This window comes from Ovis canadensis, chromosome 14 (assembly GCF_042477335.2).
Source record: "Ovis canadensis isolate MfBH-ARS-UI-01 breed Bighorn chromosome 14, ARS-UI_OviCan_v2, whole genome shotgun sequence".
NCBI lineage: Eukaryota > Metazoa > Chordata > Mammalia > Artiodactyla > Bovidae > Ovis > Ovis canadensis.
Genome location: NC_091258.1, coordinates 1,168,428 through 1,238,829, shown reverse-complemented (window position 1 = coordinate 1,238,829; position 70,402 = coordinate 1,168,428). Strand labels below are relative to the sequence as shown.

Genomic DNA, 70,402 nt, shown 5'->3' with positions numbered 1-70,402 from the left:
AGGGCCATGTATCTCCCCTTCCCTTTGAGATCCTTGCCAAGACATTCCTAGCAGATTGTCGGAGTGCCCATGAAGAAGCAAGCAGCGGGAGTGTGCTTGACATCACTGGCTGCCTACCTGGGCTCAGCTCCTCAAGGGGCCTTTCTCTCCTGGTAGGCCCTATGTCCCCTTTGGGAGAGGGTTGTGCCCTCTTCCCTCCACACTGCCAAAGGGTGGAGGTGGAGCAAACTCGTTCTCTCCGAGGTAAAAGAAAGACAAATTGGATGGATTTTTAAGCTCTTGCTATGCTGCACCCCTCCAGGACCCACTCGAGCAAAACAGGTGCCCTGTGGCCCCTAGGTCGGGTATGCAGGTTCACACACCGGGTGTGATCCCGTCAAAGCCAAGAATTTTCCTGACAGACCTAGGCTCACTAGAGCTCTCCTCCAGAGGAAAGGGGACAGAAAAGATGTGTGTGTGGAGGTGGCTCTGCCTTTCCAGGTCCCAATCTCAGGGATAACTGCCCCTAAGAAAGAACTGCTGCTGCTGCTGCTGCTGCTGCTGCTGCTGCTGCTGCTGCTGCTGCTGCTGCTGCTGCTAAGTTGCTTCAGTCGTGTTCGACTCTGTGCGACACCATAGACGGTAGCCCACTAGGCTCCCCCGTCCCTGGGATTCTCCAGGCAAGAACAGTAAGTGGGTTGCCATTGCCTTCTCCAATGCATGAAAGTGAAAAAGAAAGTGCAGTCGCTCAGTCGTGTCCGACCCTCAGCGACCCCATGGACTGCAGCCTACCAGGCTTCTCTGTCCATAGGATTTTCTGAAAGGAACTGCAAGAAGCACTTTTCCAGGAGGCTGGGAAAGGGAGTTCGCAGGATGTGGGGAAAGAGAGCCTCCTTCGGGGAAGAATAGGCGGCCACTTGTTTTGTGTTGCAAACCTCTATTTGGAAGGAACAGGTTAGCTTATACAAAGGGAGACCTCCAGATCTGCTCAGAGGACCGAAGTTGCAGAGGCAGGTCGGTGTATTTTCCCTTCACTTTGCGATCCTTGCAAAGAGATTCCTTGCTGCTAGATGACTCAGCAAGGGCCTTTGAGACTGTTGTTTTCTTTCCTAGGTTCAAAGATTCCTTCAGTTCCTAATATAGATATCCTATTAATGATATGACATCCGTGAAAATCTGATATGTCCTGGTCAAATGCTGTCAGTTATCATTCTAGTTATCATATTAAAGCATTTCAAGTCGCAGCAGTGACCAGATGACATTGTCAATTTCTATTTCATCAGGTTTTAACCATGTCCTCTATGGTTTCACACTGATGCCTTTGCAGAAATACTGCTACTTCAAGATATATGGAAAATACTTTTTTTAAGCTTACTGATAATTTGTTTGTTTGTTTGCTTGTCTTCTGGTAAGCTGGTACCAGATGGAATTTAGTCTCCTCTCTAGGTTAAGAGAACAAAGTTTTCTTAGAATTCAATTTTTGATCACAGACTATGAGTTTCTCTACCTTTCATTGATTTATAATTGTTTTCATCATCTGTTTTTTTACTTCGGTAAAGTAAATAAGCCTTATTTAAGATTTTGGTACATGTAGGATGGACTAAGCTTTCCCCACTCTTGCAAGTTCCCTTAACCCTTCAGATTCTTCTCGTGGGACCAAGATCTCACTTTCCTCCAGAGGGACAATCCAAGCTTTTTACCAGTTGATCTGCCCCTGACATCAGAGTCAAGTTGAGCACGAGTTGGCCTATAATTTAGGCATGAAACTATGACTACATAAAGAAAAGGTGACTTTATGATTCAGGGATGGCCATGATATGCCTTGCACTTCAGAGAAAATGGGTTAAAATGATTTTTTTCCTTCAAAACTGCACACCCAGTTCTTTCAGCATATGCAATTGAAAACATCTAGTCATTAGGTCAGTTTTCATTCCAATCCCAAAGAAAGGCAATGACAAAGACTATTCAAGCTGCTGCACAATTGCACTCATCTCACACACTAGTAAAGTAATGCTCAAAATTCCCCAAGTTCACATGAACTGTGAACTTCCAGATGTTCAAGAGGGATTTTAAAAATGCAGAGAAACCAGAGATCAAATTGCCAACATCCACTGGATCATTGAAAAAGCAAGAGAGTTCCAGAAAAAAAGAAACATCTATTTCTGCTTTATTGACAATGCCAAAGCCTTTGACTGTGTGGATCACAAGAAACTGGGAAAAATTCTGAAAGAGATGGGAATACCAGACCACCTGACCTGTCTCCTGAGAAACCTGTATGCAGGTCAGGAAGAAACAGTTCGAACTGGACATGGAACAACAGACTGGTTCTAAATAGGAAAAGGAACATGTCAAGGCTGTATATTGTCACCCTGCTTATTTAACTTATATGCAGCGTACAGCATGAGAAACACTGGGCTGGAGGAAGCACACGCTGGAATCAAGGTTGCTGGGAGAAATATCAATAATCTCAGATATTCAGATGACACCACCCTTATGGCAGAAAGTGAAGAAGAGGTAAAGAGTCTCCTGATGAAAGTGAAAGAGGAGAGTGAAAAAGTTAGCTTAAAGCTCAGCATTCAGAAAACTAAAATCATTGCATCCAGTCTCATCACTTCATGGCAAATAGATGGGAAAACATTGGAAACAGCAGCAGACTATTTTGGGGGGCTTGGAAATCACTGCAGGTGATGGCTGCCTCCATGAACTTAAAACATATTTATGACTTGGAAGAAAAGTGATGACCAAACTAGACAGCATATTAAAAAGCCGAGACGTTGCTTTGCCAACAAAGATCCATCCGGTCAAGGCTATGGTTTTTCCATATGTCATGGATGGATATGAAAGATGTACTATAAAGAAAGTGACAGCTGAAAATTTGATGCTTTTGAACTGTGGTGTTGGAGAAGATGCTTGTAGGTCGCTTAGACTACAAGGAGACGCAACCACTCCATCCTAAAGGAAATCAGGTCTGAATATCCATTGGAAGGACTAATACTGAACCTGAAACTCCAATACTTTGGCCACTTGATGTGAAGAGCTGACTCACTTGGAAGTTGCTTTGATTTGCCTATGAGTGTGGGAGCCCTCCCTGGGCAAAGGGCCTCAGGGGTCATTGCCACTGAATCATGACATCCAAGCAAGCGCATTCCAGCTGTGTGACATGCAGGAAGCAGGAGACTGGGAAAACTGTCTTCCTGAGAGGAAGGAAAGTCATCCACAGAGAGTGTGTTTTCAGGCCTCTCTTTGCAGCAAGTGTTTTGCTTCTCAGACATCAGAGCTGCAGGCTTGCTCTGAGGGCCTCAATTCCAGAGTCAGGGCTGTGTGTCTCACTGCACTTTCCAAGCATTGCAGACACATTCCTAGGTTGGAGCAGTGCTTCCCATGAGAAAGAAGCCTCGGGAGTGTGTCTGAGCGGGCTGAGTGCCATGCCAGGGTCACCTAGTCGAGGGCACCTTGCACATCCAATGGGCCCCAGGCGAGTAGCTATGGACCGGCCCCTCGGTTGAGATATCCCAAAGCAGGGAACAAAGCTAGCTCTGTCAGAAGGAGGAAAACAGCCATGGGATGGATTTTCAAGCAGTTGCTAAGTCACACCACGTGAGGGCTCCGCGGGAAAGAAATGCGAATTTTGGCCTCTAGGCCCAGTATCCGGATGTGTGCACAGGATATTTTCCCCACAGGACCCAAGAATGTTCCAGACAGACCTAAGCTCACTAGCTCTCTCCTGCAGAGGAAATGAAATATTGTTGCTGAACCACGAAAAGATGCTGGGATTCTTGGCTTATGGAGGAGAAGAATTCAATCCAGGGCCCAAGACGAGGCTTGATTGCTCAGAGCTTTTGTGCAATCGAGTTTTATTCAAGAAGAAAGGAGATAGAGAAAGCTTCTGACAGAGACATCACAAGGGGCAGAAAGCGTACCCCCTTGCTAGTGTTAGTAATGGAGTTATATACTCTCCAATAAGTTATTACAACGAACAAAAGAATGTCTGGAGGTTGTAAAGACTCACTAGACCTACTCCCATCATTTACATTTTAAGATAACAGGATTAGCCAGAAGGCTTTTCCAGAGACCATCCTCAAGAAGGATGCATGATTGTTATATAATCCTAAGGAATGTAGAGGGAAAAAAAAGTGTGCCCTTTCTTCCTCCTTGAGAATTCTAGACCCCTCTCTCCTTGGGGACCCTTGAACTTCTTATAAACCTGCCTTGGCAATGACTCTCTCAGAAACATGATTGAACAGCCGTTTGGAGCTTCCTTTGACTTTCCCTGGGAGGGAGGGAGCCCTCCCTGAGCACAGGGCCTCAGGGGCCATGGCCAATGAAAACTAATCTCCCAGTAAGTGCTTTTCAGCCCTGTGTGACTCTCAGCCCACAGGAGGCTGAGAAAACTCTCTTCCTTGGAGGAAGGAAAGGCAGCCCAAGAGTGTGTTTTCAGGCCTGTATCTTGCAGCAAGTGTTTGGCTTGTTAGACATAAGACCTGCAGGCCTGCTCCAACAGACTCCATTCCAGAATCAGGGCCTTGTGTCTCCCTGCAGTTTCCTGGCCTCGCAAACACATTCCTAGGGGAGAGCAGTCCTGCCCATGGGGAAGCAGGCTGCGGGAGTGTGTCTGAGGGGGCCAGGTGCCATGCTGGGGTCACCTGGTCGAGGGCACCTTGCACCTCCAATGGACCCCAGGCAAGGAGTTGCAGGCCACCACCTTGCTTCTGAAATCCCAAAGTGGGGAGCAAAGCTCGCTCTGTCAGAGGGAAGAAAACAGCAACAGGATGGATTTTCAAGCAGTTGCTAGGCTGTACTGCGTTAGGGCTCCAAGGAAGAAAAATGCAGATGTTAGCCCCTACGACTGGTATCCAGGTGGGCTCCCAGGATGATTTCCCCGCAGGATCCAAGAACGTTCCAGACAGACCTGGGCTCACTAGCTCCCTCCTGCAGAGGAAACATGATAGAACAGCTGTTTGGAGGTTGCTTTGACCTCCCCTGGGAGGGTAGGATCCCTCCCTGGGTGCAGGGCCTCAGGGGCCATTGCCGCTGAGAAATGCCCTCTAAGCCAGACCTTTCCAGCCTTGTATGACTCAGCACGGAGGAGACTGGAAAAGCTATCTTCCTTGGAGGAAGGAAAGGCAGCCCCAGAGAGTGTGTTTTGACACCTGTATCTCGCAGCAAGACGTCAGACCTCCAGGCCTGCTCCAACGGCCTCAGTTCCAGAGTCAGGGCCGTGTGTCTCCCTGCATTTTCTGAGCCTTGGGAACACATTCCTAGGTCAGAACAGTCCTGCCCATGGGGAAGGAGGCTGCGGGAGTGTGTCTGAGGGGGTCGGGTGCCATGCTGGGGTCCAATAGACCTGGTACCTCCAATAGACCCCAGGACAACAGCGGTGGGGCTCCCCCTGGCTTCCGAAATGCCAAAGCGAGAAGCAAAGCTAGCTCTATCAGAAGGAAGAAAAGAGCAATTAGATGGATGTTCAGGCTGTTGCTGGGCCGCACCACTTCAGGGTCCCCCCCGAGAGGAGCAGGCGCCCTGTGGCCCCTAGGTCCGATATGCAGGTTAACACACAGGATGTGTCCCCATAGGAGCCAAGAATTTTCCTGACAGACCTAGGCTCACTAGAGCTCTCCTACAGGGCAAAAGGGATAGAACAGACTGTGGATGTGACTCTGCCTTTCCCAGCGAGGGAAAGGGGATGGGACAGATGTGTGGCTGTGGCTCTGCCTTTCCCTGGGAGTGTGGAGCCGCTCCCTATGGCCCCGGGCTCCAGGGGAAATTGCCCCTGAATAATGACCTCCAAGAAGCGCTTTTCCAACTGGCTGAGACGTGGAGTTCTCAGGATGCAGGGAAAGCGAGTGTCCCTTCGGGGAAGCAAAGGCAGTCACCTGTTATCATTACTTACTAGAATAGTAGGTACCTTCTCCAGTTGGGCAGAGGCCTTCCCTACCTGATCTGAAAAAGAAAATGAAGTAGCTCGCTGATTTGAGAAATAATTCCCAGACTTGGGTTTCCAACCAGCATAGAATCCGACAATGGCCCTGTCTATGTAGCCGCGTTAATTAACAGGTATGTGAAGCTCTAAATATCAGTGGAAATTACATACAGCATATAGGCCCCAGTGTTCTGGAATGGTGGAAAGAAACAACCAAACTCTTGAAGAGACACTTTCAAAATGGATCATAGAGACTGACTGTACATGGATGGGCTTGCTTCTGGCAGACTTACTCATATTACGGGTAACTGCTCGTTCCCATAGTTGTTGTCCTTATGAAATTTTCTATGGGAGACCCCCCCCCACAATGAGGCAGGTGTTAGCAGATTTGCCACAAGTAAGGAGGTGGGATTTCACAGCAGCTGGAACAATTAGGTACAGTAATAAATCAGGTAACTAAGTTTGTATGAAAAAGAATATCATTCCCCCTTGAGGAACAGATTCATGAATTTGTGCTCAGTGATCAGGTGTGGCTCAATGACTGGAAACACAATTCCTTGGCCTGACATCGGAAAGGTCCTTATATTGTTGTTTTAGCCACAATTCTGAAAGGGAAGGGAATACCAGACCACCTAACCTGCCTCTTGAGAAATCTGTATGAAGGTCAGGAAGCAACAGTTAGAGCAGGACATGGAACAACAGACTGGTTCCAAAAAGGAAAAGGAGTATGTCAAGGCTGTATATTGTCACCATGTTTATTTAACTTATATGCAGAGTACATCATGAAAAATGCTGGGATGGAAGATACAAGAGCTGGAATCAAGATTGCCGGAAGAAATAGCAATAAACTTAGATATGCAGATGACACCACCATTATGGCAGAATGGGAAGAGGAACGGGTATGTCGGGGAACTTCTTGAGTTGCAGCAAAGGTGTGAAGGACCCTTTCGAAGTTCCAGAGGTTAGGTGTGGTTAGTCTCGACATGCCTCAGCGGGAATGGGCCTCATGTCGCCTGGAATGGAGAGGCTCCTGGATATTCCCGAGTATCAGCAGGTGCTCTCGAGTTACGACGGGGACTTCAGGGACCCGCTCTGGCGGCCTCAGGAATGCCCAGTCATCATGCGTGTTGCTAGGGGGCCTCTCGTGATTCCTCTCCCGTCGATGCGGGGGCCTAAGACCTTGTGTGGAGTCGGGGCCGGAAGCTGAGGATTCCTCTCCAGTGCTGACATGGATTTTGGGGTACTTCTGGAGTTTCCACAGGGGAGCCAGTCCTCGTCTCGAGTGGGGACATGCACGTGCGCTTTCCTCCAGAGCGGTAGCAGCAGTGTCACACTTCCCGTCGCGTGGATCAAGGGATCTGTGGCTTTCGATCGAGGCTTTCACACGAGGGTTTCCCACAGGGCTGTTCCACGTGCCACCGTGGGGTTGTCGATCCTCGAAGTGAAAGTCGAGGCAGTGCAGGGAAAACAGATTCCTCTGGAATGGACTGAGACATCTGGGGGACTCTTGCAATGGTGCAACGACCCTGGAGTTACCCTCGCCTTTCCTGTGGAGAGCGCCTCCTCTTGAGATGCGACCGGAATGCCGGGAATTCTTTCCCGACGACGCAGGGAAAGGATCAATCATTTCCAGCTAGGAGGCGGAAACGGAGCTCCTCTGGATGTGGGCGGGACCTTCGTGCTTCCTCTCCAGCGGAGACGGGTATGTCAGGGAACTGCTTGAGTTGCAGCAAGAGTGTGAAGGACCGTTTCCAAGTTCAGGGGTTAGGTGTGATTAGCCTCGAGAAGCCTCAGCGGAAATGGGCCTCATCTCGCCTGGAGGGCAAAACCTCCTGGATTTTCTCGAGTTGCGGCAGGTGCTCTCGACTTACGATGGGAACCTCAGGGACCCGCTCTGGTGGCCTCAGGAAAGGCCAGTCCCCATGCGAGTTGCTCAGGGGCCTCTCAGGATTCCGCTCCCTTCGATACCAGAGCCTAACACCTTGTGTAGAATCCAGGCCGGAACCTGAGGATTCCTCTCCAGTGCTGACATGGATCTTGGGGTACTTCTGGAGTCTCCCTATGGGAGTCAGTCCTCATTTCAAACGGGGGCATGCACGTGCGCTTTCCTCCCCAGCTGTACCAGCAGTGTCACCTTCCCTTCACGTCGATCAAGGGATCTGTGGCTTTCCCTCGAGGCTTTCCCACGAGGCTTTCCCACAGGGCTCTCCCACGTGCAACCGTGGTGTGTGTCAATCCTCGGTGTGAAAGTCGAGGCAGTGCAGGGAAAACAGGTTCCTCTGGAATGGACTGACACATCTGGGGGACTCTTGGAATGGTGGCACGACCCTGGAGTTCCTCTCGCCTTTCCTGTGGAGAGCGCCTCCTTTTGGGATGCGACGGGAACGCCGGGAATTCTTTCAGGAGCAAGTAGGGAAAGGATCGCTCATCTCGAGCTACCAGGCGGAAACAGGGCTCCTCTGGATGTGGGCGGGACCCTCGTGCTTCCTCTCGAGTGGAGATGGGTATGTCAGGGAACTTCTTGAGTTGCAGCCAGGGTGTGAAGGACCCTTTGGAAGTTCCAGTGGTTAGGTGTGATTAGCCTCGAGACGCCTCAGTGGAAATGGGCCTCATCTCGCCTGGAGGGCAGAACGTCCTGGATTTTCTCCAGTTGCGGCAGGTGCTCTCGACTTATGACGGGGACCTCAGGGACCCGCTCTGGTGGCCTCAGGAAAGGCCAGTCCCCATGCGAGTTCCTCGGGGGCCTCTCGGGATTCCTCTCGCGTCGATGCCGGGGCCTACGACCTTGTGTGGAGTCGGGGCCGGAACCTGAGGATTCCTCTCCAGTGCTGACATGGATCTTGGGGTACTTCTGGAGTCTCCCCAGGGGAGTCAGTCCTCGTCTCGAATGCGGGCATGCAGGTGCGCTTTCCTCCCGATGGGTAGCAGCAGTGTCACGCTTCATGCCGCGTGGATCTAGGGATCTGTGGCTTTCCCTCGAGGCTTTCCCACGAGGCTTTCCCACAGGGCTGTCCCACATGTCCCCGTGGTGTGAGTCGATCCTCAGCATGAAAGTCGAGGCATTGCAGGGAAAACAGGTTCCTCTGGAATGGACTGAAACATCTGGGGGACTCTTGGAATGGTGGCACAACCCTCGAGTTCCTCTCGCCTTTCCTGTGGAGAGTGCCTCCTCTTGAGATGTGACGGGAACGCCGGGAATTCTTTCCGGACCAAGCAGTGAATGGATCCCTCATCTCGAGCTAGGAGGCGGAAAGGGGGCTCCTCTGGATGTTGGCGGGACCCTCGTGCTTCCTCTCGAGTGAAGACGGGGGCTTCGGGGAATTTTTTGAGTTGCCACACGGGTGTGGAGGACTCTTTTGAAGTTCATGAGGGAAGGTGTGATTAGCCTCGAGAGTCCTCAGCGGATATGGGCCTCATTTCACCTGGAAGGGCGATCCTCCTGGATTTTCTAGAGTTACAACAGGTGCCTCTCGAGTTACCACGAGGCCCTCAGGGACTCGATCTGGTGGCCTTAGGTAAGGCCAGTCTCCATTCGAGTTGCTAGTGGCCACTCAAATTGCTCCCCAGTCCATGCCGAGGCCTCAGACCTTGTGTGGACTCGGGCTTGGATCCTGAGGATTCCTCTCCAGTGCTGTCATGGATCTTGGTGTTCTTCTGGAATCTCTTCAGGGGACTTAGTCCTCCTCTCCAGTGGGGACATGCACGTCCGCTTTGCTCCCATGCTGTATCAGCAGTGTCAGGATTCCCATCGCATTACTAACGTGATCTGTGACTTTTCCTTGAGGCTTTCCCACGAGGCTTTCCCACAGGGCTGTCACACGTGACACCATTTTTGATTCGATACTCGGTGTGAAATTCGAGGCAGTGCAGGGAAATCAGTTCCCTCAGAGTGGACTGAGACATTTGGGGGTCTTTTGCAATGGGGCACGAACCCTGTAGTTCCTCTCGACTTTCTCATTTAGACCGCCTCCTCTTGAGATGCGACGTGAACGCCAGGAATCCTTTCCCGACGAAGCAGGGAAAGGATCTCTCATCTCCAATTAAGAGGTGGAAATGAGGCTCCTCTTGTGGTTTGCTGGACCCTCTTTCTTCCTCTCGAGTGGAGACCGGATTGCTGGGGAAGTTCCTGAGTTGCAGCAAAAATGTGAAGGACCATTTCGAAGTTTTAGACGGATTGTGCGTTTTGCCAGGATGTGCCTCAGTGTAAAAGGGCCTCATCTCTCATGAACCGCTTCATCAGGTTTGGCTCAGGCGCTGCTTCCCCTGAGCTAAGGCTGTGGGCGGGAGCCCAGAGACGCAGAGCTAGGCCCAAACCACCTGTGCACTTCTCTGATGGAAGGACAGCACTCAGGAACCCACGTTTGAGAGGCACACAAGCCAGGCACCTACGGAGTCAGCATCCGAGTGTGGGAGACTGCAGGCCTCATCCACAGCCCCAGGGAGCCTGGTGCTCCTACTGCAGAGGTGAGTTTGGGGGGCCAAACAAAACTGAAGGAGCCCTGCAGTTTCACCTCCCTCCTTGGCAGTGTGCAAACAACAGGCATCTAAGCCCTCCCCAAGGACGCCTGGGGCCTAGGTACAAAGGCAAGGCAAGAGCAGAGCTGAGGCCAGGAAGGCGACAGTGGCGTCTCCCAGGCTCGCGCAGCCTGCTCATTCCTGGGCAGGAAGCCTAGCAGCGAGGCAAGTCTGGGCAAGGCTCGCCCAGGGCAGAGCAGCCTCACGCCAGCAACTCGGCCACATCGGGCCTCTGAGCGGAGCTGGAGCTCTGCCGTACAGGAGGCGCACACGGGTCCAGCCAAGCAGGGCTTTACACGCACGCGGCTGGGCTGCCTCTTCTTCCCCGAGGACGCTCGCTTCCGCGAATGCTGTTCAGTCGGCTTCTAGGAGGGGGCGCTCTGTGCCTCCTGCAGGTCTTGGCTCACAGGCTGCTTGCCCTGAGCTGGGGCTGTGGGCGGGAGCCGAGACACGCAGGGGCAGGCCCCAACCAGCTGCACACGTCTCTGCGTGGGAGGAGAGTGGTAGGGAGGCTTCATGTGTGAGGCAGCTGCTGGGCGCCCACAGAGTCAGCCTCCTAGTGTGCGGGGCTACAGAGCCCTGCTAGGGGCCCTGGGAGCCTGGTGCACTCCGTGCGGTGCTGACTCTGGGCGGCCAAGCAACCGCTGGAGGAGCCCTGCACTTGCCCTTCCTTTCCCTCCGACAGAGCTCTTCCTGCTGGAGCCCTTGGCAGTGTGCATGCGACCGGCCCCTGAGCCCTCCCCAAGGACGCCTTGAGCCTAGGTGCAAAGGCAAGGTAGGAGCGGAGCTGAGTCCAGGAAGGCCCCAGTGACGTCTGCCAGCCTCGCGCAGCCGGCTCCTTCCTGGGCAGGAAGCCTAGCAGCGAGGCAAGTCTGGGCAAGACTCTCCCATGGCAAAGCAACCTCGCGCCAGCAACTCTGCCAGATCGCGCCTCTGAGCAGAGTTGGAGCTCTGGAGTCCTGGAGGCACACTCGGCTCCAGCCAAGCAGGGCTTGAGCTGCACGAGGCTGGGCGGCCTCTTCTTCCCAGAGGTTCTACTTCCCCGCATGCTGTTCACTCGGTTTCCTGGCGGGGGCGCTCTGCTCCTCCTGCAGGTCTTGGCTCAGGGGCTACTTGCCCTGAGCTGGGGCTGTGGGCGGGAGCCCAGGCACGCAGGGGCAGGTCCCAACCAGCTGCACACGTCTCTGCTGGGGAGGAGAGTGCTAGGGACGCTACGTGTGTGAGGCAGCTGCTGGGCGCCCACGGAGTCAGCCTCTGGGTGTGCGGGGCTGCAGACCCCAGCCAAGGGCCCTGGGAGCCTGGTGCACTCGGTGCGGCGCTGAGTCTGGGCGGCCAAGCAACCGCTGGAGGAGCCCTGCACTTGCCCTTCCCTTCCCTCTCACAGAGCTCTCCCTGCTGGAGCCCTTGGCAGTGTGCACGACACCGGCCCCTGAGCTGTCTCCAAGGACGCCTGGGGCCTAGGTGCAAAGGCAAGGAAGGAGCGGAGCTGAGGCCAGGAAGGCGCCAGTGGCGTCTCCCAGCCTCGCGAAGCCTGCTCCTTCCTGGGCAGGAAGCCTAGCAGCGAGGCAAGTCTGGGCAAGGCTCGCCGAGGGCAGAGCAGCCTCGCGCCAGCAACTCTGCCAGATCGGGCCTCTGAGCAGAGCTGGAGCTCTGCTGTCCCGGAGGCGCACTGGGCTCCAGCCAAGTAGGGCTTGAGCCCCACTTGGCTCGGCTGCCTCTTCCTCCGTCGAGGAGGCTCGCTTCCCCGCATGCTGTTCACTCGGCTTCCAGGCGGGGCCGCTCTGCGCCTCCTGCAGGTCTTGGCTCAGGGGCTGCTTGCCCTGAGCTGGGGCTGTGGGCGGGAGCCCAGACAGGCAGGGGCAGGCCCCAACCAGCTGCACACGTCTCTGCTGGGGAGGAGAGCGCTAGGGAAGCTACGTGTGTGAGTCAGCTGCTGGGCGCCCAGGGAATCAGCCTCTGGGTGTGCGGGGCTGCAGACCCAAGCCAGGGGCCCTGGGAGCCTGGTGCACTCCGTTCGGCGCTGAGTCTGGGCGGCCAAGCCACCGCTGAAAGAGCCCTGCACTTGCCCTTCCCTTCCGGGGTCCAGCCCCGGTGGATCCAGGGTGATTCGAAGGTGGGGGGAAGGAGTCGGCGTCTTTGTAAAAATACATATTTAATCACAGATATAGAGAGATTAGAAATGGATATTTTAGTAGGAAGATTAATGGAGAAAAGGGAGCTGAATAACTTGGATTACGTGGAATAGCATCCATGCTCCAGATGGGAATTCAGCCAATAAAACCGGGAGCAAGAGAGATGCGACATGGGGGAATCAGTCTTTCCAGAAACTGATCCGATTTCTTTATTTTTGGGTTTGCTTATATACCTTTTGTTAAACATAGGGATGAATACAGAGTCACGCGGGGGTCAGCAGTCCTGACCTTTATCAAAATCAGGTGCTTCACATAAATGTACAAAAAAAAAGGTCTTAGGAATATTACATCATCTTCTGGCCATGAGTGAGACCTGCTGACATTTTATGATCCTTTCTTTCTGATAACCAAAAAACTTATTTTTTCCAAGGGTGTTTTTTCTTAAACCAGGCACCACTCTCCAAATAAAGTTGCATTCCTATAAGGTGAGGGTGTCGTGAGTTACAATCAAGAAAGGAGTTTATTTAACCCAAGGTTAACAAGATTAGTCTTAAAGGTTAATACTTATTTCTCCTATATGCTTAAAGGTTAATACTTATTTCTTCCTATATGCTAGTTATATTCATTATAAGAGTAGGGAACATGGAGATTTAGCAGCAAACATCAGCCCAACAAATGAAAATCCTTTCACCAATGCTCCCCTTAAGATCTATTTAGTCTTAAGATATGATAAAGTTACATTCTTACATAGGAAGGACACAGTGATTTATAACAAAGTACAGTGATCTATTACAAAAGAGAAAATCCATTAACTCAAAAAGTCTAGTATTGCTAACATCAAAAACTACTATATTTCCTTTGCTATACTCCAAATACATTGATTAATATATTCCCAAGAGCCTAAGGATATGGAGGCCTGGCGGCAATCATTGACTCAACAAGAAGAAAAAGTCCTATGCTAATTAAGACTCTCAAAATACTCCAAAACTCTGCTGTTTATGGTTGAGAGGTAGTAAACAATCATGTGGCAGGAGTATGGATAATCCTCTCACACAAGCTAGTCTGTCAGCAGAGAGGTTTGACCTGAGACATCCTTGTCCCACCCAGAGCAGGGAATTAGTGGCAATTATTGACACAACAAATGAAAAACCCTTCACCAATATAATTCTTAACCAACACACTATACTAATAATTTCCAACTCCCCAAAAGAATTCGCCATTAATAAGTCTAAAACATCTCGTGCCTCTCAGGTTAGGAGGCTGCAGACAATCACATGTAGCCGGACAAACCTATACAGGTGGGCTAGATAACCTTCAGAGGAGTCCGTATGCTGAAACACTCTTATCACGCCCAGGAATTTTTGTTGCCTTGGAGCTGCACGTTTACTCCTTCTCCGAGAGAAACGGTTATGGGGGAGAGCCCCCCGTAAAGCCAGAGGTGTAGGAGAGAGCATAAAACAGACTCTGGTTTTGGGGTTAGATGCTCGGGAACACGGGGTTTCCAGAGGATTGATCACGCCTTTGCGTATGCAAGCCTCCTTCCTCATGAACTTGCCATGGGCGGAATTCCTCAGGCTGGCCCCCGGCACTTCACTTCCCTCTGACAGGGCTCTCCCTGCTGGAACCCTTGGCAGTGTGCACGACACCGGCCCCTGAGGCCTCCCCAAGGACGCCTGGGGCCTAGGTGCAAAGGCAAGGAAGAAGCGGAGCTGAGGCCAGGAAGGCGCCAGTGGCGTCTCCCAGCCTCGAGCACCCTGCTCCTTCCTGAGCAGGAAGCCTAGCAGTGAGGCAAGTCTGGGCAAGGCTTGCCCAGGGCAGAGCAGCCTCTCGCCTGCAACTCTGCCAGATCGGGCCTGTGAGAAGAGCTGGAGCTCTGCCGTCCTGGAGGCGCACTCGGCTCCAGCCAAGTAGGGCTTGCCTTGTCCCACCCAGAGCAGGGAATTAGTGGCAATTATTGACACAACAAATGAAAAACCCTTCACCAATATAATTCTTAACCAACACACTATACTAATAATTTCCAACTCCCCAAAAGAATTCGCCGCTTGGCTGCCTCTTCTTCCCTCGAGGAGGCTCGCCTCCCCGCCGGCTGTTCACTCGGCTTCCAGGCGGGGGCGTTCTGCTCCTCCTGCAGGTCTTGGTTCAGGGGCTGCTTGCACTGAGCTGGAGCTGTGGGCGGGAGCCCAGGCACGCAGGGGCAGGCCCCAAACAGCTGCACACGTCTCTGCTGGGGAGGAGAGGGCTAGGGAAGCAACGTGTGTGAGGCAGCTGCTGGGCGCCCAGGGAGACAGCCTCCGGGTGTGCGGGACTGCAGACCCCAGCCAGGGGACCTGGGAGGCTGGTGCACTCCGTGCGGTACTGAGTCTGGGCGGCCAAGCAACCGCTGGAGGAGCCCTGCACTTGCCCTTCCCTTCCCTTTCACAGAGCTCTCCCTGCCTGAGCCCATGGCAGTGTGCAAGCCACCGGCCCCTAAGCCCTCCACAACGACGCCTGGGGCCTAGGTGTAAAGGCAAGGCAGGAGCGGAGCTGATGCCTGGAAGGCGCCAGTGGCGTCTCCCAGCCTCGCGCAGCCTGCCTCTTCCTGGGCCGGAAGCCTAGCAGTGAGGCGAGTCTGGGCAAGGCTCGCCCAGAGCAGAGCAGCCTCACGCCAGCAACTCGGCCACATCGGGCCTCTGAGCAGAGCTGGAGCTCTGCCGTACTGGAGGCGCACTCGGCTCCAGCCAAGCAGGGCTTGAGCCGCACGCGGCTCGACTGCCTCTTCTTCCCTCGAGGAGGCTCGCCTACCCGCCGGCTGTTCACTCGGCTTCCAGGCGGGGGAGCACTACGCCTCCTGCAGGTCTTGTCTCAGGGGCTGCTTGCCCTGAGCTGGGGCTGTGGGAGGAAGCCCAGGCACACAGGGGCAGGCCCCAACCACCTGAACACGTCTCTGCTGGGGAGGAGAGCGCTAGAGAAGCAACGTGTGTGAGGCAGCTGCTGGGCACCCAGGGAGACAACCTCCGGGTGTGCGGGGCTGCAGACCCCAGCCAGGGGCCCATGGGGCCTGGTGCACTCCGCGCGGTACTGAGTCTGGGCGGCCAAGCAACCGCTGGAGGAGCCCTGCACTTGCCCTTCCCTTCCCTCTCACAGAGCTCTCCCTGCTGGAGCCCTTGGCAGTGTGCAAGCCACCGGCCCCTAAGCCCTTCACAAGGAGGCCTGGGGCCTAGGTGCAAAGGCAAGGCAGGAGCGGAGCTGATGCCTGGAAGGCGCCAGGGGCGAATCCCAGCCTCGCGCACCCTGCTCCTTCCTGGGCAGGAAGCCTAGCAGCAAGGCAAGTCTGGGCAAGGCTCGCTCAAGGCAGAGCAGCCTCGCGCCAGCAACTCTGCCACATGGAGCCTCTGAGCAGAGCTGGAGCTCTGCCATACAGGATGCGCGCTCGGTTCCAGCCAAGCAGGGCTTGAGCCGCACGCGGCTCGACTGCCTCTTCTTCCCTCGAGGAGGCTCGCCTCCCCGCCGGCTGTTCACTCGGCTTCCAGGCGGGGGCGCACTGCGCCTCCTGCAGGTCTTGGCTCAGGGGCTGCTTGACCTGAGCTGGGGCTGTGGGGGGAAGCCCAGGCACGCAGGGGCAGGCCCCAACCAGCTGCACACGTCTCTGCTGGGGAGGAGAGCGCTAGGGAAACTACGTGTTTGAGGCAGCTGCTGGGCGCCCAGGGAGACAGCCTCCGGGTGTGCGGGGCTTCAGACCCCAGCCAGGGGCCCTGGGAGGCTGGTGCACTCCATGCGGTACCTAGTCTGGGCGGCCAAGCAACCGCTGGAGGAGCCCTGCACTAGCCCTTCCCTTCCCTCTGACAGAGCTTTCACTGCCGGCGCCCTTGGCAGTGTGCAACCCACAAGCCCCTACGCCCTCCCCTAGGACCCCTGGGGCCTAGGTGCAAAGGCAAGGCAGGAGCGGAGCTGAGGCCAGGAAGGCGCCAGTGGCATCTCCCAGCCTCGCACAGGCGGCTCCTTCCTGGGGAGGGAGTCTAAAGTCAAGGCAAGTCTGGGCAAGCTTCGCCCACGACAGTGCAGCCTCGCGCCAGGAACTCTGCCATATGGGTCCTCTGAGCAGAGCTAGGGCTCTGCCTTACTGGAGGCGCACTTGGCTCCGGGCAAGCAAGGCTTTCAGCTTCACGGGGCTGGGCTGCCTCCTCTTCCCCGAGGAGGCTCGCTTCCCTGTTGGCTGTGCACTCGCCGATCAGGCTGGGGCACAGGGCTCCTCCAGCAGGTCTTGCCTCGGGGGCTGTTTCCACTGAGTTGGGGCTATGGGCTGGAACCCAGACAGGCAGTATCAGTCCCCAACCAACTGCACATGTCTCTGCTGGGGAGGAGGGTGCTAGGGAACCTACGTCTGTCATGCACTTGCTGGGCGCCCACGAAGTCAGCCTCCGGGTGTGCGGGGCTGCAGACCCCAGCCAGGGTCCCTGGGAACCTGGTGCTCTCCGTGCGGCGCTGAGTCTGGCAGGCCAAGCTAACGCTGGAGGAGCCCTGCAGGTGCCCGTCCCATCCGTCTGACAGAGTTCTCACTGCTGGAGCCCTTGGCAGTGTGCAAGGCACCGGCCCCTAAGCCCTCCCCTAGGACGCCTGGGGCCTAGGTGCAAAGGCAAGGCAGGAGCGGAGCTGACGCCAGAAAGGCGCCAGTGGCATCTCCCAACCTCGTGCAGCCTGCTCCTTCCTGGGCAGGAAGCCTAGCAGCGAGGCAAGTCTGGGCAAGGCGCGCCCAGAGCAGAGCAGCTTCGTGCCAGCAACTATGCCAGATCGGGCCTCTGAGCAGAGCTGGAGCTCTGCCGTCCTGGAGGCGCACTCGGGCCCAGCTAAGTAGGGCTAGAGCCGCACGCGGCTGGGCTGCCTCTTCTTCCCTCAAGGAGGCTCGCCTCCCGCCTGCTGTTCAGTCGGCTTCCAGGCGGGGGCGCTCTGCGCCTCCTGCAGGTCTTGGCTCAGGGGCTGCTTGCCCTGAGCTGGGGCTGTGGGCGGGAGCCCAGGCACGCAGGTGCAGGCCCCAACCAGCTGCACACGTCTCTGCTGGGGAGGAGAGCGCTAGGGAATCTACGTGTGTGAGGCAGCTGCTGGGCGCCCAGAGAGTCAGCCTCCGGGTGTGCGGGGCTGCAGACCCCAGCCAGGGGCCCTAGGAGCCTTGTGCACTCCGTGCGGCGCTGAATCTGGGCGGCCCAGCAACCGCTCGAGGATCCCTGCACTTGCCTTTCCCTTCCCTCTCACAGAGCTCTCCCTGCTGGAGCCCTGGCAGTGTGCATGTGACCGGCCCCTAAGCCCTCCCCAAGGACGCCTGGGGCCTAGGTGCAAAGGCAAGGCAGGAGCGGAGCTGAGGACATTAAGGCGCCAGTGGCGTCTCCCAGCCTCGCGCAGCCTGCTCCTTCCTGGGCAGGAAGCCTAGCAGCGAGGCAATTCTGTGCAAGGCTCGCCCATGGCAGAGAAGCCTTGCGCCAGGAACTCTGCCAGATCGGGCCTCTGAGCAGAGCTCGAGCTCTGCTGTACTGGAGGCTCACTTAGCTCCAGGCAAGCAGGGCTTTCAGCTTGACGGGGCTGGGCTGCCTATTCTTCCCCCGAGGGGCTCGCTTCCCTGCTTGCTGTGCACTCGCCGATCAGGTGGGAGCGCAGGGCTCCTCCAGCAGGTCTTGCCTCATGGGCTGCTTCCCCTGAGTTGGGGCTGTGGGCGGGAACCCAGACATGCAGTATCAGTCCCCAACCAACTGCACATGTCTCTGCTGGGGAGGAGAGTGCTAGGGAAGCTACGTCTGTCATGCACTTGCTGGGCGCCCACGGAGTCAGCCTCCGGTGTGGGAGTCTGCAGACCCCAGCCAGGGGCCCTGGGAGCCTGGTGCTCTCCGTGTGGCGATGAGTCTGGGCGGCCAAGCAACCGCTGGAGGAGCCCTGCAGGTGCCCTTCACTTCCGTCTGACAGAGCTCTCACTGCTGGAGCCCTTGGCAGTGTGCAACCCACAAGCCCCTAAGCACTCCCCAAGGAAGCCTGGGGCCTAGGTCCAAAGGCAAGGCAGGAGCGGAGCTGAGGCCAGGAAGGCGCCAGTGGCATCTCCCAGCCTTGCGCAGCCGGCTCCTTCCTGAGGAGGGAGCATAAAAGCAAGGCAAGTCTGGGCAAGGCTCGCCCATGGCAGAGAAGCCTCGCGCAAGGAACTCTGCCAGATAGGGCCTCTGAGCAGAGCTGGAGCTCTGCTGTACTGGAGGCACACTAGGCTCCAGCAAGCACGGCTTTCAGCTTGACGGGGCTGGGCTGCCTCCTCTTCCCCCTAGGAGGCTCGCTTCCCTGCTGGCTGTGCACTCGCCAATCAGACGGGGGAGCAGGGCTCCTCCAGCAGGTCTTGCCTCAGGGGCTGCTTCCCCTGAGTTGGGGCTGTGGGCGGGAACCCAGACACGCAGGATCAGGCCCGAACCACCGGCACATGTCTGTGCTGGGGAGGAGAGTGCTAGGGAACCTACGTCTGTCATGCACTTGCTGGGCGCCCAGGGAGTCAGCCTCCGGGTGTGCGGGGCTGCAGACCCCAGCCAGGGGCCCTGGGATCCTGGTTCTGTCCATGCTGCGCTGAGCCTTGGCGGCAAAGGAACCGCTGAAGGATCCCTGCACTTGCCCTTCCATTCCCTCTCACAGAGCTCTCCCTGCTGGAGCCCTGGCAGTGTGCATGTCCCCGGCCCCTAAGCCCTCCCCAAGGACGCCTGGGGCCTAGGTGCAAAGGCAAGGAAGGAGCGGAGCTGAGGCTAGGAAGGCGCCAGGGGTGTCACCCAGCCTCGCGCAGCCTGCTCCTTCCTGCGCAAGAAGCCTAGCAGAGAGGCAATTCTGGGCAAGGCTCGCCCATGGCAGAGAAGCCTTGCGCCAGGAACTCTGCCAGATCGGGCCTCTGAGCAGAGCTCGAGCTCTGCTGTACTGGAGGCACACTTGGCTAGGGCAAGAGGACTTTCAGCTTGAAGGGGCTGGGCTGCCTCCTCTTCCCCCGAGGAGGCTCGCTTCCCTGCTGGCTGTGCACTCGCCAATCAGACGGGGGAGCAGGGCTCCTCCAGCAGGTCTTGCCTCAGGGGCTGCTTCCCCTGAGTTGGGGCTGTGGGCGGGAACCCAGACACGCAGGATCAGGCCCAAACCACCGGCACATGTCTGTGCTGGGGAGGAGAGTGCTAGGGAACCTACGTCTGTCATGCACTTGCTGGGCGCCGAGGGAGTCAGCCTCCTGGTGTGCGGGGCTGCAGACCCCAGCCAGGGGCCCTGGGATCCAGGTTCTGTCCATGCGGCGCTGAGCCTTGGCGGCAAAGGAACCGCTGGAGGAGCCCTGCACTTGCTCTTCCCTACCCTCTGACAGAGCTCTCACTGCCTGGGCCATTGGCAGTGTGCAACCCACCAGCCCCTAAGCCCTGCCCAGGACGCCTGGGGCCTAGGTGCAAAGGAAAAGCAGGAGCGGAGCTGAGGCCAGGAAGGCGCCAGTGGCATCTCCCAGCCTCGCGCAGCCTGCTCCTTCCTGGGGAGGGTGCCTAAAAGCAAGGCAAGTCTGGGCAAGGCTAGCCCAGGGCAGAGCAGCCTCGCGCCAGGAACTCTGCCAGATCGGGCCTCTGAGCAGAGCTGGAGCCTGCTCTACTGGAGGCACACTTGGCTCGGGCAAGCAGGGCTTTCAGCTTGAAGGGGCTGGGCGGCCTCCTCTTCCCCCAAGGAGGCTCGCTTCCCTGCTGGCTGTGCACTCACCAATCAGGCGGGGTAGCAGGGCTCCTCCAGCAGGTCTTGCCTCAGGGGCTGCTTCCCTGAGTTGGGGCTGTGGGCGGGACCCAGACTTGCAGGATCAGGCCCCAACCACTGGCACATGTCTGTGCTGGGGAGGAGAGTGCTAGGGAACCTACGTCTGTCATGCACTTGCTGGGCGCCCACGGAGTCAGCCTCCAGGTGTGCGGGGCTGCAGACCCCAGCCAGGGGCCCTGGGAGCCTGGTGCTCTTCGTGAGGCGCTGAGTCTTGGCTGCCAAGCAACCACTGGAGGAGCCATGCAGGTGCCCTTCCCTTCCCTCTGACAGAGCTCTCACTGCCGGCGCCCTTGGCAGTGTGCAACCCACCAACCCCTAAGCCCTGCCCTAGGACCCCTGGGGCCTAGGTGCAAAGGCAAGGCAGGAGCGGAGCTGAGGCCAGGAAGGCGCCAGTGGCATCTCCCAGCCTCGCGCAGCCTGCTCCTTCCTGGGGAGGGTGCCTAAAAGCAAGGCAAGTCTGGGCAAGTCTCGCCCAGGGCAGAGCAGCCTCGCGACAGGAACTCTGCCAGATCGGGCCTCTTAGCAGAGCTAGAGCTCTGCCTTACAGGCGGCTCACTTGGCTCCGGGCAAGCAGGGCTTTCCGCTTGACGGGGCTGGGCTGCCTCCTCTTCCCCCGAGGGGGCTCGGTTCCCTGCTGGCTGTGCACTCGCCAATCAGACGGGGGAGCAGGGCTCCTCCAGCAGGTTTTGACTCAGGGGCTGAGTTCCCAGAGTTGGGGCTGTGGGCGGGAACCCAGACACGCAGGATCAGGCCGGAACCACCGGCACATGTCTCTGCTGGGCAGGAGAGTGCTAGGGAACCTACGTCTGTCATGCACTTGCTGGGCGCCCACGGAGTCAGCCTCAGGGTGTGCGGGGCTGCAGACCCCAGCCAGGGGCCCTGGCAGCTTGGTGCTCTCCGTGGGGCCCTGAGTCTGGGCGGCCAAGCAACCGCTGGAGGAGCCTTGCAGGTGCCCTTCCCTTCCCTCTGACAGAGCTCTCACTGCCGGCGCCCTTGGCAGTGTGCAACCCACAAGCCCCTACGCCCTCCCCTAGGACGCCTGGGGCCTAGGTGCAAAGGCAAGGCAGGAGCGGAGCTGAGGCCAGGAAGGCGCCAGTGGCATCTCCCAGCCTCGCGCAGCCGGCTCCTTCCTGAGGAGGGAGCATAAAAGCAAGGCAAGTCTGGGCAAGGCTCCCCCATGGCAGAGAAGCCTCGCGTCAGGAACTCTGCCAGATCGGGCCTCTGAGCAGAGCTGGAGCTCTGCTGTACTGGAGGCACACTTGGCTCCGGCAAGCAGGGCTTTCAGCTTGACGGGGCTGGGCTGCCTCCTCTTCCCCCTAGGAGGCTCGCTTCCATGCTGGCTGTGCACTCGCCAATCAGACGGGGGAGCAGGGCTCCTCCAGCAGGTCTTGCCTCAGGGGCTGCTTCCCCTGAGTTGGGGCTGTGGGCGGGAACCCAGACACGCAGAATCAGGCCCGAACCACCAGCACATGTCTGTGCTGGGGAGGAGAGTGCTAGGGAACCTACGTCTGTCATGCACTTGCTGGGCGCCGAGGGAGTCAGCCTCCAGGTGTGCGGGGCTGCAGACCCCAGCCAGGGGCCCTGGGAACCTGGTGCTCTTCGTGAGGCCCTGAGTCTGGGCGGCCAAGCACCCGCTGGAGGAGCCCTGCAGGTGCCCTTCCCTTCCCTCTGACAGAGCTCTCACTGCCTGCGCCCGTGGCAGTGTGCAACCCACCAGCCCCTAAGCCCTCCCCTAGGACGCCTGGGGCCTAGGTGCAAAGGCAATGCAGGAGCGGAGCTGAGGCCAGGAAGCCGCCAGTGGCATCTCCCAGCCTCGCCCAGCATGCCCCTTCCTGGGTAGGGTGCCTAAAAGCAAGGCAAGTCTGGGCAAGTCTCGCCCAGGGCAGAGCAGCCTCGCACCAGGAACTCTGCCAGATCGGGCCTCTGAGCAGAGCTGGAGCCTGCTCTACTGGAGGCACACTTGGCTCGGGCAAGCAGGGCTTTCAGCTTGAAGGGTCTGGGAGGCCTCCGCTTCCCCTGAGGAGGCTCGCTTCCCTGCTGGCTCTGCACTCGCCAATCAGACGGGGGAGCAGGGCTCCTCCAGCAGGTCTTGCCTCAGGGGCTGCTTCCCTGAGTTGGGGCTGTGGGCGCGACCCAGACTTGCAGGATCAGGCCCCAACCACCCTCACATGTCTGTGCTGGGGAGGAGAGTGCTAGGGAACCTTCGTCTGTCATGCACTTGCTGGGCGCCCACGGAGTCAGCCTCCAGGTGTGCGGGGCTGCAGACCCCAGCCAGGGGCCCTGGGAGCCTGAGCTCTCCGTGTGGCGATGAGTCTGGGCGGCCCAGCAACCGCTCGAGGATCCCTGCACTTGCCCTTCCCTTCCCTCTCACAGAGCTCTCCCTGCTGGAGCCCTGGCAGTGTGCATGTCACCGGCCCCTAAGTCCTCCGCAAGGACGCCTGGGGCCTAGGTGCAAAGGCAAGGCAGGAGCAGAGCTGAGGACATTAAGGCGCCAGTGGCGTCTCCCAGCCTCGCGCAGCCTGCTCCTTCCTGGGGAGGGTGCCTAAAAGCAAGGCAAGTCTGGTCAAGTCTCGCCCATGGCAGAGCAGCCTCGCGACAGGAACTCTGCCAGATGGGGCTTCTGAGAAGACCTAGAGCTCTGCTGTACTGGAGGCTCACGTAGACCCTGGCAAGCAGAGCTTTCAGCTTGATGGAGCTGTGCTGCCTCCTCTTCCCCGAGGAGCCTCACTTCCCTGCTGGCTGTACACTCGCTGTTCAGGCGGGGGCACAGGGCTCCTCCAGCAGGTTTTGACTCAGGGGCTGTTTCCACTGAGTTGGTGTTGTGGGCGGGTACCCAGACATGCAGGAACAAGCCCGAACCACCTGCACATGTCTCTGCTGGGGAGGAAAGTGCTAGGGAACCTACGTCTGTCATGCACTTGCTGGGCGCCCACGGAGTCAGCCTCCGGATGTGCGCGGCTGCAGACCCCAGCCAGGGGCCCTGGGAGCCTGGTGCTCTTCGTGAGGCGCTGAGTCTGGGCGGCCAACAACCGCTGGAGGAGCCCTGCAGGTTTCCTTCACTTCTGTCTGACAGAGCTCTCACTGCTGGAGCCCTTGGCAGTGTGCAACCCACAAGCCCCTAAGCACTCCCCAAGGAAGCCTGGGGCCTAGGTGCAAAGGCAAGGCAGGAGTGGATCTGAGGCCAGGAATGCGCCAGTGGCATCTCCCAGCCTCGCGCAGCCTGCTCCTTCCTGGGGAGGGTGCCTAAAAGCAAGGGAAGTCTGGGCAAGGCTCGCCCATGGCAGAGAAGCCTTGCGCCAGGAACTCTGCCAGATCGGGCCTCTGAGCAGAGCTGGAGCTCTGCTGTTCTGGAGGCCCACTTGGCTCCGGCGAGCACGGCTTTCAGCTTGACGGGGCTGGGCTGCCTCCTCTTCCCCCGAGGAGGCTCGCTTCCCTGCTGGCTGTGCACTCGCCAATCAGACGGGGGAGCAGGGCTCCTCCAGCAGGTCTTGCCTCAGGGGCTGCTTCCCCTGAGTTGGGGCTGTGGGCGGGAACCCAGACACGCAGGATCAGGCCCGAACCACCGGCACATGTCTGTGCTGGGGAGGAGAGTGCTAGGGAACCTACGTCTGTCATGCACTTGCTGGGCGCCCACGGAATCAGCCTCCGGGTGTGAGGGGCTGCAGACCCCAGCCAGGGGCCCTGGGAGCCTGGTGGTCTCCGTGAGGCGCTGAGTCTGGTCGGCCAAGGAACCGCTGGAGGAGCGCTGCACTTGCCCTTCCCTTCCCTCTCACAGAGCTCTCACTGCTGGAGCCCTTGGCAGTGTGCAAGCCACCGGCCCCTAAGCCCTTGCCAAGGACTCCTGGGGCCAAGGTGCAAAGGCAAGGCAGGAGCGGAGCTGACACCAGGAAGGCGCCAGCGGCATCTCCCAGCCTCGTGCAGCCTGCTCCTTCCTGGGCAGGAAGCCTATCAGCGAGCCAAGTCTGGGCAAGGCTCGCCCAGAGCAGAGCATCCTCGTGCCAGCAACTATGCCAGATCGGGCCTCTGAGCAGAGCTGGAGCTCTGCCGTACTGGAGGCGCACTGGGGCCCAGCCAAGTAGGGCTAGAGCCACACGCGGCTGGGCTGCCTCTTCTTCCCTGGAGGAGGCTGGCCTCCCCCTGCTGTTCACTCGGCTTCCAGGCGGGGGCGCTCTGCCCCTCCTGCAGGTCTTGGCTCAGGGGCTGCTTGCCCTGAGCTGGGGCTGGGGGCGGGAGCCCAGGCAGAGGCACACTTCGCTCGGGCAAGCAGGGCTTTCAGCCTGAAGGGGCTGGGCAGCCTCCTCTTCCCCCGAGGAGGCTCGCTTCCCTGCTGGCTGTGCACTCGCCAATCAGGCGAGGTAGCTGGGCTCCTCCAGCAGGTCTTGCCTCAGGGGCTGCTTCCCTGAGTTGGGGCTGTGGGCGGGACCCAGACTTGCAGGATCAGGCCCGAACCACCGGCACATGTCTGTGCTGGGGAGGAGAGTGCTAGGGAATCTACGTCTGTCATGCACTTGCTGGGCGCCCACGGAGTCAGCCTCCAGGTGTGCGGGGCTGCAGACCCCAGCCAGGGGCCCTGGGAGCCTGGTGCTCTTCGTGAGCCGCTGAGTCTTGGCTGCCAAGCAACCGCTCGAGGATTCCTGCACTTACCTTTCCCTTCCCTCTCACAGAGCTCTCACTGCTGGAGCCCTTGGCAGTGTGCAATCCACCAGGCCCTAAGCAATCCCCAAGGACCCCTGGGGCCTAGGTTCAAAGGCAAGGGAGGAGCGGAGCTGAGCCCAGGAAGGCTCCAGTGGCTTCTCCCAGCCTTGCGCAGCATGCTCCTTCCTGGGGAGGTAGCGTAAAAGCAAGGCAAGTCTGGGCAAGGCTCGCCCATGGCAGAGAAGCCTCGCGCCAGGAACTCTGCCAGATCGGGCCGCTGATCAGAGCTGGAACTCTGCTGTACTGGAGGCACACTTGGCCTGGGCAAGCAGGGATTTCAGCTTGACGGGGCTGGGCTGCCTCCTCTTTCCCCGAGGTGGCTCGCTTCCCTCTTGGCTGTGCACTCGCCGATCAGGCGGGGGCGCAGGGCTCCTCCAGCAGGTCTTGCCTCAGGGGCTGCTTCCCCTGAGTTGGTGCTGTGGGTGGGAACCCAGACAGGCAGGATCAGACCCCAACCACTTGCAGATGTCTCTGCTGGGGAGGAGAGTGCTAGGGAACCTACGTCTGTCATGCACTTGCTGGGCGCCCACGGAGTCAGCCTCCGGGTGTGCGGGGCTGCAGACCCCAGCCAGGGGCCCTGGGAGCCTGGTGCTCTCCGTTAGGCGCTGAGCCTGGGCGGCCAAGCAACCGCTGGAGGAGCCCTGCACCTGCCCTTCCCTTCCGTCTGACAGAGCTCACACTGCTGGAGCCCTTGGCAGTGTGCAACCCACTGGCATCTAAGCCCTCCCCAAGGAGGCCTGGGGCTTTGGTGCAAAGGCAAGGCAGAAGAGGAACTGAGGCCAGGAAGGCGCCAGTGGCGTCTCCCAGCCTCGCGCAGCATGCTCCTTCCTGGGCAGGAAGCCTAGCAGCGATGCAAGTCTGGGCAAGGCTTGCCCAGGGCAGAGCAACCTCCCGCCAGTAACTCTGCTAGATCGGGCCCCTAACGAGAGCTGAATCTCTGTGGTACTGAAGTCGCACTGGGCTCCGCCCAAGCAGGGCTTGCAGCTGCTCGCGGCTGGGCTTCCTCACGCGGCTGGGCTGCCTTTCTTCCCTGGAGTAGGCTCTTTTCCCCGCATGCTGTTCACTTGGCTTCCGGGGGGGGGGGGGCACGCTCTGTTCCTGCTGCAGGTCTTGGCTCAGGGGCTGCTCCCCCTGAGCTGGGGCTGTGGGCGGGAGCCCAGACAGGCAGGGGCAGGCCCCAACCAGCTGCACACCCCCCTGCTGGGGAGCAGAGGGCTAGGGAAGCTACGTGTGTGAGGCAGCTGCTGGGCGCCCACGAGTCAGCCTCCCAGGCATTCTTCAAGCCTCAGCCCACCAGGGCAGGCTAATAAAGAACTATGGACCCTCTTAGCCCTCACTTTAACCTATAACCCTAATGGTAACGCCCCGAACTCTAAGAAGAGGGGGGTCCCCGAATTCTAACCTGAACCCGAACCCTAACAAGTGGGGGGGGGTTGCCCGAACCCTAACCCTAAGCTTAACAATAAACCTCTAAAATAAAAAAATTTTCTGGTCTAAGCCCTGGCTCTTGCAGTCCCCTGCCCCTTAAAAGCGAAAAGGTCAGACTAGAGACTTGAACTCCTGATTTAGAGGCCATAGTCTGCCTGCCTACTGGCCCGCCTAACCCCTATGCTACAGAGGCTTACTGCTTTCAGCAGGGCTCCCGAACCCTCTTCAAGCCTCGGCCCGCCAGGGCAGGCTAATAAAGAACTATGGGCCCTATTAGGGCTCACTTTAAGCTGTAACCCCAACACTAATGCTAACCCTAACCGTAACCCGAACCCTGACCCTGACATGAACCCTAACCCAAACCCGAACTCTTAGAAGAGGGGGGATCCCCAAATTCTAACCCTAACCCTGAACCCGAACCTGAACAAGTTGGGGGGTTGCCCGAACCCTAACCCTAAGCTAAACAATAAACCTCTAAAATAAAAATAAACGTTTCTGGTCTAAGTCCCGCCTGTTGCTGTCCCCCGCCCCCTAAGAGCAAAAGAGTTAAGCTGCAGACTTGAACTCCTGACTTACAGACCATCGTCTGCCTGCTCACCAGCGCACCCAACCGCTACGCTACAGAGGCTTGCTGTTCTGACAGAGCTCCCGGACCCTCTTCAAGCCTCTGCCCGCCAGGGTCTGGCTCTATAGACTATCATGGCTGTCCTAGGTCATCTTTGCTTTCTATAGTCATAGTTTTATCCCTAAATCATAGACAGATCAGCTGAGAAAAAGCTTGGATTGTCTCGGTGGGGTGGATTTGCTTGTCCTTGTGTTTCACCTGGAGGCAGTCGCGGTCCCGCGGGCCTGTCCTGGAAGGGGGCGTGGGGGTGGGGCGCACCGTGAGCGCGTCGGGGGCGGGGCGAGCCTGGGCTGCTGGTCAGGAGCGCGGCTCACGTGAGCGGGTCTGGGGCGGGATGAACATGGCGGCGCGTCGGGGGCCAGGCTTCCCAGTTGTGCTCTCAGGGCTCGCCATTGCAGCTGGGAATGCTCGTTTCGTGGGCTCCTGGGTCCCCGTCGATTGGCATCCAGCGAGTAGAGCGCAGGGCTGTGGGCCACAGGTAAGGGAACTCGGACTGGGTGGAGCAGGGAACCATGTATTCTGCCCTCTTTGTTTGCAGTCTCGGAGCCGACTAAAATGGCGGTCGCAGAAAAGCCTCGCCTTTGGGGCCAAGGGTTTTGCCGCTTTACCCCTTTGCATAAAGCTCAGACCCGCGCGGTTTTCCCAAGCAGCCTAGTGTGTTGCTTCCTACAGGCCTGGAGAGGATAACAGGCAGGAAGGCCAGGGGTCTCCAGCCAGAGAAAATAGACTGCAAGTGTCAGACGTTTTTTTCTCTGTCTTAAGAGGCAGGAGGAGACAAAAGAGTGCTGCATTTTTTTTTCTCCATCTTGATACAAATTTAAAAGGAGGTTTCTCTGAAAATTCTGTGTTGCCATGACCACTCCTGGCTCCACCTGAATTTAACTTTTCTCAAACCTGGAACTAAGCAATGCATTTTTCTTATGGAAATGTTTGTCTTAAGGTATGCTAATGTGCTATGTATTTACCCAAGGCTCTGTCTTCAGGTCACTTCCCCCTAAAGGCTCAGAAACGACTTGACAAACCAGTATGTTTTACTCATACCTTGTTCTCTTAATCTATGTGAATGAAACTATATATTTGCTTGGAAATCTGCCTTTCTTCAAGATTCATGTCCATCATTTTATGGCCTGGGATGACTCATCTGCTGCCAATGTTATCTCAATGCTTGCTGTGGGTGAGGGGCCTGGTGCCACTCTCTGAGACATTGTCTTTCTTTCATTAGCAGACTGCTAGTGGCTCTATAACATCTGGCTAAAGACTAGCAGGGGGTACTCTTTCTTCCCCCTTTTAATGTCTATGTCAGCAGCTCTCTCGATCTCTTTTATACTTTAATAAAACTTTTAAACAGAAAACCTCTGAGCCATCAAGCTTCTTCACTTGCCCTGGATTGAATTCTCTGGAGGCCGAGAATGCTGGCATCTTTTGTGGTTTAGCAGCCACGTTTCAGCCTTTTGTAATTCATATTGAATCTTCATTTCAGATTGAAGATGCCTTCCACGGTATTGCCAACTGAAGCCTTTTCATCACTATGGAGTATCTGTCCATGTCTTTAGGGTATTTTTCAGCAATCATGTATCATTTCCAGTGTGCCAGTCTTGTCATCCTCATTCTGTCCATAGCAAAGTCTTTTATTACTGTTGATATGATTGAAAGGGAATTGTTTGTTTAAATTCCCTTTCAGATTGTTATTTGCTGGTGTATACAGATAACACTGTGTCATCATTCATTTGTATCAGTTTGGACAGCTTGATAGTTGTCTTTAGTTTCTTTAATTTCTCATAATTTAAGATGACCCTGGCTCATATATTTACAGTCTCACCCCTAGTCTCAGTCATTTCTTCAAAGAACTGTCCCTTTATTAACATTACATTATTTTTGACTGTGCTGGGTCTTTATTGCTCGTTTGTCTAGTTGTAGTGAGCAGAGGCTACCCTCTAGTTGCTGTGCCATGGCTTCTCATTGCAGTGCTTTCTCTGTTTGCAGAACTTGGGCTCTGGAGCATGCAAACTTCAAGAGTTGTTCAAGGGCTTCGTTGTCCCTGGGTGTGTGGAATCTTCTACACAGGGATTGAACCCGTGTTCCCTGCATCGGTAGGCAGATTCTTTACCACTGGGCCATCAGAGATGTTTCCTGTTCCCTTTTATTAGAGAATGATATTTAAAACATACATGTAGGAGCTCAATATGCTCACCTTTGAACATATTCAGTTAAAGGTAATTTGTGATGTCTCCAACCTGATCCACCACGACATGGACATTGTAACGTTTCCTTTTGTTTATCTGTAACTTTGCCTTCCAATGGTAAGATACCTGGCTTCCACCGCTTGTCATACACAGAATTCAGTGCTTGTCCCATGTGGTTACTGAAAAAAAAAAACCTGTCAGATTGTCTTTCAAAGGGGGCTCTGCATGCATTGCACCAGTATCTTGAGTATGTTTTTCTATGATAGTTTACTATCAGTATACCCTCAGTGGCCTATTTCAGTCACTACCAATTATGAATGGGCTTGTTTGCTCTAGTGTTCTTGGACAATTTGAGTACAGTTTCTTTGTCAGATATGCATTTTTTTAGGAAAACAGTTTTATTGATTGTTGGCTGTGTTGCATCTTTGTGTGTGGGCTTTTCTCTAGTTTTGGTGAGCATGGGCCATAACTAGTGGTTTGCAGGCTTCTCACTGCAGTGTCTCCTCTTGTTGAGGGGCACAGGCTCACGGGCTTCAGTGGCTGCAGCATGTGAACTCGGCATCGTGGCTTCCAGGATCTAGAGCACAGGTTCGGCTGTTGTGGCACACAGACTCCATAGGATGTGGGATCTTCCCATCGTAGGGATCGCACATGCATCTCCAGCACTGGCAGGTGGATTCTTTACTATGGAACCACCAGGGCATATTTTAGATTCTAGTTTTCCACACATGTATCTAGTGAAAGAGGCCAGGATCAAGAGGCATGGCAGCTGGGAATCCTCAGCCCCAGCTCTGGTGTGCTATCCAAAGCTCTGGGGCCTTTGGTGAGCAGCTCAGCTTCCCTGGGACTGTTTCCTCCCATCAGAAATGCCCTGCTTTTGGACTGTAGCCCACCAAGCTCCTCTATCCCTGGGATTTCTGAGACCAGAGTACTGTAGGTGGTGCCATTTCCTTCTCTGCTGCTGCTGCTGCTGCTGCTGCGGCTGCGTCGCTTCAGTCGTGCCTGACTCTGCGCGACCCCATAGACAGCAGCCTACCAGGCTCCTCTGTCCCTGGGATTCTCCAGGCAAGAACACTGGAGTGGGTTGCCATGTCCTTCTCCAGTGCATGAAAGTGAAAAGTGAAAGTGAAGTCACTCAGTGAAGTCGTGTCCGTCTCTTAGTGACCCCGGGGTTGCAGCCTACCAGGCTTCTCTGTCCATGGGATTCTCCAGGCAATGGTACTGGAGCGGGCTGCCATTGCCATTTCCTTCTCTACAAGATAACGTTTTGAAGATATTTTCTCCTGGATATTGCTTTTGATGAAGGAAGGGGGATCCCTTCCCAGGGCTTGAGAGTGAGTTCTTGTCTGACACTGGGCAATGAGTTGTCTGAGGAGAGGAGTGCTGTCCAAGCGAGAGGCTTTATTGGGAAGGGCTGCCGGGGTGGAGGGCAGGAGGGTGAGGGAAACGGAGAGAACCACTCTGTCACGTGGCTCACAGTCTCAGGTTTTATGGTCATTGGGTTAATTTCTGGTTTGTCTCTTGCCAGGCATTCTGAATTGGGATCTCTCTTGGGGGCACACGCATCACTCAGCTGAGATGGATTCCAGCAATGTGGATCCTGGGAGGTTGGTAGGACCTCTGAACTGGAGCCTCCCATCACCTGACCTCTCCAGAATTCTGGTTGGTGGTAGCTTGTTCGTTCCTTGTTCCTTCCCAGGGCCTCCTGTTGTAAGATGACTCCTGCAAGTGTTTTCTTTTCTCTGTTGCCTGGCCAGGGTGGGTGGTCCGTGGTTCATTTAACAGTTTGTTTTTGGTTCTCTTGAGTAAGGTCCTCCACGGGGTAAATGTATGAAATGATAAAAGGCAATGTTTTAACTAATTTATATTCATAATTTGGTAAGTTGGCTTGTTTTGTGTATGTTAGACCTGATTACCAGACCAAAGGTCATGTAGAACTTTAGTAGTTTTCTAAAATTCTATAGTTTTTAAAATGGAGTTACCTTGTTGCAAAGTTTGTGTTTATGTTCAGATTTTTTAAAAGTTATTTCTTTTTAGTTGATTGATCATTGCTTTACAATATTGGTTTGATTTGTCATACATCCACATTAGGTGTACCTATGTCCTCTTGCTCTTGAATCTCCCTCCCACCTCGCACGCATTCCCACCTCTCCAGGTTACTACTGAGCCCCAGTTTGAGTTCCCTGAATCATACAGCAAATTCCCATTGGTTGTCTATTTACAAATGTAGGTGTACCTGCATCCATGCTGCTCTCTCCATTCATCTCACCCTCTCCCTCTTGTTCCCCACCCTCGTCTGTAAGTCTGTTCTCTATGTCTGCACCTCCATTGCTGCTCTGTGAACAGACTCGTCAGTACCATCCTTCTAGATTCCATGTTTTTCTCTCTTTGACTGACTTCCCTCCCCTTTATTAGAACAAACTCAAATGTGTTCCTTTTTATGGCTGCATTCCATGCAGGCTCTGATTGTTCCTTAGCCATGTTTTGCGGAGGGTCATGGAGCTATTCTGCTCCATTTCAGTTTGGGCTTCCAGTCTGAGTGCTCGCAGCAGAGCTGCTTCTGGGTGAGCCCTCTGAGGTCTGTGAGCACCGGGCTGCCCGCTCTTCTCTTGTGGCCCGCAGGGGGCGCCAAAGGCCCCTCTGACCCGCGGGCGCAGGACGCTTTGCCTTTAGACTCTGCTCCGTGAGCAGCTGGCGGGAGCTTTGTCTCCTCAGGACCATCGGGGCTCAGGCTTCTGGATAACAGGGCTGCATCCAGGCTGAGAGGAGCAGGGTTGCCTCAGTGCCCACCAGCAGGGAGGCGCTGCAAGAGCGAAAAATGAGGATGGAGTAGACGTTTCCTGTGTCCAGCTGAGGGCTGACTGGAGGTCCATCTCAGAGGACTCAGGGGGAAAGAGCTCCGTGTGCAAAGCGGTGGGTTTTCAGTTAGATTTGCCTTAGATGATGTAGAGGATGAACACTGATGTTCTTCCGTGTAGGTGGCCATTTTCCTGTCACTGTTTCTTGAGAAGACTGTCCTTTCCTCTTCGCTCGTTCCTGGTTTGATTTTCAGGAACTGACCATGTACAGGTGGGTTCGTTTCTGGGCTCTCTATTCTCTCCTGGAGTCCATGTGTCTGTGTTCCTGCCAGTTCCTCACTGTGGTGGTCACTACAGCTCCGTGATGTAGTTTGAAGAGGGATAGGAAGATGCCTCCAGCTGTGTTCCTCTTTCTCAGAGTCTTTTTGGCCGTTTAAGGTCCTGTTCAACAGTAGCAGCCTAATATTAGGAATATTTCTATTTCTGTGAAAAATGCCATTGAATATTATTTTGTGATTGCAGTCCGTGTATTTGTTGATGACTTTGGTTGGAATGGACCTTTTAATTCCTCATTGTTCCAGTGCATGAGCGTGGAATAATTTTCTGTGTGTTTGTATTTTCTTTGGTTTCTTTATCAGTGCCTTCTAGTTTTCTGACTACTGGTTTTTTATGTTCTTGATTAAGTTTGTTGCTAGATGTTTTATTTAAGTGGGATTTTCTTAATATTTTTTTCTGATTGTTATTAGTGTATAGAAATGCAAGTGATTTTTGGACTGTAAAGGGTAGTATTTTATGATTGTAAATTAATCCAAAATGATTCAGCTTTACTGAATGTAGTCTAACAACTTTTTGTGAAGTGATGTGGAACATTTTATCTGTAAGATCTGTTTCTCCTGCAGTAGGTCATCCAGAGGACCCAAGACATGGTGGTTACTAATAGACTTCCCACACTACTTCTTCATTCCACGTGGACTCCTTCACGGGCAGTGAGCATCGCAGCTTCCCTTGAACTTCATCTGGGTAAGTCTTGGCCTGTATCAGAAAGTTTCCTGCCTGTCTGCTCTAAATTTCTTTTGTGGTATTGACATGGTTGTTTTGAAACCTAGTATACTTTCCAGTCATTTAAAATGTACAGAAAATGCCTAGCAATGGGAACAAGTGCTAGCATTTGCCACATCATCTAAAATACTCTATGTGTTTTATCCAAAATGGGTACCTTCTGCAGAACCAGCACATAATCTCCAAAATCAGGAAATCATATGGTACCTACATTATAATGTAATCCACTGCCCCACTTCCACTTTTAGCAATTGTTCAAGTGTATGAATATATCTTTTGTTTCCATCGTCATCCTTTTTTCTTTATTTAGAGTGTTACTGAGATTTTCAGTTATTTGGACAAACTTGATGGATTGAAAGCAGACATGGTGAATAAGGGTTCTGGGTGGCCTTTTCTATGTGGATTTCTTTTTCACTGAAGATGGTTTTAATATTTATTCATGTGGTAACATGTATGAATCCTGCATTCTTTCTCCCCCCCCCCCCATAGTAATTAAAAATAAATAATATGCCATTTACCATTTAGATATTTGTAAGCATACAGTGTTGTAGCAGACAACCTTTTCTTGTTTTGCAAACCAGTTTAATAATGTGCACCTTGTGCGTGCTTTGGAGAAACTCAGGAAACTGAGTCAGTGACTGAAATGGCCCAAGATATCACCTTAGATTCCATCTTCATCTGAAAACAAAACAGGCACTTTCTGGTGGTCCAGTGGCTGAGACTGGACACTCCCAAAGAAGGAGGCCCAGGTTCATTCCCTGATCCAAGAGCTAGATCTCCCATGCCACAAAGGAGAATTTGCATGTTGTAGCTAAATATCTGGCTTACCTCAATGAAGGTTGACCTGGCGCAGCCAAATTAAAAAAGAAACAAATATTTTACAGATACAACCAAAGGAAAGGAAGGGTATGGTTGTTGTGCAGATTTACGGCTTAGCTTTCCCTATCGATAGAAAAGAAAAAAGAGTTTCAAAAGACTGTGTCTCATCCTTCTATCTGGCATATAGAGAGGATTCCTTTGAAATGAGATTTCTCTGGTAAATGTGACTCACAGAAGAGCTGTCTTGAACTTGGGTTTCAGAGATGATCATGTGTCCTCTAAAAAAAAAAGTTAATTGGGTCCCACTAATTCTCATGCTGAGGTGGTATATTTTGTGGTAGCATTTGCTCCCCTTCACTTTGGATGTATCCCCATTTGTTTACACTGTCATCTACTGAAGACATCCTGATATTTGAAAGTTTTTAGTTATTACAAGTAGAGCTGTTGTATATAATCATGTGATACTTTTTGTCTGGACGTTTTCAAAGCTGTTTAGTAAGTGCTAGCCATATAGTATTCAGGTCACAGGTGAGCTTTGTTTAGCTGTGGAAAAATCCAGCTATGTTTCTCTGTGGCATGTGGGATCTTCTGGGGTAAGGGATCAAACTAGAGTGTCTTGCATTGTCAGGCAGATTCTTTACCACTGAGCCACCGGAGAAGTTGTGCCCTACCCCCGTTTTTTTTTTTTTGAGTTTACTGGATCTAATAGGTGTGCAGTGCTACCTCACTGTTATTTTAGTTTGTAATTTCCTAATGATATGTGATTTTGAGTCTTTTTGATAGGCTTATTTGCTATCTTTATATTTTTGTAGGCCAGGTGTTTAGGTGTATACATTTTTTATGAGATTGTTCTAGATTTTTTGGTATATTTGGAGTACAATCCTTTATCAGATATGTATTTTATAAATATATTTTCCTGTGGCTTGTGTTTAAGTTTTGTGAATAAGGTTTTTCACAGTTTAAATGTCTAATTCTTTAAAGTTAATGTTATATATGTTTTATATCCTTTTTTGGATAGACTTTAGTGTGTTGTTGTTGTTGTTGTTAAATTTTATAAGCAGAAGTGAGGTACTGTAGATACAGTTTTAAGCTAAGCTGAGGTACCATAGATACAGTTTTGCCTTTTGTCTGTTAAGAAGTTTGAGTGAGTTTGGTGTACACTGTATATAACATTATGTCTACATTCATTTGACTGGATATAGCTTCCAATTATTTGTCTAATTGGTTTTGGAGATATCACGGGAAGTCAGTTTTTCCAAGGGAAACTGAGGTCCATGAAACATGAACTCTTTTCGATCGGTCGGAATCACTCTCTGCTATTTCTGACAGATTTGACTTGTTTGGATATCTCATATGAGTGGAATCACAGAACGTTTGTCTTTTCTTGGTCTGGTTTATTTCACATGATCTAATGACCATAAGGTTTGTCCACATTGTCGCATTGTCAGAATTACTGACTTTGAAGGGCCGAATCAGATTCCATTGTGTGTATACCACAGTTTGTTTATGGAATTGGCTGCCATGGACACTTAGATCACTTCTGTTTGTTTGCCAGTGTGAATCATGCTGTTGTGAGTATGACGGAAGAAGTATCCATTTTTTCAGCCCCCTTTCCCAATCCTTTTGGGTACATAGCTTGAATTGGAATCGAACTATGTATTTATTCCATGTGTTTGTTTTGGAGTCATTTCTGTAATGTCTTGCAGAGTGGCAGCACCATTTAATGTACTTTTTCGTATGGTGGAATACCGTTCAAGCTTCTGAATATACCTTGTGTTGCATATTCAGTCTCCCACCAACGGACACTTGAATGAGTTCTACCTTTGAGCTATTGTGAATGTCACTATGAGTATTTGTGTACCAGTTTTTGTTTGAATTATTAACAAGTACATTACTATATATAAAAGAAGCCACAAGGACCTACTGTACAGTTTAGGAAACTATTAAATATCTTATGATAATGTATAATGGAAGAGAATCTCAAAAGGAATATATGAAAAGCACATAGTAACCATGATATTTATTGTGCCAACACTATGAGTTATCATAGCACTACTCAACGTGTATTTATACATGTCAGTAAAATATTCACATCTGTAAGGATATTATAAAAAATTATATAAAAAATCAAGAATTCAAACAGAGATTAAATAAACTTCCTGTCATTGCTCATCATCATTTATACATTCATACTACCTGTAACACTCATTGTATAAGTGCTGGACTAGCAATTGATGTTCTCGTAAACCAAGAGATTGTGAAGGTGTAAGGAAATATAGCTTATTGAATTCCTTAATGAAGGATTATAGAACTCTATGTCCATGAAGTGAATGAAATTCCATTTTATTGAACCACATTCTTACTAGAGTGATGAGCTTCCACCCCACCCAACGTTAGTTCACAATGAAATCCTGCAGTCCTCTGGCCTCAATGTCTGCTTCCTGCTACCGAGAAAGAAAAGATGAGGAAGTCCTGACAAAACCGATGCTATTTTTCTTTTTCTGATTTGTATTTTATCGCAGGGCTTGGCAAAAAGAGGGCCCAACCTGTTTTTAGAGTTCCATCCCAAGGGTCCCTCTGGCATGTTCCCTATGTTGACAAAGTGCTGATTATTTTCAACAAAGGACAATGATCTGCACTTCACTATCTGTTGCTTGAGCTGGAATAGCGGGCATCCCTTGAAGTGCATTCCTTCATGCTGAAGTAGGCATCCCTGAAGCAATAGTATAAGAGGAACACATTTATCACGTAGACATCGCAGCCCATGCATTTGTAATAATTTTTCAGTTATACCCATCATCATCGGAGGAACTGACTTGTCCCAGTAACAACGAGAGTACCCAGTATAACAGTTCCTTGACTTATGAGTACTTCCTATGAGTACCCTTATGAGTACTTCTTCCAATGTTGTTTCTCCTACTTTGGTCATGAACAGTAGAAGCTGATGGCAGTGGTCCTTGAAATGTATGTCGATTCCTAGGTGGCACAGTTGATAAATAAAAAATCTGCCTACCAGTGCAGGAGGGGGAAGTGATGTGGGTTTGATCCCTGGTTCAGGAAGATAACAATTCATACACATGTTTTATGTGAACCAGTTTGATACTCATGAGTTTTTTCTTCTGTATACAGAAAAACAAATGCTGTTCAAGGACACTGAAAGAACCCTGATGTTGAAAATCAGATCTGTATTGTGAGCAATGCTTAGATATCCATGAGTCGAAGCATAGTATTATGCCTATCATCCTTGTATTTCTCTCAGTGAAATATGTTGAGGAAAACTCTTCATTCGTGGTCTAGATTCACGAAGAAGCTAAATAGCATTCATCCTTTACGTTGACAACTGTGAATTTAAATCTCCTGTGAATCCTATGTGACAACCACACATACCAACATGAGTTATCAGTATTATATCAATATTTTTAGTCCTATTGTATGTCAACTAAAAAAATCAGTATATAATTGTACATGAAGTCAAGACATAAAATCAGTGCAAATACAAAATGTTCCATCCTTTGAGAAAGGGAGAAAAACATCTCTGTGCTTAGCCTATTGCATTTTTATGTATTAGACCCTTAAGTAGTTTATTCACCACACCCTGTGAATGATTCACAAATCTTCAGAGAAGAAAGGATCATTTCTCTTGAACAATGAGTAGTTCAACTATTCTCAAAGCAAAGCCATAAGTGAGTCTTATTTTGGGTGAGACCATGAAAACTCAGCGTTTTCATTATGCTTGTGCTTATGATGGGAGGAGGTCTGAGAAAGCACTTCTGAAGGTTTATTCATACCAGTCGTTCTCATATGTATCGAGTCTTTAAAGGTCGAATCACCAAGGTGTTGCTTCTACACTTGTACTAGGCTGAGCAGCAACATTCCCTTTCTCCGTAAGTGCAGTAGACGTGTTCCCAACCTGTCTGTCTTCTGTCCTCTGGAGTATGCATTGCTTGAGCTCATCACAGCCTAGTAGATGGAAATCATCAGGATATTCTGGAAACCCTTTTTATTTCAGTCTGTTCAGGAGGTTACCACTGCTGCAAACCTCTGGATTTTACCAAGCGCTTTTAACAACCTCAGATGAAGGATATAAGTCAACACTGGTGACAGCCACGGGCTTCCATGGCCTATCCATGATTGTTGGCTTTGCTTTCATAATCATCCTGTTTCTTATACCAGCTAAACTGTCAGTGTATTTTTTAATTACCATTTTATCTTTGATGGTTTTTAGAGCTATTATGGATTTTCCTATATATCTTCACTTATCGGTGAGGGTCTTATGTTAGTAGTAGTTATGACAACTGACTTTCTGTCTGTTAGCTGTGGCAGAATAAAAAAAGAATGACCCACTGTATATTATTAATATTATGTATCAATATATTGTTAGTTTTATTGTTTGCAGTCATCCAATTCCAAGTTTCTGAAATAAACTTTCAGAAAAATCACATCCTTTTGAATGCCCATTTGACTGAATAGGAGCACGGAAATGTTCTTCCATAAAATTGTTTACAGTTTCCATTCCGTTTCTCCTGTTTGATGTAGATATTGGCCTTTGGTTCTATCAGTAGCTTTGCAAGTAAAAAAAAAAATTAATTAGAGCTCGTATGGTAATTTTACTGTTAGCAATAAGTTTAGCATAAAATGAACACAGAAGAGGTTACAGTAGACCAAATATGAAAGTCAGTTTAAAAGAAAACATAGTGTTGAATGTTTACAGTAGGAATATAGTTATGAAGTTCCTTTATTATTATTCTATCCTTTCCTTTTGTTTTGCAGGGGTGTTAATGTACAGATTCCAGTACTATGGCTAGAGCGAATAATAGTATCATTATTCTTGAGAGCAACTCTACTAAGTCTTCACGCTCATGTCACTCAAGGTTTTTTAATACCTATTATGTTAGTCGTGTTTGTAGTTTGTGAAGTCACATAAGTTGCATTCATTCAAGCAATAGTATCAAACAGCTATGGCATCAATTATAGATGTGAATCGATATCGAATGTGAATCCATTTCACTGTGACAAGTTATTATTGTAGATATTCTATTCATGCCAGTAACAAAGCTGTGCAGAAATAATACAATGTTTATTAAGAAAATAAGATTTACTAATTTGTTTTATTATTCTATTTCTTTTAAACAGATTTAATGACAACAGGCTCAACTTTTCATTCACTTGTATGACTATGAGCAGTTTGACCAAGTTGAAGAAGATGACTCGTTTGTAGTCTTCCTCATCAGCTCATTCCATCTACTGGCTTTAAAATCATTTAGTACAGAGCTCACCGTCTAGGTGTTCATCCAGTGTTTTGTTTGCTTATCATGCAGGATCATTTTAAAAGGAAAAGTATGTGTGTATGAGTTAGAGCTCTGATCCCAGGAGTCCATGTAGAAGCTTCCCCTGAGAAATGTATCGTTTTTGCACCAATGCTACTGAAATGTGTGAATGTGGTATACCACGCGTCCCAATAAGTGTAAACAGCGTCATAGGCTACTTATTTGAAATGACCAGTACTCATGACATTCCATTCAACTGAGGACTAAATATAGCCAACGTAGGCTGTGTTTGCCAAATAGACTTTGAAGTATTCTTCACACAGTCCTTCATCGATGCCAGTTTTCAGATCGAAGAAACCCTTGCTCCATGAAGTTTGTGAACACATATACTCATGTTTTGTTTGAGATTTTAAAGTCATTCTTCAGTTTTGTTGGAGGAATGGTTCTGTATATGCCCCGTGGATCCCCAAATCCACTGATGTTCATGTGTCTTGGGGCTTCCCAGGTGGTTCTAGTGGTAAAGAACATGCAGAACATACCCATGCAGGAGACATGGGAGGTATGGATTCCATCCCTGGGGCAGGAAGATCTCCTGAGGGAGAGCATGGCAACCCCCTCCAGTATCTTTGCCTAGAGAATCTCATGGAGAGAGGAGCCTGGTGGGGCCTAGTCCATATGATCCCAAGGAGTTGGACACAATGTAAGTGACTTCGCACAGCACATGATTCGTTGTCATAGCTAATATAATGGAGATGACATAAAAAGAAGCACCAGCGGGCGAAAGTCAATATCCATCACTTTTAAACTTTGGAATGTATTGTGATATTTTACATCCATATTTGTATGACTTGATAGTTGGAGAATCGATGCATGTGAAGGCCTGGTTGTGTTATATGTATGTTGAGGGAAGATATATTTTTATGTGGTTTGACATATAGGTCCCATTTCATTCGTAGACATATGCATACTCATCACTTATCATCATTTTTTTTTTTTTGAAAAGACCATTGTTTGGAAAGGTTGTTGTCTAACCATGAAAGATGCTTGAATTCTTGGGCTCCTTAGAGGAAGAATTCAACCCGGGGCCAGTGATGAGGCTTGATCAGTCAGAGCTTTTGTGTCCCAACGTTTTATTAAAGTATAAAAGAGAGAAAGCTTCTGACATAGACATCAGAAGGGGGCAGAAAGAGTGCCCCCCTACTCATCTTTGGCTGGATGTTATCTAGCTACTAGCAGTCTACTCATTAGAGAAAGGAATGGCAGCAGACCCCTCACCCACAAGATATATGGAGATGACCGTGGCACCAGGTGAGTCATCCTGGGCCATAAAACGATTGATATGAGCAAATGGATAGCTTCATTCACATAGATCAGGAGAGCCATGTATGAGTAAAGCATATTGGTTTGTCAAGTCAGTTCTGAGCCTTTAGGCAGAACCTACTTGAAGATAGAGTCTAGGGTAAATACATAGTACATTCACATAGCTTAAGGCAAACCTTTCCATGAGAAAAATGCCTTGGTCAGCTCAAAGTATGAGAAAAGTGAAGTTCAGGCGGAACCAGGTGTCATTATAGCAACACAGAATTGTAAGAGAAAATCTCTGTTTAAATTTGTATCAAGAAGGGGAAAAAAGATAACAGCTTGTTTCCTCCTGCCTCGGAAGTGACAGATAACAACTGTCTGACACTTGCACCCCATTTCCTCCCTTTGGAGACCCCTGGCCTTCCTGGCTGTTACCCTCTCAGTTTCATTCATTGAGCGTTTTCTGCCTTGTGAAACATTGGGCATAGAAGTATGTGTTTATTTAGGGGTATTTCATCCAATTTCATTTAAATGCATATGTGAATTAGAAAGTTTGACATGCTGTTGCTTTGTATACCGATTGGGAAATGTGAGCCTCCAAGCTTAATTTAGTTTTTCATGTTCATTTTTCTTTTTAGGGGTACAAAGAAAAATAATATGACTGTTAAGATCAGCTTTCGTATTTTTTGCCAAATATGAATTGGGATCACATCGATCAGAGATGAGTCTGTGCATGAAAGCCCTAATAACTAATGCTAATTGACTTCACTACCATGGGATGTTTTCATATCTATTGAGGATTTACTTCATGTATTTCGATTTTAACTTTCTGTCTTACAGCCTTGTTTGTAGATCAAAGCTATTTGAAATTGTCATCTGGTTTCAAATGGCTTGTGAGGTTATTCATGAGTGGTTCATAAAACCGAATGGATTGTACGTAGCCATACTTTGTTGTCATTCTATGAATTTGAAGAATGTCTGAAGAATGTCTGCAGTTATGCCTTAAAGATTCATACAATTGATGTCCAATATTTATCTCAAAAGACTTGCTTTCAATTTGTAGTTTCCTATGCGTATGTCTTTCTTTATGGATTTGGGTAGAACTTGTATTGGAACACTGAAAAATCTGTGATATCAACCGTGCTGACCTTTCTGGTGGTCATCATTAAGATTTTCACGCTCTATGGATCCTAGTGGAAACAGGTGCTGTTCATCCTACTTTTGTGAAGATTGAACTCATCGTAGAAAGTGGAATTTGTTGAAATATTTATGGTATAAATAAATCTTGTCTCTATAATTACCCAGAGTCCTGGTGCGTATTTGATTGCTAAGTTATAAAATGTATGAGATAGATGTGATCCATCAATGGCGACTGGATAAGTGGTGGAGAGGTATTTTGGTGATGCAAGAGATTTAAATGATATGATCATAGTATTTATATCCCTTTTATGTGGATAATGGGTCTTGGATCCATGTTTGAAACCTTACAACCTCGTCTTTTGTTATGCATGGGAAGTGTCAAAAATGAAGAAGATGCAGGTAGGTACTTCAAGGGTAAGTATAGGGCTGAGGGCGTGACTATGATGTGGGTTAGGGTTAGGATGTGGATGGGGGTCCGGTTAGGGTAGGGTAAAGGTTAGAGTTCGTGGAGGAGCCCTCCAAACTTGTTAGGGTGAGGGGTGAGGTGTGAGGGTTCAGGATGAGGGTGAGGGTAAGGATTCAGGGTGAGGGTTAGGATTCAGGATGAGGGTGAGGATTCAGGGAGAGGGTGAGGGTGAGGGTTCAGGGAGAGGGTGAGGGTGAGGGTTCAGGGAGAGGGTGAGGGTGAGGGTTCAGGGTGAGGGCGTGGGTGAGGGTAAGGGTTCGGGGTGAGGGTTCAGAGTGAGCGTTCAGGGTGAAGGTGTGGGCCTCACATCTGATACAGGATTGTACTCCAAATATACCCATCCCTTCCCTTGAACAGACCTCTCACTATGGGAGCCCTTGGCAGTGTGGAACCCACCGGCCCCTAAGGCCTCCCAAAGGACGCCTGGGGCCTAGGTGCAAAGGCAATACAGGAGTGGAGCTGAGGCCAGGAAGGCGCCAGTGGCGTCTCCCAACTTCGCAAAGGCTGCTCCTTCCTGGGTAGGAAGCCTAGCAGCGAGGCAAGTCTGGGCAAGGTTCGCCCAGGGCAGAGCAGCCTCGCACCAGGAACTCTGCCAGATCGGGCCTCTGAGCAGAGCTGGAGCTCTGCCATCCTGGAGGCGCACTCCACTCCGCCCAAGCAGGGCTTGCAGCCTAAGGCGGCTGGGCTGCTTCGTCTTCCCCCTAGGAAGCTCGATTCCCGCATGCTGTTCACTCGGCTTCCAGGCGCCGGCTCCCTGCCCCTCCTTACGGTCGAGGATCAGGGGCTGCTTCCCCTGAGCTGGGGCTGTGGGCAGGAGCCCAGACACACAGGTGCAGGACCCAACCACCTGCACACGTCTCTGCTGGAGAGGAGAGCGCTAGGGAACCTACGTGTGTGAGGCAGCTACTGGGCGCTCACGGAGTCAGACTCGAGGTGTGCGGGGCTCCAGAGCCCCGCCAGGGGTCCAAGGAGCCTGGTGCTCACCGTGCGGCGCTGAGTCTGGGCTGTCAAGCAACCGCTGGAGGAGACCTGCACTTGCCCTTCCCTTGCATCTGACAGAGCTCTCCCTGCTGGAGCCCTTGGCAGTGTGCAACCCACCGGCCCCTAAGCCATCCCCAAGGACGCCTGGTGCAAAGGCAAGGCAGGAGCAGAGCTGAGGCCAGGAAGGCGACAGTGGCATCTCCCAGGCTCAAGGAGCCTGCTCCTTCCATGGCAGGAAGCCTAGCAGCCAGGCAAGTCAGGGCAAGGCTCGGCCAGGGCAGAGCAGCCTCAGACCAGGAACTCTGCCAGATCGGGCCTCTGAGCAGAGCTGGAGATCTGCCATACTGGAGGCGCGCTCAGATCCAGCCAAGCAGGGCTTGAGCCGCACGTGGCTGGGCTGCCTCTTCTTACCTCGAGGAGGCTTGCCACCTTGAATGCTCTTCCTTCGGCTTCCAGGCGCGGAAGCTCTGTGCCTCCTGCAGGTCTTGGCTCAGGGGCTGCTTGCCCTGAGCTGGGGCTGTGGGCGGGAGTCAAGACACGCAGGGGCATACCCCAAACTGCTGCACACTTCTCTGCTGGGGAAGAGAGTGCAAGGGAACGACATGTGAGAGGCAGCTGATCGGCACCCACGGAGTCAGCCTCCAGGTATGCCGGGATGGAGACCCCAGCCAGTGGCCCTGGGAGGTGCGTTTCTTCGTGCGGCGCTGAGTCTCGGCGACCAAGCAACCGCTGGAGGATCCCTGCACTTGCCCTTCCCTTCCCTCTCACAGAGCTCGCCCTGCCTGAGCTCTTGGCAGCATGCAAGCCACCGGCCCCTAAGCATTACCCACGGACGCCTGGGGTCTAGGTTCAAAGGCAAGGCAGATGAGGAGCTGAGGTCAGGAAGGCGCCAGTGGCGTCTCCCAGGCTCACGCAGCCTGCTCCTTCCTGGGCAGGAAGCCTAGCAGTGAGGCAAGTCTGGGCAAGGCTCGCCCAGGGCAGAGCAGCCTCGCGCCAGCAACTCTGCCAGATCGGGCCTCTGAGCAGAGCTGGAGCCCTGCCGTCCTGGAGGCACACTCGGCTCCAGCCAAGTAGGGCTTGAATCAAAGGGGGCTGGGCTGCCTCTTCTTCCCTCGAGGAGGCTCGCCTCCCCGCCAGCTGTTCACTCGGCTTCCAGGTGGGGGCGCTCTGCGCCTCCTGCAGGTCTTGGCTCAGGGGCTGCTTGCCCTGAGCTGGGGCTGTGGGCGGGAGCCCAGGCACGCAGGGGCAGGCCCCAACCAGCTGCACACGTCTCTGCTAGGGAGGAGAGCGCTAGGGAAGCTACGTGTGTGAGTCAGCTGCTGGGTGCCCAGGGAGTCAGCCTCCGGGTGTGCGGGGCTGCAGACCCCAGCCAGGGGCCCTGGGAGCCTGGTGCACTCCGTGCGGCGCTGAGTCTGGGCGGCCAAGCAACCGCTGGAGGAGCCCTGCACTAGCCCTTCTCTTCCCTCGCACAGAGCTCTTCCGGCTTGAGCCCGTGGCAGTGTGCAACCACTGGCCCCTAAGCCCTCCCAATGGACGCCTGGGGCCTAGGTGCAAGGGCAAGGCAGGAGCGGAGCTGAGGCCAGGAAGGGGCCAGTGGCGTCTCCCAGCCTCGCGCAGCCGGCTCCTTCCTGGGCAGGAAGCCTAGCAGCGAGGCAAGTCTGGGCAAGGCTCGCCGAGGGCAGAGCAGCCTCGCGCCAGCAACTCTGCCAGATCGGGCCTCTGAGCAGAGCTGGAGCTCTGCCGTCCTGGAGGCGCACTCGGCTCCAGCCAAGTAGGGCTTGAGCCAAACGAGGCTGGGCTGCCTCTTCTTCCCTCGAGGAGGCTCGGCTCCCCGCCAGCTGTTCACTCGGCTTCCAGGTGGGGGCGCTCTGCGCCTTCTGCAGGTCTTGGCTCAGGGGCTGCTTGCCCTGAGCTGGGGCTGTGGGCGGGAGCCCAGGCACGCAGGGGCAGGCCCCAACCAGCTGCACACGTTTCTGCTGGGGAGGAGAGCGCTAGGGAAGCTACGTGTGTGAGGCAGCTGCTGGACTCCCAGGGAGTCAGCCTCCGGGTGTGCGGGGCTGCAGACCCCAGCCAGGGGTCCTGGGAGCCTGGTGCACTCCGTGCAGCGCTGAGTCTGGGAGGCCAAGCAACCGCTGGAGGAGCCCTGCACTAACCCTTCCCTTCCTTCGCACAGAGCTCTTCCTGCTGGAGCCCTAGCCACGGGCCCCTAAGCCCTCCCCAAGGACGCCTGGGGCCTAGGTGCAAAGGCGAGGCAGGAGCGGAGCTGAGGCGAGGAAGGAGCCGGTGGCGTCTCCCAGCCTCGCGCAGCCGGCTCCTTCCTGGGCAGGAAGCCTAGCAGCGAGGCAAGTCTGGGCAAGGCTCGCCCAGGGCAGAGCAGCCTCGCGCCATCAACTCTGCCAGATCGGGGCTCTGAGCAGAGCTGGAGCTCTGCCGTCCTGGAGGCGCACTCGGCTCCAGCCAAGTAGGGCTTGAGCCAAAGGAGGCTGGGCTGCCTCTTCTTCCCTCGAGGGGGCTCGCCTCCCCGCCAGCTGTTCACTCGGCTTCCAGGTGGGGGCGCTCAGCGACTCGTGCAGGTCTTGGCTCAGGGGCTACTTGCCCTGAGCTGGGGCTGTGGGCGGGATCCCAGGCACGCAGGGGCAGGCCCCAACCAGCTGCACACGTCTCTGCTGGGGAGGAGAACGCTAGGGAATCTACGTGTGAGAGGCAGCTGCTGGGCGCCCAGGGAGTCAGCCTCAGGGTGTGCGGGGCTGCAGACCCCAGCCAGGGACCCTGGGAGCCTTTTGCACTCCGTGCGGCGATGAGTCTGGGCAGCCCAGCAACCGCTGGATGAGCCCTGCACTAGCCCTTCCCTTCCCTCGCACAGAGCTCTTCCTACTGGAGCCCTTGGCAGTGTGCAAGCCACCGGCCCCAAAGCCCTCCCAAAGGACGCCTGGGGCCTAGGAGGCCAGGAAGGCGCCAGTGGCGTCTCCCAGCCTCGCGCAGCCGGCTCCTTCCTGGGCAGGAAGCCTAGCAGCGAGGCAAGTCTGGGCAAGGCTCGCCCAGGGCAGAGCAGTCTCGCGCCAGCAACTCTGCCAGATCGGGCCTCTGAGCAGAGCTGGAGCTCTGCCGTCCTGGAGGCGCACTCGGCTCCAGCCAAGTAGGGCTTGAGCCAAACGAGGCTGGGCTGCCTCTTCTTCCCTCGAGGAGGCTCGGCTCCCCTCCAGCTGTTCACTCGGCTTCCAGGTGGGGGCGCTCTGCGCCTCCTGCAGGGCGTGGCTCAGGGGCTGCTTGCCCTGAGCTGGGGCTGTGGGCGGGAGCCCAGGCACGCAGGGGCAGGCCCCAACCAGCTGCACACGTCTCTGCTGGGGAGGAGAGCGCTAGGGAAGCTACGTGTGTGAGTCAGCTGCTGGGCGCCCAGGGAGTCAGCCTCCATGTGGGCGGGGATGCAGACCCCAGCCAGGGTCCCTGGCAGCCTGGTGCACTCCCTGCGGCGCTGAGTCTGGGCGGCCAAGCAACCGCTGGAGGAGCCCTGCACTAGCCCTTCTCTTCCCTCGCACAGAGCTCTTCTGGCTTGAGCCCTTGGCAGTGTGCAAGCCACTGGCCCCTAAGCCCTCCCAATGGACGCCTGGGGCCTAGGTGCAAGGGCAAGGCAGGAGCGGAGCTGAGGCCAGGAAGGCGCCAGTGGCGTCTCCCAGCCTCGCGCAGCCGGCTCCTTCCTGGGCAGGAAGCCTAGCAGCGAGGCAAGTCTGGGCAATGTTCGGCCAGGGCACAGCAGCCTCGCGCCAGCAACTCTGCCAGATCGGGCCTCTGAGCAGAGCTGGAGCTCTGCCGTCCTGGAGGCGCACTCGGCTCCAGCCAAGCAGGGCTTGAGCCAAACGAGGCTGGGCTGCCTCTTCTTCCCTCAAGGAGGCTCACCTCCCCGCCAGCTGTTCACTCGGCTTCCAGGTGGGGGCGCTCTGCGCCTCCTGCAGGTCTTGGCTCAGGGGCTACTTGCCCTGAGCTGGGGCTGTGGGCGTGAGCCCAGGGACGCAGGGGCAGGCCCCAACCAGCTGCACACGTCTCTGCTGGGGAGGAGAGCGCTAGGGAAGCTACGTGTGTGAGGCAGCTGCTGGGCGCCCAGGGAGTCAGCCTCCGGGTGTGCGGGGCTGCAGACAAAAGCCACGGGCCCTGGGAGGCTGGTACACTCCGTTCGGCGCTGAGTCTGTGCGGCCAAGCAACCGCTGGAGGTGCCCTACATTTGCCTTTCTTTCCCTCTCACAGAGCTCTCCCTGCTGGAACCCTTGGCAGTGTGCAAGCCACCGGTCCCTAAGCCCTCCCTAAGGACGCCTGGGGCCTAGGTGCAAAGGCAAGGCAGGACCAGAGCTGAGGCCAGGAAGGGGCAAATGGCGTCTCCCAGCCTCGCGCAGCCTGCTTCTTCCGGGCAGGAAGCCTAGCAGCCGGGCAAGTCTGGGCAAGGCTCGCCGAGGGCAGAGCAGCCTCGCGCGAGCAACTCTGCCAGATCGGGCCTCTGAGCAGAGCTGGAGCTCTGCCGTCCTGGAGGCGCACTCGGCTCCATCCAAGTAGGGCTTGAGCCAAACGAGGCTGGGCTGCCTCTTCTTCCCTCGAGGGGGCTCGCCTCCCCGCCAGCTGTTCACTAGGCTTCCAGGTGGGGGGGCTCAGCGACTCGTGCAGGTCTTCGCTCAGGGGCTGCTTGCCCTGATCTGGGGCTGTGGGCGGGAGCCCAGGCACGCAGGGGCAGGCCCCAACCAGCTGCACACGTCTCTGCTGGGGAGCAGAGCGCTAGGGAATCTTCGTGTGTGAGGCAGCTGCTGGGCGCCCAGGGAGTCAGCCTCCGGGTGTGCGGGGCTGAAGACCCCAGCCAGCGGCCCAGGGAGCCTGGTGCACTCCGTGCGGCACTGAGTCTGGGCGGCCAAGCAACCGCTGGAGGAGCCCAGCACTAACCCTTCCCTTCCCTCGCACAGAGCTCTTCCTGCTGGAGCCCTTGGCATGTGCAAGCCACCGGCCCCTAAGCCCTCCCAAAGGACGCCTGGGGCCTAGGTCCAAAGGTGAGGCAGGAGCGGAGCTGAGGCCAGGAAGGCGCCAGTGGCGTCTCCCAGCCTCGCGCAGCCTGCTCCTTCCTGGGCAGGAAGCCTAGCAGCCAGGCAAGTCTGGGCAAGGCTCGCCCAGGGCAGAGCAGCCTCGCGCCAGCATCTCTGCCAGATCGGGCCTCTGAGCAGAGCTGGAGCTCTGCCGTTCTGGAGGCGCACTCGGCTCCAGCCAAGTAGGGCTTGAGCCAAACGAGGCTGGGCTGCCTCTTCTTCCCTCGAGGAGGCTCGCCTCCCCGCCAGCTCTTCACTCGGCTTCCAGGTGGGGGCGCTCTTCGCCTCTTGCAGGTCTTGGCTCAGTGGCTGCTTGCCCTGAGCTGGGCCTGTGGGCCGGAGCCCAGGCACGCAGGGGCATTCCCCCAACCAGCTGCACACGTCTCTGCTGGGGAGGAGAGCGCTAGGGAAGCCAAGTGTGTAAGGCAGCTGCTAGGCGCCCAGGGAATCAGCCTCCAGGTGTGCGGGGCTGCAGACCCCAGCCAGGGGCCCTGGGAGCCTGGTGCACTCCGTGCGGCGCTGAGTCTGGGCGGCCAAGCAACTGCTGGAGGAGCCCTGCACTTGCCCTTCCCTTCCCTCTCACAGAGCTCTCCCTGCTGGAGCCCTTGACAGTGTGCAAGCCACCGGCCCTTAAGCCCTTCCCAAGGACGCCTGGGGCCTAGGTGCAAAGGCAAGGCAGGAGCGGAGCTAAGGCCAGAAAGGCGCCAGTAGCGTCTCCCAGCTTCTCGCAGCCTGCTTTTACTGCTGGAACCCTTGCCTCTGCGGCACTCAGTAGCCCCTAATCGCGACTCCAATCCCGGAACTCCACCCTGACCTCAAAACCCTATATCCCAAACCTGTAAACTGAATGCCTAGCTCGAATCCCCAAACAATGAACCTGAAACCTGATACCTTAACCCTAACCCGACCTCAAACCAAAACACCTACCCCTTAATACCAAACCCAAACTCCAATCTCCAAACCGCAACCCCAAACCGCAAACCTCTAACCCCGAAGCCGAACCCCAAACCCCAAGCCCCTAATCAGAACAAGAACCCCCAAACTCCGAACCCCAAACCCCTAACTCGAACACCATACCATGAACCCCAACCCATTTCCCGAATCCAAATCTCTAACCCCAAGCACCGAACTCCCAACCTGAACCCGAATCCCCTAACCCAATCCCCTACCTGAACCCTTTACCATAACCCGAAAACGAAACACCAAACCCCTAACCCATAACCTGAACTGCGACCCCCTACCCTAAAACAGAAGCCCCTGTCACTAACCCCTAACCAGAACAGCGAACCCCTTAACCGAACCTCAAAGGCCGAACCCCAAACCCCTAACCCGATCCGTGAACCCCTAACTCGAACCCGAACCCCTAACCCGAGCCCCAAACCCAAACCCCGACCCCCAAACCCCATACCACAAACCCCGAACCATGTAGCCCAAACCCCGAATCCATAACTCAAACCCCGAACCCCAAATCTGGAACCCGAACCCCCAACCCCAAACCGCTAACACGAACCCCACACCCAGACCGCACACCCCTAATGCCTTACCGGAAACGCAAACCCATAAAGTGAACCCCAAACCCTGAACCCAAACCCCTAACCCGTACCCCACACCCCACACCCCCAACCCAAACCCCAAACCCCTAACCCAAACTGCGAACACCTAACCCGAATTCTAAACCCCGAAACCCAAACCCCAAAACCCAACCCTCAAACCCAAACTCCAAACCCCTGATCCGAACCCCAAACCCCAAACCCCTAGCCGGAACCCCAAACCTCAAACCCCAAACCGCACACCCCAAACCCCTAAGCCGAACCCCGAACTCCCAACCCCTAACTCCTAACCTGAACAGCAAAACTCGAAACTGCACCTCACACCCCCATCCCCAAACCCTGAACCCAAACCCCCGAAGCCCAAACCCCAAACCTCAAATCTTGACCCCCGATCCACAAATCTCACTTACTGAACCTCTAATCGGAACCCCCAACCCCAATCCTCGAATCCCAATTCCCGAACCCCAAACCCAAACCCCAAACCCCTAATCCGTAACCCAAACTGCAAACCCAAAAACCGAACCCCAAACCCCCAACCCACAACCCTGAACCCAAACCCCAAACCCATAACTGGAACCCCAAACCACGAACCCCTGACCCAAATCCCAGACTCCAAACCCCAAATCCCTAACCCCTAACCAAATCCGCGAACCCCTATCCCAAACCGCGAACCCCAAACCCCAACCCTCAACCCCTAACCTGAAACGCGAACCCCAAACCTCGAACTCCAAACCCCAAACCCGAACCCCGAACCCCTAACCAGAACCCCAAACCCAAACCGCGAACCCCAAAACCCAAACCCATAACCCGAATCCCAAACCCAAAACCCCTAACCCGAATCCCAAACCTCCAACCCAAACCGCGAACCCCAAACCCCAAACCCTTCACCCTAACCTCAAACCCAAACCCGAACTGTGAACCCCTAACCCAATCCGAGAGCCCCTAACCTGATCCCCAAACCCCAAACCCAAACCTCAAACCACAAACCCAAACCGCGAACCCCAAACCCTTTACCTGAACCTCAAACCCCAAACCCAAACTGCGAACCCCGAACCTGAACTGAGAACCCATAACCTGATCCCCAAATCTGAAACGCGAACCCCTAACCCGAACCCCAAACCCCAAACCCAAACCGCGAACCCCTAACCCGAACCCCAAACCCCTAAGCTGAACCTTGAACCCCTAATCGGAACCCCAAACTTCAAACTAGAACCGCGAACCCCTAACCCCAAACGCTGAACCCCAAACCACAAACACGAACCCTGAACCCGAACCCTAAGTAGAGAGGGGATTCCCCGCACCCGAACTCTGAACCTGAACCCTAACAAGTTGGGGGGATGCCAGAACCCTAAACCTAACCCTAACAATAAAACTCTAACATAAACATAAACTTTTCTGGCCTAAGCCCCGCCCCTTGCTGTCCCTCACCCCCTAAAAGCAAACGAGGCAAAACTGGGACTTGAATGCCTGACCTACAGAGCCAAGTTGGATGTTTAACTGGTTGTCAGCCTAACCGCTTCGCTAGAGAGGATTACTGGGTTTTGTTTTGCTCCCAGGCGCTCTTCAAGCCTCACCCCGCCACTGCAGGCTAATAAAGAACTATGGACCCTATTAGCGCTCACTTTACCTGTAACCCTAGAGTTAATGCCAACCCTAACCGTAACCCGAACCCTGACCCTGACATGAACCCTAACCCAAACCCGAACTCTAAGAAGAGGGGGGTCCCCGAATTCTAACCTGAACCCGAACCCTAACAAGTGGGGGGGGGTTGCCCGAACCCTAACCCTAAGCTTAACAATAAACCTCTAAAATAAAAAAATTTTCTGGTCTAAGCCCTGGCTCTTGCAGTCCCCTGCCCCTTAAAAGCGAAAAGGTCAGACTGGAGACTTGAACTCCTGATTTACAGGCCATAGTCTGCCCGCCTACTGGCCCGCCTAACCCCTATGATACAGAGGCTTGCTGCTTTCAGCAGGGCTCCCGAACCCTCTTCAAGCCTCGGCCCGCCAGGGCAGGCTAATAAAGAACTATGGGCCCTATTAGGGCTCACTTTAAGCTGTAACCCCAACACTAATGCTAACCCTAACCGTAACCCGAACCCTGACCCTGACATGAACCCTAACCCAAACCCGAACTCTTAGAAGAGGGGGGATCCCCAAATTCTAACCCTAACCCTGAACCCGAACCTGAACAAGTTGGGGGGTTGCCCGAACCCTAACCCTAAGCTAAACAATAAACCTCTAAAATAAAAATAAACGTTTTTGGTCTAAGTCCCGCCTGTTGCTGTCCCCCGCCCCCTAAGAGCAAAAGAGTTAAGCTGCAGACTTGAACTCCTGACTTACAGACCATCGTCTGCCTGCTCACCAGTGCACCTAACCGCTACGCTACAGAGGCTTGCTGTTCTGACAGAGCTCCCGGACCCTCTTCAAGCCTCTGCCCGCCAGGGTCTGGCTCTATAGACTATCATGGCTGTCCTAGGTCATCTTTGCTTTCTACAGTCATAGTTTTATCCCTAAATCATAGACAGATCAGCTGAGAAAAAGCTTGGATTGTCTCGGTGGGGTGGATTTGCTTGTCCTTGTGTTTCACCTGGAGGCAGTCGCGGTCCCGCGGGCCTGTCCTGGAAGGGGGCGTGGGGGTGGGGCGCACCGTGAGCGCGTCGGGGGCGGGGCGAGCCTGGGCTGCTGGTCAGGAGCGCGGCTCACGTGAGCGGGTCTGGGGCGGGATGAACATGGCGGCGCGTCGGGGGCCAGGGCTCTCAGGGCTCGCCATTGCAGCTGGGAATGCTCGTTTCGTGGGCTCCTGGGTCCCCGTCGATTGGCATCCAGCGAGCAGAGCGCAGGGCTGTGGGCCACAGGTAAGGGAACTCGGACTGGGCGGAGCAGGGAACCATGTATTCTGCCCTCTTTGTTTGCAGTCTCGGAGCCGACTAAAATGGCGGTCGCAGAAAAGCCTCGCCTTTGAGGTCAAGGGTTTTACTGCTTTACCCCTTTGCATAAAGCTCAGACCCGCGCGGTTTTCCCAAGCAGCCTAGTGTATTGCTTCCTACAGGCCTGGAGAGGATAACAGGCAGGAAGGCCAGGGGTCTCCAGACAGAGAAAATAGACTGCAAGTGTCAGACGTTTTTTTCTCTCTCTTAAGAGGCCGGAGGAGACAAAAGAGTGCTGCATTTTTTTTTCTCCATGTTGATACAAATTTAAAAGGTTTCTCAGAAATTTCTGTGTTGCCATGACCACTCCTGGCTCCACCTGAATTTAACTTTCCTCAAACCTTGAACTAAGCAATGCATTTTTCTTATGGAAATGTTTGTCTTAAGGTATGCTAATGTACTATGTATTTACCCAAGGCTCTGTCTTCAGGTCAGTTTCCCCTAAAGGCTCAGAAAAAACTTGACAAACCAGTATGTTTTACTCATACCTTGTTCTCTTAATCTATGTGAATGAAACTATATATTTGCTTGGAAATCTGCCTTTCTTCAAGATTCATGTCCATCATTTTATGGCCTGGGATGACTCATCTGCTGCCAATGTTATCTCAATGCATGCTGTGGGTGAGGGGCCTGGTGCCATTCTCTGACACATTGTCTTTCTTTCATTAGCAGACTGCTAGTGGCTCTATAACATCTGGCTAAAGACTAGCAGGGGGTACTCTTCCCCCTTTTACTGTCTACGTCAGCAGCTCTCTCGATCTCTTTTATATTTTAATAAAACTTTTTAACAGAAAACCTCTGAGCCATCAAGCTTCGTCACTTGCCCTGGATTGAATTCTCCTCTGGAGTCCAAGAATGCTGGCATCTTTTGTGGTTTAGCAACCACCTTTCAGCCTTTTGAAATTCATATTGAATCTTCATTTCAGATTGAAGATGCATTCCATGGTATTGCCAACTGAAGCCTTTTCATCGCTATGGCATATCTGTCCATGTCTTTAGGGTATTTTTCAGCAATCATGTATCATTTCCAGTGTGCCAGTCTTGTTATCCTCATTCTGTCCATAGCAAAGTCTTTTATTAATGTTGACATGACTGAAAGGGAATCGTTTGTTTAAATTCCTTTTCAGATTGTTATTTGCTGGTGTATACAGATAACACTGTGTCATCATTCATTTGTATCAGTTTGGACAGCTTGATAGTTGTCTTTAGTTTCTTTAATTTCTCATAATTTAAGATGACCCTGTCTCATATATTTACAGTCTCACCCCTAGTCTCAGTCATTTCTTCAAAGAACTGTCCTTTTTTTAAACATTACATTATTTTTGACTGTGCTGGGTCTTTATTGCTCGTTTGTCTAGTTGTAGTGAGCAGAGGCTACCCTCTAGTTGCTGTGCCATGGCTTCTCATTGCAGTGCTTTCTCTGTTTGCAGAACTTGGGCTCTGGAGCATGCAAACTTCAAGAGCTGTTCAAGGGCTTCATTGCCCCTGGGCGTGTGGAATCTCCTACACAGGAATTGAACCCGTGTTCCCTGCATCGGTAGGCAGATTCTTTACCACCGGGCCATTGGAGATGTTTCCTGTTCCCTTTTATTAGAGAATGATATTTAAAACATACATGTAGGAGCTCAATATGCTCAGCTGACAATACATGGATATATATATATATATATATATACATGTATTCCAGCTCACCTTTGAACATATTCAGTTAAAGGTAATTTGTGATGTCTCCAACCTGATCCACCACGACATGGACATTGTAACGTTTCCTTTTGTTTATCTGTAACTTTGCATTCCAATGGTAAGATACCTGGCTTCCACCGCTTGTCATACACAGAATTCAGTGCTTGTCCCACGTGGTTACTGAAAAAAAAACTGTCAGATTGTCTTTCAAAGGGGGCTCTGCATGCATTGCACCAGTATCTTGAGTATGTTTTTCTATGATAGTTTACTATCAGTATACCCTCAGTGGCCAGGTGTCTATTTCAGTCGCTACCAATTATGAATGGGCTTGTTTGCTCTAGTGTTCTTGGACAATTCGAATACAGTTTCTTTGTCAGATATGCATTGTTTTAGGAAAACAGTTTTATTGATTGTTGGCTGTGTTGCCTCTTTGTGTGTGGGCTTTTCTCTAGTTTTGGTGAGCATGGGCCATAACTAGTGGTTTGCAGGCTTCTCACTGCAGTGTCTCCTCTTGTTGAGGGGCACAGGCTCACGGGCTTCAGTGGCTGCAGCATGTGAACTCGGCATCGTGGCTTCCAGGATCTAGAGCACAGGCTCGCTCGGCTGTTGTGGCACACGGGCTCCATAGGATGTGGGATCTTCCCATCCTAGGGATCGCACATGCATCTCCAGCACCGGGGGGTGGATTCTTTACTATGGAACCACCAGGGCATATTTTAGACTAGTTTTCCACACATGTATCTAGTGAAAGAGGCCAGGATCAAGAGGCATGGCAGCTGGGAATCCTCAGCCCCAGCTCTGGTGTGCTATCCAAAGCTCTGGGGCCTTTGGTGAGCAGCTCAGCTTCCCTGGGACTGTTTCCTCCCATCAGAAATGCCCTGCTTTTGGACTGTAGCCCACCAAGCTCCTCTGTCCCTGGGATTTCTGAGACCAGAGTACTGCAGGTGGTGCCATTTCCTTCTCTGCTGCTGCTGCTGCTGCTGCTGCTGCTGCTGCTGCTGCTGCTGCTGCTGCGTCGCTTCAGTCGTGCCTGACTCTGCGCGATCCCATAGACAGCAGCCTACCAGGCTCCTCTGTCCCTGGGATTCTCCAGGCAAGAACACTGGAGTGGGTTGCCATGTCCTTCTCCAGTGCATGAAAGTGAAAAGTGAAAGTGAAGCCACTCAGTGAAGTCGTGTCCGTCTCTTAGTGACCCCGGGGTTGCAGCCTACCAGGCTCCTCTGTCCGTGGGATTCTCCAGGCAATGGTACTGGAGTGGGCTGCCATTGCCTTCTCTGATTTCCTTCTCTGCAAGATAGCGTTTTGAAGATATTTTCTCCTGGATATTGCTTTTGATGAAGGAAGGGGGATCCCTTTCAGGGCTTGAGAGTGAGTTCTTGTCTGACACTGGGCAATGAGTTGTCTGAGGAGAGGAGTGCTGTCCAAGCGAGAGGCTTTATTGGGAAGGGCTGCCAGGGTGGAGGGCAGGAGGGTGAGGGAAACGGAGAGAACCACTCTGTCACGTGGCTCACAGTCTCAGGTTTTATGGTCATCGGGCTCATTTCTGGTTTGTCTCTTGCCAGGCATTCTGAATTGGGATCCTTCTTGGGGGCACACGCATCACTCAGCTGAGATGGATTCCAGCGAAGTGGATCCTGGGAGGTTGGTAGGACCTCTGAACTGGAGCCTCCCATCTCCTGACCTCTCCAGAATTCTGGTTGGTGGTAGCTTGTTCGTTCCTTGTTCCTTCCCAGGACCTCCTGTTGTAAGATGATTCCTGCAAGTGTTTTCTTTTCTCTGTTGCCTGGCCAGGGTGGGTGGTCCGTGGTTCATTTAACAGTTTGTTTTTGGTTCTCTCGAGTAAGGTCCTCCACAGGGTAAATGTATGAAATGATAAAAGGCAATGTTTTAAATAATTTATATTCATAATTTGGTAAGTTGGCTTGTTTTGTGTATGTTAGACCTGATCACCAGACCAACGGTCATGTAGAACTTTTGCAGTTTTCTAAAATTCTATAGTTTTTTAAATGGAGTTACCTTGTTGCAAAGTTTGTGTTTATGTTCATATTTTTTTAAAGTTATTTCTTTTAGTTGATTGATCATTGCTTTACAATATTGGTTTGATTTGTCATACATCCACATGAATTAACCATAGGTGTACCTATGTCCTCTTGCTCTTGAATCTCCCTCCCACCTCGCACGCATTCCCACCTCTCCAGGTTACTACTGAGCCCCAGTTTGAGTTCCCTGAATCATACAGCAAATTCCCATTGGTTGTCTATTTACAAATGTAGGTGTACCTGCATCCATGCTGCTCTCTCCATTCATCTCACCCTCTCCCTCTTGTTCCCCACCCTCGTCTGTAAGTCTGTTCTCTATGTCTGCACCTCCATTGCTGCTCTGTGAACAGACTCGTCAGTACCATCCTTCTAGATTCCATGTTTTTCTCTCTTTGACTGACTTCCCTCCCCTTTATTAGAACAAACTCAAATGTGTTCCTTTTTATGGCTGCATTCCATGCAGGCTCTGATTGTTCCTTAGCCATGTTTTGCGGAGGGTCATGGAGCTATTCTGCTCCATTTCAGTTTGGGCTTCCAGTCTGAGTGCTCGCAGCAGAGCTGCTTCTGGGTGAGCCCTCTGAGGTCTGTGAGCACCGGGCTGCCCGCTCTTCTCTTGTGGCCCGCAGGGGGCGCCAAAGGCCCCTCTGACCCGCGGGCGCAGGACGCTTTGCCTTTAGACTCTGCTCCGTGAGCAGCTGGCGGGAGCTTTGTCTCCTCAGGACCATCGGGGCTCAGGCTTCTGGATAACAGGGCTGCATCCAGGCTGAGAGGAGCAGGGTTGCCTCAGTGCCCACCAGCAGGGAGGCGCTGCAAGAGCGAAAAATGAGGATGGAGTAGACGTTTCCTGTGTCCAGCTGAGGGCTGACTGGAGGTCCATCTCAGAGGACTCAGGGGGAAAGAGCTCCGTGTGCAAAGCGGTGGGTTTTCAGTTAGATTTGCCTTAGATGATGTAGAGGATGAACACTGATGTTCTTCCGTGTAGGTGGCCATTTTCCTGTCACTGTTTCTTGAGAAGACTGTCCTTTCCTCTTCGCTCGTTCCTGGTTTGATTTTCAGGAACTGACCATGTACAGGTGGGTTCGTTTCTGGGCTCTCTATTCTCTCCTGGAGTCCATGTGTCTGTGTTCCTGCCAGTTCCTCACTGTGGTGGTCACTACAGCTCCGTGATGTAGTTTGAAGAGGGATAGGAAGATGCCTCCAGCTGTGTTCCTCTTTCTCAGAGTCTTTTTGGCCGTTTAAGGTCCTGTTCAACAGTAGCAGCCTAATATTAGGAATATTTCTATTTCTGTGAAAAATGCCATTGAATATTATTTTGTGATTGCAGTCCGTGTATTTGTTGATGACTTTGGTTGGAATGGACCTTTTAATTCCTCATTGTTCCAGTGCATGAGCGTGGAATAATTTTCTGTGTGTTTGTATTTTCTTTGGTTTCTTTATCAGTGCCTTCTAGTTTTCTGACTACTGGTTTTTTATGTTCTTGATTAAGTTTGTTGCTAGATGTTTTATTTAAGTGGGATTTTCTTAATATTTTTTTCTGATTGTTATTAGTGTATAGAAATGCAAGTGATTTTTGGACTGTAAAGGGTAGTATTTTATGATTGTAAATTAATCCAAAATGATTCAGCTTTACTGAATGTAGTCTAACAACTTTTTGTGAAGTGATGTGGAACATTTTATCTGTAAGATCTGTTTCTCCTGCAGTAGGTCATCCAGAGGACCCAAGACATGGTGGTTACTAATAGACTTCCCACACTACTTCTTCATTCCACGTGGACTCCTTCACGGGCAGTGAGCATCGCAGCTTCCCTTGAACTTCATCTGGGTAAGTCTTGGCCTGTATCAGAAAGTTTCCTGCCTGTCTGCTCTAAATTTCTTTTGTGGTATTGACATGGTTGTTTTGAAACCTAGTATACTTTCCAGTCATTTAAAATGTACAGAAAATGCCTAGCAATGGGAACAAGTGCTAGCATTTGCCACATCATCTAAAATACTCTATGTGTTTTATCCAAAATGGGTACCTTCTGCAGAACCAGCACATAATCTCCAAAATCAGGAAATCATATGGTACCTACATTATAATGTAATCCACTGCCCCACTTCCACTTTTAGCAATTGTTCAAGTGTATGAATATATCTTTTGTTTCCATCGTCATCCTTTTTTCTTTATTTAGAGTGTTACTGAGATTTTCAGTTATTTGGACAAACTTGATGGATTGAAAGCAGACATGGTGAATAAGGGTTCTGGGTGGCCTTTTCTATGTGGATTTCTTTTTCACTGAAGATGGTTTTAATATTTATTCATGTGGTAACATGTATGAATCCTGCATTCTTTCTCCCCCCCCCCCATAGTAATTAAAAATAAATAATATGCCATTTACCATTTAGATATTTGTAAGCATACAGTGTTGTAGCAGACAACCTTTTCTTGTTTTGCAAACCAGTTTAATAATGTGCACCTTGTGCGTGCTTTGGAGAAACTCAGGAAACTGAGTCAGTGACTGAAATGGCCCAAGATATCACCTTAGATTCCATCTTCATCTGAAAACAAAACAGGCACTTTCTGGTGGTCCAGTGGCTGAGACTGGACACTCCCAAAGAAGGAGGCCCAGGTTCATTCCCTGATCCAAGAGCTAGATCTCCCATGCCACAAAGGAGAATTTGCATGTTGTAGCTAAATATCTGGCTTACCTCAATGAAGGTTGACCTGGCGCAGCCAAATTAAAAAAGAAACAAATATTTTACAGATACAACCAAAGGAAAGGAAGGGTATGGTTGTTGTGCAGATTTACGGCTTAGCTTTCCCTATCGATAGAAAAGAAAAAAGAGTTTCAAAAGACTGTGTCTCATCCTTCTATCTGGCATATAGAGAGGATTCCTTTGAAATGAGATTTCTCTGGTAAATGTGACTCACAGAAGAGCTGTCTTGAACTTGGGTTTCAGAGATGATCATGTGTCCTCTAAAAAAAAAAGTTAATTGGGTCCCACTAATTCTCATGCTGAGGTGGTATATTTTGTGGTAGCATTTGCTCCCCTTCACTTTGGATGTATCCCCATTTGTTTACACTGTCATCTACTGAAGACATCCTGATATTTGAAAGTTTTTAGTTATTACAAGTAGAGCTGTTGTATATAATCATGTGATACTTTTTGTCTGGACGTTTTCAAAGCTGTTTAGTAAGTGCTAGCCATATAGTATTCAGGTCACAGGTGAGCTTTGTTTAGCTGTGGAAAAATCCAGCTATGTTTCTCTGTGGCATGTGGGATCTTCTGGGGTAAGGGATCAAACTAGAGTGTCTTGCATTGTCAGGCAGATTCTTTACCACTGAGCCACCGGAGAAGTTGTGCCCTACCCCCGTTTTTTTTTTTTTGAGTTTACTGGATCTAATAGGTGTGCAGTGCTACCTCACTGTTATTTTAGTTTGTAATTTCCTAATGATATGTGATTTTGAGTCTTTTTGATAGGCTTATTTGCTATCTTTATATTTTTGTAGGCCAGGTGTTTAGGTGTATACATTTTTTATGAGATTGTTCTAGATTTTTTGGTATATTTGGAGTACAATCCTTTATCAGATATGTATTTTATAAATATATTTTCCTGTGGCTTGTGTTTAAGTTTTGTGAATAAGGTTTTTCACAGTTTAAATGTCTAATTCTTTAAAGTTAATGTTATATATGTTTTATATCCTTTTTTGGATAGACTTTAGTGTGTTGTTGTTGTTGTTGTTAAATTTTATAAGCAGAAGTGAGGTACTGTAGATACAGTTTTAAGCTAAGCTGAGGTACCATAGATACAGTTTTGCCTTTTGTCTGTTAAGAAGTTTGAGTGAGTTTGGTGTACACTGTATATAACATTATGTCTACATTCATTTGACTGGATATAGCTTCCAATTATTTGTCTAATTGGTTTTGGAGATATCACGGGAAGTCAGTTTTTCCAAGGGAAACTGAGGTCCATGAAACATGAACTCTTTTCGATCGGTCGGAATCACTCTCTGCTATTTCTGACAGATTTGACTTGTTTGGATATCTCATATGAGTGGAATCACAGAACGTTTGTCTTTTCTTGGTCTGGTTTATTTCACATGATCTAATGACCATAAGGTTTGTCCACATTGTCGCATTGTCAGAATTACTGACTTTGAAGGGCCGAATCAGATTCCATTGTGTGTATACCACAGTTTGTTTATGGAATTGGCTGCCATGGACACTTAGATCACTTCTGTTTGTTTGCCAGTGTGAATCATGCTGTTGTGAGTATGACGGAAGAAGTATCCATTTTTTCAGCCCCCTTTCCCAATCCTTTTGGGTACATAGCTTGAATTGGAATCGAACTATGTATTTATTCCATGTGTTTGTTTTGGAGTCATTTCTGTAATGTCTTGCAGAGTGGCAGCACCATTTAATGTACTTTTTCGTATGGTGGAATACCGTTCAAGCTTCTGAATATACCTTGTGTTGCATATTCAGTCTCCCACCAACGGACACTTGAATGAGTTCTACCTTTGAGCTATTGTGAATGTCACTATGAGTATTTGTGTACCAGTTTTTGTTTGAATTATTAACAAGTACATTACTATATATAAAAGAAGCCACAAGGACCTACTGTACAGTTTAGGAAACTATTAAATATCTTATGATAATGTATAATGGAAGAGAATCTCAAAAGGAATATATGAAAAGCACATAGTAACCATGATATTTATTGTGCCAACACTATGAGTTATCATAGCACTACTCAACGTGTATTTATACATGTCAGTAAAATATTCACATCTGTAAGGATATTATAAAAAATTATATAAAAAATCAAGAATTCAAACAGAGATTAAATAAACTTCCTGTCATTGCTCATCATCATTTATACATTCATACTACCTGTAACACTCATTGTATAAGTGCTGGACTAGCAATTGATGTTCTCGTAAACCAAGAGATTGTGAAGGTGTAAGGAAATATAGCTTATTGAATTCCTTAATGAAGGATTATAGAACTCTATGTCCATGAAGTGAATGAAATTCCATTTTATTGAACCACATTCTTACTAGAGTGATGAGCTTCCACCCCACCCAACGTTAGTTCACAATGAAATCCTGCAGTCCTCTGGCCTCAATGTCTGCTTCCTGCTACCGAGAAAGAAAAGATGAGGAAGTCCTGACAAAACCGATGCTATTTTTCTTTTTCTGATTTGTATTTTATCGCAGGGCTTGGCAAAAAGAGGGCCCAACCTGTTTTTAGAGTTCCATCCCAAGGGTCCCTCTGGCATGTTCCCTATGTTGACAAAGTGCTGATTATTTTCAACAAAGGACAATGATCTGCACTTCACTATCTGTTGCTTGAGCTGGAATAGCGGGCATCCCTTGAAGTGCATTCCTTCATGCTGAAGTAGGCATCCCTGAAGCAATAGTATAAGAGGAACACATTTATCACGTAGACATCGCAGCCCATGCATTTGTAATAATTTTTCAGTTATACCCATCATCATCGGAGGAACTGACTTGTCCCAGTAACAACGAGAGTACCCAGTATAACAGTTCCTTGACTTATGAGTACTTCCTATGAGTACCCTTATGAGTACTTCTTCCAATGTTGTTTCTCCTACTTTGGTCATGAACAGTAGAAGCTGATGGCAGTGGTCCTTGAAATGTATGTCGATTCCTAGGTGGCACAGTTGATAAATAAAAAATCTGCCTACCAGTGCAGGAGGGGGAAGTGATGTGGGTTTGATCCCTGGTTCAGGAAGATAACAATTCATACACATGTTTTATGTGAACCAGTTTGATACTCATGAGTTTTTTCTTCTGTATACAGAAAAACAAATGCTGTTCAAGGACACTGAAAGAACCCTGATGTTGAAAATCAGATCTGTATTGTGAGCAATGCTTAGATATCCATGAGTCGAAGCATAGTATTATGCCTATCATCCTTGTATTTCTCTCAGTGAAATATGTTGAGGAAAACTCTTCATTCGTGGTCTAGATTCACGAAGAAGCTAAATAGCATTCATCCTTTACGTTGACAACTGTGAATTTAAATCTCCTGTGAATCCTATGTGACAACCACACATACCAACATGAGTTATCAGTATTATATCAATATTTTTAGTCCTATTGTATGTCAACTAAAAAAATCAGTATATAATTGTACATGAAGTCAAGACATAAAATCAGTGCAAATACAAAATGTTCCATCCTTTGAGAAAGGGAGAAAAACATCTCTGTGCTTAGCCTATTGCATTTTTATGTATTAGACCCTTAAGTAGTTTATTCACCACACCCTGTGAATGATTCACAAATCTTCAGAGAAGAAAGGATCATTTCTCTTGAACAATGAGTAGTTCAACTATTCTCAAAGCAAAGCCATAAGTGAGTCTTATTTTGGGTGAGACCATGAAAACTCAGCGTTTTCATTATGCTTGTGCTTATGATGGGAGGAGGTCTGAGAAAGCACTTCTGAAGGTTTATTCATACCAGTCGTTCTCATATGTATCGAGTCTTTAAAGGTCGAATCACCAAGGTGTTGCTTCTACACTTGTACTAGGCTGAGCAGCAACATTCCCTTTCTCCGTAAGTGCAGTAGACGTGTTCCCAACCTGTCTGTCTTCTGTCCTCTGGAGTATGCATTGCTTGAGCTCATCACAGCCTAGTAGATGGAAATCATCAGGATATTCTGGAAACCCTTTTTATTTCAGTCTGTTCAGGAGGTTACCACTGCTGCAAACCTCTGGATTTTACCAAGCGCTTTTAACAACCTCAGATGAAGGATATAAGTCAACACTGGTGACAGCCACGGGCTTCCATGGCCTATCCATGATTGTTGGCTTTGCTTTCATAATCATCCTGTTTCTTATACCAGCTAAACTGTCAGTGTATTTTTTAATTACCATTTTATCTTTGATGGTTTTTAGAGCTATTATGGATTTTCCTATATATCTTCACTTATCGGTGAGGGTCTTATGTTAGTAGTAGTTATGACAACTGACTTTCTGTCTGTTAGCTGTGGCAGAATAAAAAAAGAATGACCCACTGTATATTATTAATATTATGTATCAATATATTGTTAGTTTTATTGTTTGCAGTCATCCAATTCCAAGTTTCTGAAATAAACTTTCAGAAAAATCACATCCTTTTGAATGCCCATTTGACTGAATAGGAGCACGGAAATGTTCTTCCATAAAATTGTTTACAGTTTCCATTCCGTTTCTCCTGTTTGATGTAGATATTGGCCTTTGGTTCTATCAGTAGCTTTGCAAGTAAAAAAAAAAATTAATTAGAGCTCGTATGGTAATTTTACTGTTAGCAATAAGTTTAGCATAAAATGAACACAGAAGAGGTTACAGTAGACCAAATATGAAAGTCAGTTTAAAAGAAAACATAGTGTTGAATGTTTACAGTAGGAATATAGTTATGAAGTTCCTTTATTATTATTCTATCCTTTCCTTTTGTTTTGCAGGGGTGTTAATGTACAGATTCCAGTACTATGGCTAGAGCGAATAATAGTATCATTATTCTTGAGAGCAACTCTACTAAGTCTTCACGCTCATGTCACTCAAGGTTTTTTAATACCTATTATGTTAGTCGTGTTTGTAGTTTGTGAAGTCACATAAGTTGCATTCATTCAAGCAATAGTATCAAACAGCTATGGCATCAATTATAGATGTGAATCGATATCGAATGTGAATCCATTTCACTGTGACAAGTTATTATTGTAGATATTCTATTCATGCCAGTAACAAAGCTGTGCAGAAATAATACAATGTTTATTAAGAAAATAAGATTTACTAATTTGTTTTATTATTCTATTTCTTTTAAACAGATTTAATGACAACAGGCTCAACTTTTCATTCACTTGTATGACTATGAGCAGTTTGACCAAGTTGAAGAAGATGACTCGTTTGTAGTCTTCCTCATCAGCTCATTCCATCTACTGGCTTTAAAATCATTTAGTACAGAGCTCACCGTCTAGGTGTTCATCCAGTGTTTTGTTTGCTTATCATGCAGGATCATTTTAAAAGGAAAAGTATGTGTGTATGAGTTAGAGCTCTGATCCCAGGAGTCCATGTAGAAGCTTCCCCTGAGAAATGTATCGTTTTTGCACCAATGCTACTGAAATGTGTGAATGTGGTATACCACGCGTCCCAATAAGTGTAAACAGCGTCATAGGCTACTTATTTGAAATGACCAGTACTCATGACATTCCATTCAACTGAGGACTAAATATAGCCAACGTAGGCTGTGTTTGCCAAATAGACTTTGAAGTATTCTTCACACAGTCCTTCATCGATGCCAGTTTTCAGATCGAAGAAACCCTTGCTCCATGAAGTTTGTGAACACATATACTCATGTTTTGTTTGAGATTTTAAAGTCATTCTTCAGTTTTGTTGGAGGAATGGTTCTGTATATGCCCCGTGGATCCCCAAATCCACTGATGTTCATGTGTCTTGGGGCTTCCCAGGTGGTTCTAGTGGTAAAGAACATGCAGAACATACCCATGCAGGAGACATGGGAGGTATGGATTCCATCCCTGGGGCAGGAAGATCTCCTGAGGGAGAGCATGGCAACCCCCTCCAGTATCTTTGCCTAGAGAATCTCATGGAGAGAGGAGCCTGGTGGGGCCTAGTCCATATGATCCCAAGGAGTTGGACACAATGTAAGTGACTTCGCACAGCACATGATTCGTTGTCATAGCTAATATAATGGAGATGACATAAAAAGAAGCACCAGCGGGCGAAAGTCAATATCCATCACTTTTAAACTTTGGAATGTATTGTGATATTTTACATCCATATTTGTATGACTTGATAGTTGGAGAATCGATGCATGTGAAGGCCTGGTTGTGTTATATGTATGTTGAGGGAAGATATATTTTTATGTGGTTTGACATATAGGTCCCATTTCATTCGTAGACATATGCATACTCATCACTTATCATCATTTTTTTTTTTTTGAAAAGACCATTGTTTGGAAAGGTTGTTGTCTAACCATGAAAGATGCTTGAATTCTTGGGCTCCTTAGAGGAAGAATTCAACCCGGGGCCAGTGATGAGGCTTGATCAGTCAGAGCTTTTGTGTCCCAACGTTTTATTAAAGTATAAAAGAGAGAAAGCTTCTGACATAGACATCAGAAGGGGGCAGAAAGAGTGCCCCCCTACTCATCTTTGGCTGGATGTTATCTAGCTACTAGCAGTCTACTCATTAGAGAAAGGAATGGCAGCAGACCCCTCACCCACAAGATATATGGAGATGACCGTGGCACCAGGTGAGTCATCCTGGGCCATAAAACGATTGATATGAGCAAATGGATAGCTTCATTCACATAGATCAGGAGAGCCATGTATGAGTAAAGCATATTGGTTTGTCAAGTCAGTTCTGAGCCTTTAGGCAGAACCTACTTGAAGATAGAGTCTAGGGTAAATACATAGTACATTCACATAGCTTAAGGCAAACCTTTCCATGAGAAAAATGCCTTGGTCAGCTCAAAGTATGAGAAAAGTGAAGTTCAGGCGGAACCAGGTGTCATTATAGCAACACAGAATTGTAAGAGAAAATCTCTGTTTAAATTTGTATCAAGAAGGGGAAAAAAGATAACAGCTTGTTTCCTCCTGCCTCGGAAGTGACAGATAACAACTGTCTGACACTTGCACCCCATTTCCTCCCTTTGGAGACCCCTGGCCTTCCTGGCTGTTACCCTCTCAGTTTCATTCATTGAGCGTTTTCTGCCTTGTGAAACATTGGGCATAGAAGTATGTGTTTATTTAGGGGTATTTCATCCAATTTCATTTAAATGCATATGTGAATTAGAAAGTTTGACATGCTGTTGCTTTGTATACCGATTGGGAAATGTGAGCCTCCAAGCTTAATTTAGTTTTTCATGTTCATTTTTCTTTTTAGGGGTACAAAGAAAAATAATATGACTGTTAAGATCAGCTTTCGTATTTTTTGCCAAATATGAATTGGGATCACATCGATCAGAGATGAGTCTGTGCATGAAAGCCCTAATAACTAATGCTAATTGACTTCACTACCATGGGATGTTTTCATATCTATTGAGGATTTACTTCATGTATTTCGATTTTAACTTTCTGTCTTACAGCCTTGTTTGTAGATCAAAGCTATTTGAAATTGTCATCTGGTTTCAAATGGCTTGTGAGGTTATTCATGAGTGGTTCATAAAACCGAATGGATTGTACGTAGCCATACTTTGTTGTCATTCTATGAATTTGAAGAATGTCTGAAGAATGTCTGCAGTTATGCCTTAAAGATTCATACAATTGATGTCCAATATTTATCTCAAAAGACTTGCTTTCAATTTGTAGTTTCCTATGCGTATGTCTTTCTTTATGGATTTGGGTAGAACTTGTATTGGAACACTGAAAAATCTGTGATATCAACCGTGCTGACCTTTCTGGTGGTCATCATTAAGATTTTCACGCTCTATGGATCCTAGTGGAAACAGGTGCTGTTCATCCTACTTTTGTGAAGATTGAACTCATCGTAGAAAGTGGAATTTGTTGAAATATTTATGGTATAAATAAATCTTGTCTCTATAATTACCCAGAGTCCTGGTGCGTATTTGATTGCTAAGTTATAAAATGTATGAGATAGATGTGATCCATCAATGGCGACTGGATAAGTGGTGGAGAGGTATTTTGGTGATGCAAGAGATTTAAATGATATGATCATAGTATTTATATCCCTTTTATGTGGATAATGGGTCTTGGATCCATGTTTGAAACCTTACAACCTCGTCTTTTGTTATGCATGGGAAGTGTCAAAAATGAAGAAGATGCAGGTAGGTACTTCAAGGGTAAGTATAGGGCTGAGGGCGTGACTATGATGTGGGTTAGGGTTAGGATGTGGATGGGGGTCCGGTTAGGGTAGGGTAAAGGTTAGAGTTCGTGGAGGAGCCCTCCAAACTTGTTAGGGTGAGGGGTGAGGTGTGAGGGTTCAGGATGAGGGTGAGGGTAAGGATTCAGGGTGAGGGTTAGGATTCAGGATGAGGGTGAGGATTCAGGGAGAGGGTGAGGGTGAGGGTTCAGGGAGAGGGTGAGGGTGAGGGTTCAGGGAGAGGGTGAGGGTGAGGGTTCAGGGTGAGGGCGTGGGTGAGGGTAAGGGTTCGGGGTGAGGGTTCAGAGTGAGCGTTCAGGGTGAAGGTGTGGGCCTCACATCTGATACAGGATTGTACTCCAAATATACCCATCCCTTCCCTTGAACAGACCTCTCACTATGGGAGCCCTTGGCAGTGTGGAACCCACCGGCCCCTAAGGCCTCCCAAAGGACGCCTGGGGCCTAGGTGCAAAGGCAATACAGGAGTGGAGCTGAGGCCAGGAAGGCGCCAGTGGCGTCTCCCAACTTCGCAAAGGCTGCTCCTTCCTGGGTAGGAAGCCTAGCAGCGAGGCAAGTCTGGGCAAGGTTCGCCCAGGGCAGAGCAGCCTCGCACCAGGAACTCTGCCAGATCGGGCCTCTGAGCAGAGCTGGAGCTCTGCCATCCTGGAGGCGCACTCCACTCCGCCCAAGCAGGGCTTGCAGCCTAAGGCGGCTGGGCTGCTTCGTCTTCCCCCTAGGAAGCTCGATTCCCGCATGCTGTTCACTCGGCTTCCAGGCGCCGGCTCCCTGCCCCTCCTTACGGTCGAGGATCAGGGGCTGCTTCCCCTGAGCTGGGGCTGTGGGCAGGAGCCCAGACACACAGGTGCAGGACCCAACCACCTGCACACGTCTCTGCTGGAGAGGAGAGCGCTAGGGAACCTACGTGTGTGAGGCAGCTACTGGGCGCTCACGGAGTCAGACTCGAGGTGTGCGGGGCTCCAGAGCCCCGCCAGGGGTCCAAGGAGCCTGGTGCTCACCGTGCGGCGCTGAGTCTGGGCTGTCAAGCAACCGCTGGAGGAGACCTGCACTTGCCCTTCCCTTGCATCTGACAGAGCTCTCCCTGCTGGAGCCCTTGGCAGTGTGCAACCCACCGGCCCCTAAGCCATCCCCAAGGACGCCTGGTGCAAAGGCAAGGCAGGAGCAGAGCTGAGGCCAGGAAGGCGACAGTGGCATCTCCCAGGCTCAAGGAGCCTGCTCCTTCCATGGCAGGAAGCCTAGCAGCCAGGCAAGTCAGGGCAAGGCTCGGCCAGGGCAGAGCAGCCTCAGACCAGGAACTCTGCCAGATCGGGCCTCTGAGCAGAGCTGGAGATCTGCCATACTGGAGGCGCGCTCAGATCCAGCCAAGCAGGGCTTGAGCCGCACGTGGCTGGGCTGCCTCTTCTTACCTCGAGGAGGCTTGCCACCTTGAATGCTCTTCCTTCGGCTTCCAGGCGCGGAAGCTCTGTGCCTCCTGCAGGTCTTGGCTCAGGGGCTGCTTGCCCTGAGCTGGGGCTGTGGGCGGGAGTCAAGACACGCAGGGGCATACCCCAAACTGCTGCACACTTCTCTGCTGGGGAAGAGAGTGCAAGGGAACGACATGTGAGAGGCAGCTGATCGGCACCCACGGAGTCAGCCTCCAGGTATGCCGGGATGGAGACCCCAGCCAGTGGCCCTGGGAGGTGCGTTTCTTCGTGCGGCGCTGAGTCTCGGCGACCAAGCAACCGCTGGAGGATCCCTGCACTTGCCCTTCCCTTCCCTCTCACAGAGCTCGCCCTGCCTGAGCTCTTGGCAGCATGCAAGCCACCGGCCCCTAAGCATTACCCACGGACGCCTGGGGTCTAGGTTCAAAGGCAAGGCAGATGAGGAGCTGAGGTCAGGAAGGCGCCAGTGGCGTCTCCCAGGCTCACGCAGCCTGCTCCTTCCTGGGCAGGAAGCCTAGCAGTGAGGCAAGTCTGGGCAAGGCTCGCCCAGGGCAGAGCAGCCTCGCGCCAGCAACTCTGCCAGATCGGGCCTCTGAGCAGAGCTGGAGCCCTGCCGTCCTGGAGGCACACTCGGCTCCAGCCAAGTAGGGCTTGAATCAAAGGGGGCTGGGCTGCCTCTTCTTCCCTCGAGGAGGCTCGCCTCCCCGCCAGCTGTTCACTCGGCTTCCAGGTGGGGGCGCTCTGCGCCTCCTGCAGGTCTTGGCTCAGGGGCTGCTTGCCCTGAGCTGGGGCTGTGGGCGGGAGCCCAGGCACGCAGGGGCAGGCCCCAACCAGCTGCACACGTCTCTGCTAGGGAGGAGAGCGCTAGGGAAGCTACGTGTGTGAGTCAGCTGCTGGGTGCCCAGGGAGTCAGCCTCCGGGTGTGCGGGGCTGCAGACCCCAGCCAGGGGCCCTGGGAGCCTGGTGCACTCCGTGCGGCGCTGAGTCTGGGCGGCCAAGCAACCGCTGGAGGAGCCCTGCACTAGCCCTTCTCTTCCCTCGCACAGAGCTCTTCCGGCTTGAGCCCGTGGCAGTGTGCAACCACTGGCCCCTAAGCCCTCCCAATGGACGCCTGGGGCCTAGGTGCAAGGGCAAGGCAGGAGCGGAGCTGAGGCCAGGAAGGGGCCAGTGGCGTCTCCCAGCCTCGCGCAGCCGGCTCCTTCCTGGGCAGGAAGCCTAGCAGCGAGGCAAGTCTGGGCAAGGCTCGCCGAGGGCAGAGCAGCCTCGCGCCAGCAACTCTGCCAGATCGGGCCTCTGAGCAGAGCTGGAGCTCTGCCGTCCTGGAGGCGCACTCGGCTCCAGCCAAGTAGGGCTTGAGCCAAACGAGGCTGGGCTGCCTCTTCTTCCCTCGAGGAGGCTCGGCTCCCCGCCAGCTGTTCACTCGGCTTCCAGGTGGGGGCGCTCTGCGCCTTCTGCAGGTCTTGGCTCAGGGGCTGCTTGCCCTGAGCTGGGGCTGTGGGCGGGAGCCCAGGCACGCAGGGGCAGGCCCCAACCAGCTGCACACGTTTCTGCTGGGGAGGAGAGCGCTAGGGAAGCTACGTGTGTGAGGCAGCTGCTGGACTCCCAGGGAGTCAGCCTCCGGGTGTGCGGGGCTGCAGACCCCAGCCAGGGGTCCTGGGAGCCTGGTGCACTCCGTGCAGCGCTGAGTCTGGGAGGCCAAGCAACCGCTGGAGGAGCCCTGCACTAACCCTTCCCTTCCTTCGCACAGAGCTCTTCCTGCTGGAGCCCTAGCCACGGGCCCCTAAGCCCTCCCCAAGGACGCCTGGGGCCTAGGTGC

General features: G+C 51.6%; 2 long non-coding RNA genes across 2 annotated transcripts; both read left to right on the top strand.

Moving 5' to 3' along the window:
• The first annotated feature begins 27,354 nt into the window (after nucleotides 1-27,354).
• LOC138419450 (uncharacterized) lies at nucleotides 27,355-41,792 on the top strand. Its single transcript, XR_011248976.1, has 4 exons — nucleotides 27,355-27,533; nucleotides 30,767-30,900; nucleotides 32,936-33,056; nucleotides 39,048-41,792. It is a non-coding gene; the product is annotated as an uncharacterized lncRNA (long non-coding RNA).
• A 10,589-nt stretch (nucleotides 41,793-52,381) lies between these two features.
• LOC138419449 (uncharacterized) lies at nucleotides 52,382-66,879 on the top strand. The gene is made up of 4 exons (XR_011248975.1): nucleotides 52,382-52,531; nucleotides 55,849-55,982; nucleotides 58,027-58,147; nucleotides 64,138-66,879. It is a non-coding gene; the product is annotated as an uncharacterized lncRNA (long non-coding RNA).
• The last annotated feature ends 3,523 nt before the right edge of the window (nucleotides 66,880-70,402 follow it).